General features: G+C 40.1%; 1 protein-coding gene and 2 long non-coding RNA genes across 3 annotated transcripts; 2 read left to right on the top strand and 1 right to left on the bottom strand.

Moving 5' to 3' along the window:
* The first annotated feature begins 22,332 nt into the window (after positions 1-22,332).
* On the top strand, positions 22,333-26,908 carry LOC124256460 (carbohydrate sulfotransferase 15-like). The gene is made up of 5 exons (XM_046690449.1): positions 22,333-22,444; positions 24,386-24,542; positions 25,453-25,561; positions 26,279-26,426; positions 26,727-26,908. The coding sequence occupies exons 1-5, from the start codon at positions 22,333-22,335 to the stop codon at positions 26,906-26,908; spliced, it is 708 nt and encodes a 235-aa protein (XP_046546405.1).
* Positions 26,909-32,481: 5,573 nt separating this feature from the next.
* Positions 32,482-40,248, bottom strand: LOC124256452. Its single transcript, XR_006892920.1, has 3 exons — positions 40,192-40,248; positions 33,854-33,956; positions 32,482-32,586 (listed from the first exon to the last, which is right to left on the bottom strand). It is a non-coding gene; the product is annotated as an uncharacterized LOC124256452 (long non-coding RNA).
* Positions 40,249-42,838: 2,590 nt separating this feature from the next.
* Positions 42,839-45,248, top strand: LOC124256466. The gene is made up of 3 exons (XR_006892927.1): positions 42,839-42,867; positions 44,178-44,280; positions 45,098-45,248. It is a non-coding gene; the product is annotated as an uncharacterized LOC124256466 (long non-coding RNA).
* The last annotated feature ends 26,841 nt before the right edge of the window (positions 45,249-72,089 follow it).

The following is a 72,089-nucleotide window of genomic DNA, read 5'->3' as shown; positions in this document are numbered from 1 at the left end:
CCTGCCCCGTGAAAATGTATCTGTGGTAGCAAGTGTACAGGATCATATGTTCTGGTTGCATTGATTGTAATATATTCAACCTCACTAAGTAATGTCATAATTTGTCATGTGTATATTGATGGTAAATAATAGCTGTTGACGTATGAATCAATGACAAAAGGTATCTCCAATGACGATTCGGTGTGCAAGATTCAACACATTTATTTGTAATTTGTCAGAAAAGTATTTGAATGTTACATGTATATTCACAACATCAGATTGTGCGCAGGGGCTGTCCGGACAGGAACATGCATGTCTCTTAACGATGAAGCATTCATTATTGGAAGATAACCAATATATTGATACACATTCTTACAGTTTGAATCAACAATTTGCACAAAATCATCCTTTGCTTGCAGTCTCCATTTTTCGGCTGCTTGGGTGGAATTGCTTTTCGAAATACAAAGAGGACAATCTTCATCGTTGCCGCCAGTTGTGATATTATAAATATGTTTTCTGACATTTTGCGTTAGAGGCAAGCCAACAAAATTGTACAAGTCCTCTGTCAAGGGTATAGGTTTGTGTGCTATGTCTTCGTATCTAACAAAGGTTACTTGGTTTGGATGTGTCTTCTTTAACTTGGCATAGCTTTGGATATCTTTCAACATAATTCCACAAAACGTCTTGGAATAAGCGTTTATTGCGCTCGGTGCAAATTCCCGATAACGCATCTGGGACGACAGAACAGCACGTGGGTCCCGAACAAGATAAATCAGCTTCAGATTAGGATCCTTGTCGATGAATGGCTCAGCTTGATCGATTGTGAGGTTAATCGTCTTGATAAAGTTTACCTTTGCTCTAGAACAAGCATCAGTCAATATGGGTAAACATTTTTCAATGCCTGCTACACCAATTTGTTTCAAAGTACAAAGTTGGTAGGCTCTTGTTGTTAAACTGTCGTGCCAATGTTCCTGAATTAAGGTCAAAATGTCAAGATTTTTAAATTGACATCTCAGGATTTTATCCAAAGTATCTCTCTTGACATCTGAGAGAAACGTCTCCATGTTAGTAAGAGATATTCTGCAAATAAATATTAAAAACAAGAGTCATCAGAAGATGACATATCCCCCAGGCCCCCACATCTTTGAAAGAACAAATCATCTGACAGTTACTTAAAGTCCAGCTTGATTTTAGACTAAGTGCAAATCGTTTCCATGGAAATCATGAAAAAAATAAATGACAAAAATCTGCAAATAGCAAAAGGCACCACTTTGGGATCTGCCTCACATATCTGCCAAGTTTTGCTGAAAGATATTAAGAAGTTTTCGCGTTGTGCTCCGGAAACAAAACCCATCCCTTCCTTTTTGAGACTAAGTTCGAATCATTTCCATGGAAACCGAGAAAATAATAAATCACAAATATCTGCAAATAGCAAAAGGCATCACTTTGGCATCTGCCTCACATATCTGCCAAGTTTTGTTGAAAGATATAGAGAGGTTTTTGAGTTGTGCTCCGGAAACGAAGCCCACCCCTCACTTTTGGGATTAAGTCCGAATCGTTTCCATGGAAACCGGGAAAAATAAAAATGCCAAAATTCTGCAAATAGCAAAAGGCACAACTTTAGGATCTGTTTGATATATCTATCAAGTTTTGTTGAAAAATATTATACGGTTTTTGAGTTGTGCTCCGGAAACGAAAGCAATCCTTACTTTTTGAGACTAAGTTCAAAATGTTTCCATGGAAACCGGGAAAATTAAAAATGCCAAAAATCGGCAAATAGCAAAAGGCACCACTTAAGGTTCTGTTTCATACATCTACCAAGTTTTGTTGAAAAATATTGAACGGTTCTTGAGTTATGCTCCGGAAACGAAGCCCACCCCTCACTTTTGGGACTAAGTCCGAATCGTTTCCATGGAAACCGGGAAAATTAAAAATGCCAAAAATCTGTGAAATGCAAAAGGCACCACTTTAGGATCTGTTTGATATATCTACCAAGTTTTGTTGAAAAATATTGAACGGTTCTTGAGTTATGCTCCGGAAACGAAGCCCACCCTTCTTTAAGACTAAGTCCAAAACGTTTCCATGGAAACCGAGAAAAATAAAAATGACAATTATCTGTAAATAGCAAAAGGCACCACCTTAGGTTATGTTTGACATATCTACCAATTTTGGTTAAAAAATATCGAACGGTCTTTGAGTTATGGTCCGGAAACAAAATGATTACGGACGGACGGACGGACGGACGGACGGACGGACAGACGGACGAGGCGATGACTATATCCCACCGCATTATATGCCGGTGGGATAAAAAGGAAATTAGGCGTCATTTTATCATACTTTGAAAACAGTCCAAATCTCCTCGTGATAATTATGAAATAGTTACGTGCAACTACGTACTCGAGAAGCGTTGATACTGTTTCCTAGTTGTGAAACAGAAGCAATATGGCCATTTTCGTCGCTGATCACTTTGATAATTACAAACAGTTGCAATATAAATGCATCCGTGGTATATACACGATTACATAATTCTAATAACAATGTATTGAAGATATCCATTTGTCACGGTGCACGGGTAATGACCCCTGCGTTAAGGGTCACTGGCTCAACCACATGTGGTCGTCTAGAAATGACCGCACCAGTGAACTTAGATAAAATAATATATATGAAAAAGAGCACAACCCAACTGTAATACTAATACATTAATTAAGACTATAACACATGTAAACATGAATAACCAAAATGAATATGTAAGTAATACGTGACAATGAACTGAAGACCCCAAGCACCTGAGGACTGTACCTCAATAATCTTCAAATAGAATGAAGATGATGAATATTGAATAGCTATTGTTCATGTAGATTTGAACAAATTATTATCTACCAAAATAACAATAGCCTTTGAATTCTTGTGAAGCCTTACATTCGTATAAGGCTACATGAACATGAAGAATATGAATCTTCATATTGTGATAACAATAATAATAAACATACCCCTGGTAGGACTATAGTCTATTACATTAAGTTATCAGTGAAACGCCAGACTGAAGTTAAGAATACAAGGAACTTACCAACATATTCCTGTGTCAAGCGTTCAAAGAGGTCCTAGTTGGTGTGAGTCCACCGTGGGAACTGACCCTAACTAGAATGGTTTGGAATTTATAGGAGTTTGTCGGACGTCGGAGGGGACAACCTCCGACTTGGCCAAGAAAGATTGAAACTGATACTTGAAACTTAGTAATTGTGTTTCTCAAGCATCAGGTTTTAATATATAGCAAATATTATTAATTAATCTTATGAGTTGAAATCTGAACATGTGATAGCAGACGTTACTGGCTACCTTCACGTATGGTTTTAATTGTTTTAGAGTAACTAATAATGAAGATATAGTTCCAATAAAGATTTGAAAATAGTCTTCCAATGAGATTGATAGACGAATATACTGCATTCCTCCCAAAATAGACAGGTTTACATAAATTAGATCATATAGCCTGAAAACTAAGTATTATGGGCCCATTTGCATGATAAAAGATGAAGCCAGTTTCTAGTGTCCCCCGTCGTGATATTGCTGGAATATTGCTAAAAGAGCGCAAAACCTTACTCATTCACTTCCTCATTGGGGCGGTGGGGTAGCATAGTGGCTAAAGCGTTCACTTGCTACGCCGAAACCCGGATTCGACACCCCACATGGGTAAAATGTGTGAAACCCATTACCGGTGTCTCCCGCCGTGATATTGCTGGAATATTGCTAAAAGCGGCGCCTTAAACCTCACTCACTCACTCATTCACTCACCCGCTCACCCACCCACTACGTGTCAGTTTATTGTTGGGGGTAAACCTGAAGTAGTGCAAATGTAAAATGTAGACCACCATTACACGACTTCTTACCTCTTGTACTTGTGCAGATAAGGTATAATCTTCGGCCTGTAATACCATGTTGTATGAAACGGTTCAAACATAAAAAACACATCCGGGTGAGTCTGGAAGAGTTCAGAGGTGAAGGTCGACCCACTGCGCATATATGTCAAGAGAATCAACCGGGTTTCAGTGTGTATTGATGCCTCCTTTTTCTGTGGAGCAGCTGTTGTCTTGTCGCCTGTCGTATAGAAATTAAGATGTGTGTTGTCTGGTAATTTCAAAAGATTGGTATTGTTTGTTGTAAATGTCTTTTATTAAGTGACAGAACATATAGACATTGAAATCTAAAGGTTATCGCCCTCTTCTTTGACACTACAGGTTATAATATGTTGCTAAAAATGTGGTAGATACTATTTACCTATCTCCTAAAGTTAGGTATATATTGTTTGGTTTTGGGGCGGTGGGGTAGCCTTATGGTTAAATCGTTTGCTCGCCGTTCGATTCCCCACATGGGTACAAAGTGTGAAGCCCATTACTGGTGTCCCCCCGCCGTGGTATTCCTGGACTATTGCTAAAAAAGCGGCGTAAAACCATACTAACTCACTTGTTCACTTATAAGATACAAACCAGTGCTGGTTTCGTTGTTTGTCTGTTGTTTAACGCCGCACTCAGCAATGTTCAGGCTAAATGTTCAAGCCAGTATGTGTGGAAATGTGTGTGTGGGTGCGTATGTGCGTGCATGTATTAACGACCACAAATGTGAAACATTTAGAATCCATTGTACGATTCAGACATGGAAATCCAATCTGACACAGCCTTCGAGCAAATAAAACCATACACCCTCGTTGGGTTTGTATTTGTTTTGTTTGTTTATTGTTTAACACAGGAATATTCCAGCCACATGACGACAGGCTGGAAATAATCTCGTCTGGACCAGGAAAATCCCGTGATTGACATTATGAGCATCGATTTACACAACTGAGATACGATGACATGCATTAACCAAGCAAGTCAGCGAGCCTGACCACACGATCCACACCAGTTCTAACAATGATCTTCACATGTTTCCGCAGTTTGAGCGTGGCTAAGAGTGAAACATACACAAAAATGAGTATTCGATGGGCATGCATTTGATACGTCTTTCGTAAACGTGTTTTGAATAGTGTTTTGGTATTTCTGCAGCTTCTTTCAGCCTTGCTTGTGAGTTAAGACTACCTTCATGATGTTTGCGGCCAATCCATTTTTCACAGGTATACTTTTACGAACCCATTTAATAACCAGAAGCTGATTATCCCCACCGTTTGCCAATCAGAAAAAGACAACTAATGTACATATTAATGTGTCTATCCTTGTATGAAATCACCCCGTCCCTTGTTGGTATTTATAGAATAGAGCAAGCTCCCTGATCAGAAGAAAAACAAACTGTTTTTATTGATAAACCGGTAGTGATCAGATGCAATTCTACAGTCGCGTGACATTTTACAAGAAACAATCATGTTCACTGCAATGATAGCAAAGAGGGGGACAAGGTTCCAGGTGATCCACAGGCATACACAGAAAAAACAACCACGTACCACTAAGCAACAGGCACCAGTGTCGTTTTAGAAAATGCATACGAGATCAATCATACACGTAGCAGTTTTGCCAACAACCACTGTTAGTAATAACCGAATATGCTCTCCAAAGGCACAAATCCATTAATTTTACATATATACTTATCAAAACACAAAGCAACACATGTTATATTTTGGAGTGGCATTGTGTGTTCAGACGGTAGCGTGTTAAAATAATCTCAGTACAGAGGGAACGGCATCGTTGCCTTAACGTTTCAGTTACGAGACAATAAGTTCCTGTTTATTGGCAGATTATTGCAGACTCCGTTAACACATTCAAGGTGCATTTCCCAATAAAGAAGCACGGCATCGTTGTCTGCTGATTGTGATCTGGTACACAGTCAAAATCAACAATTGTACGTGTTTTTAATTGTTGTTACCATCACCATGCACACATGCATATAGTAATCAAATACAACGTTGTAATTTTAACTTGATAACTTTTAACGTTGATGTACTCGTAGATAGGGAAACTAGATAAAGCACATCGGATTAAAAGGAAAAACATTGGTCCAGAAGCCAGACCACAAAAATGGTGAAAATGTTGTGAAGTTCTGGCAACCGAATGGGATGTGATTTTTCACAATCAAGAATGATTTAGCTTTGATTTAAAGATGGTTGTTATCAGCTACACTGCGTGACTACCGTGCAGGGGCCCTTTAAGGTGCAGAATGTTATTTCAGTTATTATCATATTTAACCGATAACTAGATGGTTTAATTTAATAACTAAGGTTTGGATTGATCGATTGTCATCAAAATAGTAGTTTTGGAATGCTCAGATCAGGATTTAAAATTATATATATTCATGGCAAAATTATTATAGCAAGGTGAAAGATCACTAAGGAATTTTAGAAAACACCATAGTGATTTATACAGGAGACTCTACTGTAAGGAAAGAAATAGAAGATATAAATCAGTCAGACTTGCGTAAACGAAATGTAGATAGACTATGCAGTGCAAGTGGTTCACCAATCATAGGCAATAGAATTACTAAAATGTCATGGCTTGTAAATTTGTAAAGCGTTGATGCACAAAAAACGGAACATCAGCTGGTTTGGATCAAGTCATTGTAGAAATGTTGAAGTGTTCACAATCTATCATTGTGCCATTTTTTAATAAGTGGTTTAATTAGTTGTTTGGTATATTTCCACGCAGTTGGGCAATGTCAGCTATCAACCCTATACATACGAAGGGGGATTGTACAAACCCAGATAATTACAGATGTATTCCTCTCATGAGGACTTTAGGCAAAATAATCGACTATAAAAGTGGGCAAATATGAAAGCTGTTATTCCTGAATTGCAAGCAGGTTTTAGGGACAAATGCTCAACATGAGATCATATATTCACACTACTTGCCCAAGTAGAAAAATGTTTATCTCGCTGTAAGCGGAAGGTATATATTCTGTTGTTCGTTCAAAACTTTGGTACTGTTTACGTAATTCTGGACTTAGAGGGAAAGTATTCTTATTTCTGAAAGCAAATTATAATAATGTGAAACCATGCGTATGTTGCGGTGATGATTTAACTGGGTTAATTAACTGCCCGATCGGCCTGAGGCAAGGTTGTTTTCTCCGCCCCATCCTCTTTACCATTTTTATCAATGAATTATATTACGAAATTATGGCAAAGAGAAAATATGGTGTCCAAATGCTTCCAAGATCTAATAGAAATCTTTATACTATTATTTGCCGATAATGTTATTCTTCTATCAGAATCAGTTGTTATCAATTTTAATGGAAAGTGTATTCGATGAGAATATATGAGTTAAACTCTGCACATTAAAGGTAATTTTCCCAAAATTATGTTTTTTAATTCAGCTATATCATTTGAAGATCACTTTGGTTGGCATTGTATGCATGAAACAAATTACAAGGAAACAAAGCTTGGTACTTTGTTTTTAGATCAGCAAAATTTTACATGATGTCTGTTCAACAGTAACAGCTCCATGTTTTACATGGAAACAACGATAACAAAGATACTGTGGGACTGTCATTATACTGACCAACATAACAGAAAGCTCTCAAATGTATAATTCTATTAGTTCAGATGTCCTTCTTTGCTCATCAAAGAATTATGTGTCAGTCCTGTCATCATAATGCAAGCAGCATTTCCTTTATATCAATTCGTTTATATTGTTCACATCCAATTCGGTACGTATTTTCACCATTTTGGGGTTCGGCTTCCAGATCACATGTCCATACACATTAAGGACGTGATAAACAGTTGAAAGCGCGGATCTCAAGCGTTCATAGAAACTGTAACAAAACTCTCAGTTGTACTTACTTATTTGAGAAACCGTCCATGCAAATATTAAAATGATCAAAATCAATAAGACAACTTTCCTTGACGGTGCCCTAATGCATGTGGCTACTCTTACGGCGTTCGTCCAGACAATTCCTATTCTGGTATCAACAGACATGTTCACTAGAACATGTGTAATCCGCACCACGAAAGTGATAAAACTGACTTCTCCAAGAGGAAACGTATTGAGGGAAATCGAACCTGCCTTGCAAACACTGCTGACACATCATGGCCAGAGCGAACCAATAGAGCAAGTTGCTTTCAATGATCTACTCAGAATGCTGAAGCACGTACATGCATAATGTATACTGGAGACTTATGCGATCGATATACTTATAAGTGTTGGAGCTCGACCGCTTCGTGTTCCGTGACGTTTTCTCCATCTTAAGGGGATTTGGGGCATAGTTTCTGTATAATGTGTGGTGATTTTGTATCTTAAGCATGAGCACGTTCTTCACAAACATGCTATGTTAATAACGAATGTATGTCGGAGGTGAATATATCAGAATATAATTAATGATATGTAAGGAATATGAAGCCCACATCGTAGTTAAAATGATGTTTTTCTGGGCAAAGAAACCCGTGAAGATCCGGGTTAGAATATTGATCTTCAGTACCCCATGCTTGTCGTTAGCGACTAACGGGATCGGGTGGTCAGGCTCGCTGACTTGGTTGACACATGTCATCGGTTCCCAATAGCGTAGATCGATGCTCATGCTGTTAATCACTGGATTGTCTGACCCAGACTCGATAATTTACAGACTGCCGCCATATAGCTGGAATATTGCTGATTGCGACGTAAAACTAAACTCACTCACTCATTAGCTCTTTAGTATCTAAGGTTACCATTCATCACATCATTGATTAACTTCCAACTTCATAAGGCCTACAGCGTATGTATAGTTCTTCAAACAACATTAACTTCAACAAACTTAACTTAAAACAATGAACAATATAATCTAACTGAAACCTAAGCTGCATGAGAATAAAATTATGTTTATATCACACATGAACTTGAACATTTCGCAAAGTGTTACTTATCTTTAAAATAAATAAAAACAATGCTAAATAAATCAATATATACTTGGAACCTAACTTATTTTATGCTATGTTAAATATTTAACATGAAAACTTTGTATAAACTAATTAAAGATACGGCTTAATATTAAGTCACATTTGAAATAATATTACTTCAACAAAATACTTTGAAATACACGTTACTAAACATCAGTTTCCAAAAACTATATTCACATACATAACACATATTTCTACTTTTCATATTCAATAAAGAAACATTAACATGATAAAATGATCAAATAACTAAAATATAGGCAAGAGAACAATATTCTACGACTGCTTCAATTTGCTATCATGGCCAGAGTGACCTTAATCAAATTACTGAGAATGACAAACTTCACAACTGTACACTAAAACTATAACTGATATTTCCTAGCTGCTATTCAAATATAAAAATAATAACCCTTATAACAGAATAAAACAAAACTTAATGAATTACTCTTTAAAAAAACCTATTACATTACAACTAGTGACGATCGACATCTACAAGAATGTGTACATGATCCAAGGGACATGACTCTTTCAACCATGTGCAAAATGACCAGTAGATACTGAAAATCACTGATTAAAAATACTTACTGCACTTTCTAGGTTACTAGAATATTTTAAATATATACTAGAGTATATTTATATACAAACTCAATCCTTAACAAATACTTATTTTTCAAAAACCCAGCAAAATATGGAAATCGACGACATGACCTGTCTCGGATTACACAATGTCATTTAGAAAGTGGTCAAATGTAACATATCTTATATTTGGGATTACACTTTCTTAGTAAAGTACAGATTGTTGTACTTTTTTTGGATTGAGTCCCATCCAGGATTCGAACCCACACCCTCAGAGTCAGCAATAATCGCCAGCACACAAAGTCAGCCGCCTAACCCGCTCAGCCACCCAGAAAGTGTAATCCCAAATGTAACATATGTTACATGACCTGTCTCGATTTGGTGTCGGTGTCACTTAACTTCGTTACCCTAAAATTGATAAATTAACAACCAACTTTAAAACAAATGTCTAAACACAATAACCTAGCAAACATATACATAATATTGTAATGGGGCAAGTGAATGAGTTTAGGTGTCATGTACATACATCTGTACATCTGTACATACATCTGTACCTGAATGCACATTCAATAAAAACAAAAGTTTTAGTGCTCAGCCAAATTCAAGTGCGCATGCGTACCTATCAACACGTCCTGCATAAGTAAGGGACATAACTGGTGACAACTAGATACCACTAATAAAATACATTTTCAATAAAATATTTAAAGGATTTTTAAAAAGGTTAAACACTATGCATTTGTATTACATAATGTCATTCAAACATGAATATATACCACATCTGCACCATCCATTTACGAAAAATAGTCGTAAAAATTATAAATATGCACCAAAACTAAAACAACTTTAGCCCCGCCCACTGGTATACATATTTTTATTTTTAGCGGTCTGCCGTCTGTGGGTGTGACGTCATACCCGAGAGTCCGCTCAGTGTGTTGATATTTCAGTAGTGTATACGCCATCGAGTTGAAAGTGACACGAAGCGCAATATTTTGAATGAAGCGTTGTTGTGATTATGTATTGGAAACAGACAACTGCACTTCGAGTTTTGATGATTATCCAACTGCGTAAACAACACGGATGTATCGATACATTTCCTGAGAAATTCTATTTGACAGGAGGAAGGGCAGAGATTGTTTACCGTCGTCGTGCGGATTTTGTGAACCCCTCCACGCACGGTCATCTGTGTTCGTTACACTTTTCGAAGAAGTGCTATGAAAGAGACCTAACCTCTGGCGAAATATGGATACGAATAGGCAAAACTTAAACTTTATAAGGATGCTATATATCGGGTATTCCTTTCGACATTCCATACAAACACAGAGGCCGAAATGTCAACTTGGGACTGAGACCCAGAGAGTTGCATTCCGGACGTGACGTTGGTTGCAGGTGAGTTTTAAGATGTAGTTGTTTTGGAGCAACATAAACACTCCAGTAGCTAGATATATAAAGCAATAACTGATGAACAAGTACGTCATAATTTCCCTCCTGTTTTCGATCAGAGATATATTTTCACAGCCACTGTCACTGTTACTCAGTAGGGCCCAGTCATCTATTTCCCGAGACGGGTGTGTTGCGGTGTGAGTGTGTGTGGAGGGATTAGGATGGGTGTGTGCATGGACAAATGAGAACTTGCAACATATGGGTGCGGTGGTGAGAGAGAGCACATAATTATTAAAACATAATTAAAAATTAGTCATATCAGATAATTATCCACCAGGGACTGGTCCCCTACTATGTTAAAATGGTATGTGAATTGTGTGCGTGCGTGCGTGCGTGCGTGCGTGCGTGCGTGCGTGCGTGCGTGCGCATGTGCTTGTGTGTGTTAGGGCATGATTAAAATGTTGACTCTCACTCTTTCTCTCTTTAAGGCAATGTACAATAAATAAAATGAAAATGACTGCTCTGCACTGGCATAAAACTTAGGTATTTATGGACCCCTTGTAAAACCATCATGGCAGCTGTATATATAGGTAACTTTTAATCCACTTTCAAAAATGAGAAAACAGGGAAATATGTTCTTTCAGATAATGTATTTCTTTGTGAGTTTTGATTTTGGCAAATGTAAAAATGCTATTGTAATACTATTTTTGAGAATGTACAAGGCAGCATTTCTCATCAATGAAAACAGCCTAAATACCCTAGAAGTGACGAAGACTGGAGAACCCAAGTGGGCAATCAGCTACCCCATAGGCCTAAACCAAGAGGCCAAGCCAGTGAACAAGAAACCAACATGTGGTAAATATAATTCAGACAATCAATAATCTTTTGTTGAACTGGTGCACTGTTCCTATTATTGCATATTTTCCCCTAACTAATGAGTCAACACTAAGTCTAGTTTGCAAAGACACTGGTTTTTAATCCTCATATCTATTTTCCCTCTCAGCATTTGTTAAGACAAAAGTACTTACTTTTTAAGTGCAGATTTCAAAGAAAATTATCATTATGGTTGCCAAAACAAAATATACTGACATCGTGTTATATAATGTCTCTAATTCAATGTAAAATATATTCACAGGGTATGTGGAATTCCTACTCAGGGCCATTCTCTAGAGAAGAAACATGTTTCCTTCCTACAGATTTGCAGGACACAACAGCCTATTTTTCCAGGATATTCTGCCAGACACTTTCATTTATAACTAAACTGACGGGCAAAAGTTAGTATATGACGTTTTGAACGTCCTGTAACAAAGACATACACCGAAATTCCCCAAAAATATTTAATGCATCATAATAAAAAAACACTTGAGCTGTAAATCACAAAAAATCAACAATTTCATGCAAGGAGTTTGTGAGCCGCTGTCAAGTAAACACGCAAGGGGTGGAATTTTGCATAAATCGATTACCACAATCTGAGTTTATGAGTCAGTAGCAGGGGCATTCCTTGAATACAGGATCTTGTGCACATCAGTATCGTGTGTGACCCCCTGCTGCGTCAATGCATGCCCTCACACGTCTCCTCAGTGACGTCGTCAAACGTCGAATGACGTCATTGGGAATGCGGTTCCATTCCTCTCTGAGTGCTTGCTCTAGCTGTTGCCTGTTCTGTGGAACTTGTTGCCGACCTCTGATCTTCCTGTCCAGATGATCCCAGAGGTGCTCGATCGGGTTCATATCCGGTGAGCACGCTGGCCAGGGCAGGACGTCAACATTGTTCTGTTGCAGAAAGTAGCGAGTCTCTCTGGCAGTGTGAGGTCTCGCGTTGTCATGTTGTAGGAGTACACCCCGGGGTTGATTCTGTAGGAAGGGTACCACAACTGGCTGTAGGATCTGTCCGATGTACCCCCGTGCATTGAGATTGCCCTGCACTACAACCAGACGGGTTTTCTGGTCTCCACAGATACCGCCCCAAACCATGACTCCACCCCGCCGAATGGATGAACTTCTCTGATGCATGGCCTTGCTAAACGTTCCCCTCGTCGACGATATACCCGTTCTTTGCCATCACACTTGTAAAGGGTGAAACGGCTTTCATCGGAAAAGAGAACACGTCGCCAATCTCGGACTTGCCACCTGTATACTTGCCTTGCCCACCGCTGTCTGTTTTGGCGATGTCTGAGGGTCAGGACCATTCCGCGGAAAGGCCGGTAAGCCCTTATACCAGCTAATCTCAATCTTCGGGTCACTGTGCGACGACTGATACGATGCCCGAGTGCCGTAGCCGCCGTCGACGTTGCCGTCACGAACCTGTTCCGGAGATGGATAGTCCGGATGTAGCGGTCTTCTATGGGTGTAGTGACCCGTGGCCGTCCACTTCTCGGCCTGTCTTGAGTGCTACCAGTATTCCGGTAACGTGTGAACAGCCTGGAGATTGTTGCTGGGGTACAGCCGAACGTTCTGGCAAGATGAGCTTGGGTAGCTCCCATATCGCGCATTCCAATGGCTTGCTCTCGCTGAATTTGTGTCAGCTTCGGCATTTTTGCATGTGCTTTCAGTTACTGTGATATGCCAGCGTGTATCCATCCCATTTCTACCCGACTGGTGCACGTGCATGTTCGTGATTTTCAAAGATTACATGTTATACCTTTTTCTCGTGCTAGGGGTCACGTGACTACATCTACTGACATCACTACCATTCTGCAATATTCTCGTGACTTTGACAATGTTTGCTTTGGATGTTTCATTGGAATTTAGACATGCTCAATTTCCCCAAACCAAATTGAAAACGTTATACTAACTTTTGCCCGTCAGTTTAGTAAACAGGAACTGGTGAATTCACTGACATCAAGATATAAAATGAAATCATGTATATGTGTCTAGGGTGTGAACTGAAACCAGATGTGCCTGATGTCTAAAGGTGTATTGTATTCGTCTGTTTGAATTCTGGGACTTGTTCAGATGGTAAATGTTTCCAAATTGCAGTCACCACTGTGTCACATGGTCTTATTGGAGAGCAGTCTTGTTTTCTTAGGCCTTTACCATTCCATCCAGTTAATTTACACGCAAGCCTTTGCCTTCGTGATGTTGGTGTACACACTGTTTTCCATATTTTGTCATAAACAGTTTGTATGCAAATAAATTATTTGCTTTAATTTCTGTGTGCTGGTTTCTGGATATGATCGATGGTGTTTCTTTGGGACTGATCACACTTTACACATTACTTATAGAACGCAATGAAGAATTTTCTTTTTCACTAGCTGACAGTTAAAGAGAAAGATAAGGATTTGCCAGTTCTATTTTTTGCATGTATATTTATTTAGTATATCTATTATCAGCTGTTAAGGAGGTTACAGGTATTTATCATTTTACATTGTATGTATATTTTGCAGATTTATATGACTAAGTATCACGACATATAACCTATGCTTTACACGTGTATGGAAATTGAAAACTGATGTTTGATGCACCATATCAGAGACGATACCAGGGGCGGCTACAGCTTTTTTAGAAGGGGGTGGACACTTCATTTCCACCCGAGTTTCAAAGGTCATTTAACAAACCTTCAGCACAAAGGAGGCGGGTGCGCACCCCAACCCCCCTCTGGATCCGCCTATGGATACACCGACTTCTCCGAAAACATAAACTAACGAATTTAGGGTACTTCTCTACAATACATTAGTGAGATCGAACTTATCGACTTCCGTAACGGTACGTATATCATAGGAAAGATTATCGCCATACTAAAACGTTACGGATAAATTTAGCAGAAGACGCATTTTATGAAATAAAGCTGAAAGTTCCTTAATAACCTTCATAAAATCATGAACCTCGAAAGTAACTATTTCAGTGTTTACATTCCCATACCGATACCGGAAGACAGGCTCAACACATTTATCGAACATTGCCGTTATCATGATTGCAAATTTTACCGTGAAAAATGAATTCAGTATCTAATCATTTTTCCATGAACATGTGATAGGCAAGTGACTTGCATACCAGTCTGTATTTTGCGGATATTATATATACCCAGGGGTTCATTAAGAGCGAAACTAAACCAAGTGAATTGACCTTTTTAAAAATCCTTTCAGCTAAGTTTTAAAGGACCTTGTACATTATTAATAGAGGCAAATTGAAGAAAGAACCGTTGTTCTGTTTTTTTACACGAGTTACAAATTACTGATTGCCAGCTTGATGAAACTGAGAGGTAAAGACTAGATCTACATACACAGCAGGGGTGTTCTGGAATATGCTCGTTGGCCCCAATGCCTTTACTTTTACTGTCTTAAGTCGACTTTATTACTATTCTCAACAGCAAAGAAAACGTCAGTACGAATGCAAAATTAGATAGGCATTATAATCAAATCATTACAGAAATGGACATAATAAGCGGATCAAAAACATTTTTTGTGCACAATATCTTGACACATCAATGAATAACTCAGCTCAATTTCAAGACATTACGTGAACGTGTGCAGTCCATTCAGACTCTTGACTTCAGTATCTAGTGTGACCACCACAAGCGGCAATAACTGCAGCACAGCGTCTATGCATGGAGTGCACCAATTGATTGATGAAGGCCATTGGCACCTGGAACCACACTCTGAGAAAGGTCTGGCGCAATAAATCGGCTGTGATCGGCCTTGGTATGACATTATTCAGTCTCCTCTGAATTTCATCCCAAAGATGTTCAATTGGGTTTAAATCAGGACTAAGGGCTGGCCACTGCATAATGTTGACACCGTTCTGCTGTAGGAAGTCCCGTGTAGCTCTGGCAGTATGGGCCTGGGCGTTAACATGCTGGAATATGTTGTTCCGGTCACGTGCGGAATGTGGTATGACGTGGGGTCTGAGAGCTTGGTCGATGAAGCGCACCGCTGTGATGCCGCCTCCTCTCCCTGGACCAAGGTTCTGGAACACCACAGGACCCACTCTCTGGTTCAGGCCTATTCAACCCCATACCATGATGCTTGCACCTCCCTATGAGTCTCTTTCCATAACACATTGGCCTGAGTAACGCTGGCCACGTCGTCGCCATATTCTTGTACTGCCATCTGCAGTTGATACGCAGTACCGACTCTCATCCGTGAACATAACAGTTCTCCATTGCCTGTATCGCCAGTTTCTCGCTGTTAAGACGTCGGCGTAGTGTATCAGTACTGATTGGTCTTCCGTGTGTTCCCACAGTCTGGCGTGCTGTTTTGGATGCCTGCATGAAGAGATTCTGTACATGCTGTCGCACAACATGGCGGTCTTGTCGTCTTGTGGTCACCCTTGGTCTGCCAGTGGCACTGGAAGTGATTGGCAACGGCTTGTGCAGTGTGGCCAGCTTCAAGTCTTCCTAGAACCCGGTTCCTCTGAGCTGTCGTGAGTCGCGGCATCTTACTGACGTAGTAATGTGACGTTTCAACCAGGTTTGGGGATGCATTTTATAGGGCTGGTCCTTGTGAACAGCACGTGCAGCATGAGTTGCATGAAAAACATGAGAACACCGTACCATCTCCGAGATCAGGTTGCGTTTTTGAGACCATTTCCAGGGTTCCTTTCTCAGTTTGGGAAGGAATGTCTTTGCTCAGGTAAAGTTGGACATGTTGTCAAAAATATACAATCACAACATTAAATGAGTTTACAGTTATCCGTTTCTGCGACGGAAAATTCCAAACTGACGTTTCTTTTGCTGCTTATTATACTAGTATTCCATTGTTATGTCTTGTACATAATACTAGTATAGTATATGAAAACGATAGTCAGGAGGGTGTGGAAACAAGGTTCTTTCTTGTTGCATGTTAAGGAACCTGTTCAGATATTATGAGAAGCATATTTTTCATGTATCTGTGCCCAATCCATCCACCCAAAACGATGTTTCATGTCTACAAAAATATAAACAAAGTAGGACGTCACCAATGGAAAGTATGTTTCAAACATAATTATTCCCATGCTAAATTTGAAGCTGGTTGGCAAAGAAGCAGCAGACATATTTTCACGCCTCCCCAAAGAGCAAACTAGAATTAGGAATAATGACATGTTGGTTTTGGTACGTATAACACAAATATGTCTCTTATAGACACTTCGGCCTCTCATTGAAATGAACATATTATATGTCAAAAGTCTAATCAATTTCACTCATCATTGTCAGTCAAATAATTATACATTTAATCTAAATATATCGGTTTCAACAACACAGTTATGTTCTGATTGGACAATTCGAAGACTTCAACAATTTCCAACAATACAGTACATATTATATATACCCAGATGACGTACATCTAAGCTTTGTTCGATACGAAAAAATATGAAAACGAAAAAGAAAAATACAAACTACAAAGCTTAGATGGTAATTTTGAACTAAAGTGAAATCATAAGATAATTATTTACCATGTGACACACAGACTGCAAGTGACAACTGTCGAATACCCTGGTGACATCGCGGAGTCTAAATAGCCCGAATTCTATCGGCTAATTATTTATCATGGTATATTGGAGAGGTATTTGACAGTTGCCATTTTGCAATCTGTGTATCACGTGGCTGCAGCTGATGATCGATGTTTACCTTCAGTATCCCTAGCGGTATGCCCTTGTGATGTGTAACATTATACGACAGTATAAATGAAACTAAGACTTAAACGTCAATGTTTTGGTTTCTTAATTAATATTCACACATCCCATGCTATGTTCGATAACATCTGTGCAATCGTCAGTTTGAGGAAGATACCTACCTTCACTCTGGGCAGCAGTGGAGTGGTCATGGTGGTGTGTTGCAGAGGTCTCAAATATATAATGGCACGGGGTCATTAATATTCTTCCAGTAGCGACTTCACCCGGAAACACAAGGAACATAGGTGAGGTAGGTATATCCATTGTCACATTTGAACAAACACAAATGATTAAACAATACCAGCTAACACGTTACGAACGATTGTCGACTAATAATACATTAACTCGTCGGCTCAAATAAATATATCATATTTGATGGTGTCTTACAATGATGCAAAGATTGTTATATTATTCGATGATGAAATATTTAATACCGTTTTCATACTTGTGGTTTGAACCTTAATTTTGGGTTTCTGACTTGTCAAATCTTTACAAGGTTTCATGTCAAAGCCAGTTGTCAAACAATCAGTTTCTCTTCCCCGACCGTTTCCCTTCATTTACGCGACGATATGAATTATATACAAGCGAGTCCGGTAATTCTGCGCAGCTGCAATAGCGTACTTATCGAAGTAAAAATCGTCTGCTACCACATTTACGCTTGAAATTGGGACATTTCTACAAGGGACTGGCTTTTAATCACTAAAGGTAAGTAATTGACAGATAAATTGACAGTTTGATGAAAATTCGTTTTCTTCAGACTTTTAAACCTTTTTCTTCATTATTCATAATTTGATTTAATATGAAACAGTCTTCCTTACATTGATGAAGTGATTTTTGAACATAATCTGGCCCTAATACGCTTCCATACTTCGGATCTCCAGCCGGGTGTTATGCGGATTTACCGGACAGCAAGCGATGTCGTCAGAACGCCGGTTAGGTCAACCGTATGGCATAATGCAACGTTAGAATGTTATAGTCAATAAAACTTATATTTCTAGGTAAATATGATGCATACCAGCATGTTTAGTCACGTAAACCACAAAATATAAGAGACGTTAGTTGCCGTGTTGCGATCGATGTGCTTAGGTGCGCGGAATCACCGGACGGCATTGTATATATTAGAGGTTGTGGTAAATGGGCAATGTGGTAAATGGACAATGGTAACTCACTGCAGGTCTTGAGATCCGCTATTCCCCTATAGTGACACATGGAACGAAAACCATAACACAAATTGTATCCAGTAACTGTTGTCAGACTATTAATGTGAGAGAATCTGTGTGAGTGAGTTAAACCTCACATCGGCAGTATTTCAGTCATATCGTGACGAGAGAAAATTTTAAGTTAGACTATTATAGTCACTCCAGTTGGGAACAGCGGTATCGGGTGCACAATATGTAACAATATTGCTTTGTCCTAAAAATGTTCAAAAATACGCTTTGGCCTGTTGAAAAAAAAGAATTACATTGATTCAAGGTGTTTCTTCCAAAGTTATATAGGATCAAGGTCTAAATCAATAATATGTCTGGTTTGGCATCTGTTGCAGACAACATATCAAGTCTCCACACACAGAATATACAGCTGTAGGTCAATATAATGCAAAATATGATAAAGGAGGTGTTTTAGGTGCACTTGATTTGAGCAAATGTATGTACCTTCAAATTTGAACTAAATGTCCGTCAATCAGCCCATATGATATGTTTCATATCCACAAATAACCCTCACACGTGTTCATCTTAAAGTATGATGACATTATTTTCAGTGGATCAATATGGGGACAAAACACATCCTACTGATCGTTATTCTCACAGGGTGTCTCCTCTGTCTTTATCAGTGGCAGAGCAGAAGTAATGTATACCAAAAGGTCAGCACAGCATGGAAAGAAACAATTTTACACGCTGGACGTCGTTCTCCAAACAGGCAGTGCATTGGCGGAACATCACAGCCAGAAGACATTCTATGCATGGTTTGTGGCTAGCAACAGAATAGTTTATGTTCTTTAACAATGATAATACAAGAACAAATGATTTATTTCTTCATTTTCGTGGTTAATGTCATTGGGATGACATAAGGTATATCAGTCACTTTAAACAGTCGTATACTATAATAGTAGCTTCAAAACTGTAAATGTTTCTTTTGTTGCTGGGGCGGTGGGGTAGCCTAGTGCCTAAAGCGTTAGCTCGTCACGCCGAAGGCCCGGGTTCGATTCCCCACATGGGTACAATGTGTGAAGCCCACTTATGGTGTCCCCCGCCGTCCTATTAAAAAAATTGCTAAAAGCGGTGTAAAACAATACTCACTCATTCGCTCTCTCATACAGGAGAGGCCTAAGTTCCTCCCAAACTACAAGAACCCTTGCTGGTACTCTAACGAATCTGGAAAACGCGAACTACGCTGTCTTCCCTACTACCATATTCTGGGCGTGAGCAAGTCAGGAACGCACGACCTCTCCAGTCGAATTAGGGCTCACGAGGACGTACTAGGCTGTGGGTACAGCAGTGGCAAGAGCATGTATTACTGGAGCAATGGTAGATATGGTACGTTCAACCTGTAGCTCAGGTAACTCTGATACTGTAACAGTCGCTTCAGAACATCTTTGCTGGGGCCTCTCCACAATAAGCCTTGGGCGTTGCTATCCCGAAAATATTATCAACTCTTGTAATGAACCAAATGCTAATGTCATCCTTTGGAAAACACTTGGCTGCTATATGCTATATGGGCGTACTTTTATAAACACTTTCGCCATACAGGAAAATACACTTCCAGTGTGTTTCGTTCCTCTACTGGGTAACTCATTCGACATCCAGTAGATATATTTTAAGCTGTGAGAGTGAGTGAGTGAGTTTAACGTCACAATGGCAATATTTCAGCCATATCGTGACGATTTAAGCTAAGACGTAGCATAGACAGTTTCAACTGGCTTATTCACTTGTTTATTGTAGGCTCAATTCATAAACTGGTTGTGGTGCATGTGAGACAGTTCATTTCGCTGTGTAGAGTTTAAAGCCATACCAGAAGCCTGTCCTTGAGAGTCCCTATTCCCCTGACGTATGGATCAGGGTTTGTCAACCACATACCTGTGCTCGTTGGCATAAACAAAGTGGTAATCACCTGAGACGTATCACATAGTTATATCATCCCATACTATGCTAACACGCCGTGATAAAACTGGCAAATCAATGTTCAAATCTCATTCTTTGGGGTGACTTCGTTTGTAGCGTACGTTTTTCTGTAAAAACATAGAAAGAAAAATATGAATGATTTATGAAGGTTTATGACGCCCGTCAGATAGGTTCACACACATTTGCAGCCGCCCAAAATAATGATGTTTATCGATATTCAGGTTTGACCCATCAACTTGGATCCATGCAGCCATGTAACTTCACCAGCTATACTCGAGGATTTCCTGCGCAACTGATTGAAGAGAATGTCACCTCTGCCAACTTTCATAATAAGATAACAGGTTAGAAAATAACATGAATTTGTTCTGTTACTTCAGTGGAACAGTTTGATGCATAGTGAACATTTAAGGATAACCAAAACCTAAAGGGTTGTTTCTGGTAATTAAGATGTGATTCTCCTCAGTTTATTTACAGAAGGTTATGAACGCTTTGTTGTATCATTACCTGTTCATATGTCAGTTCCATGGCAAACAGATGTCCCTTCATGGGCGTATTTATTGGTACCACTGACTGACTATGGTTTTGCGCCACTTATATTGCACTGTCTACGTACACTAGACATGCGTTGATTCAAATATAATTTAATGTGTAGATATATTAGTACCAAGTTAATCAATTTACGGATCGGTGTATCTGAAGTATAAGTGAACATGAAACCATCGCCAGAGGTATAGGGATAATTATTCATCCACCTTGACTTTGTTTAGATTCATATACTTCTACCACGAAATGCGCCCATGCATATGATTGCCCGTACCATAGTTCCAGGCAAAGCAGAAAGTAGAATAATATTCATAAAAGAAAGGCAAATTACATTTTTAGAAAAATATTTTATATGAACAAAAATACGCTTGACATTTGACGTGAACAAGATTGCTGTGATGGGTCAGATGGGTTTGAACTTCTCATATTAAAGGGGACCGGTGAAGATCCGGGTTAGAATTGATCTTCAGTAACCCATGCTTGTCGTAAAAGGCAACTAACGGGATCGGGTGGTCAGACTTGGTTCACACATGTCATCGGTTCCCAATGGCGTAGATCGATGTCCATGCTGGTCCAGACTCGATTATTTACAGACCGCCGCCATATAGCTGGAATATTGCTGAGTGCGGCGTAAAACTGTACTCACCCACTCACTCATATAAAAGGAACGCTACCATGCTATGGACTGCCATGCGATTAGATTGACAGGTGACGATAGGGTAAAATGTCATGTTTAGTAATCCCCAAAGCATTCTGTAGATAGTAATCTTCCAGTCTGGAGGATGAGTAAACATTCATATTAATCAGATGGTATTTGCTGAATGGAACTGTACAGACAACTGATAACTGCCCCTTGGAAGTCCACATAAATAAGTTATGCCGAATGATTATTGGCAAACTCACTTTAGTTACAAATTGTGACGAAACTTGCTGAGTGAGTGTCATTATACCCCAATGGTCTAGATTGTTGATAATGTAATGATCCAATTGTTTTCCTGGTCCAGAGGCACGTCTTTCATGACAGATCTTGATCTTACTGTTAACGACAAAAAGAAAACTCAAGAATTTCAAGAAGCGATCAACCTCCTACATTGTGCTCGATCTTGCTGCATCAATTGTGTACGATGCAAGGATATACGCAGGGAATTTATATTTTCTGAGACTCACATAGAAATACTTTACCAGACGACATTAAAATGATTACAATTTCAACACAATCCCCTTTCACATTCACAAACGTTTGCCAATGATGTTGGAGGTATTTTGTCCTTCTCATGTCTGTATCAAAGGAATTTAACAGTCGCAATGACGCCGTTGGTCGAGACGAAACTGGTTCAGGCTCTTTTTTCATTTCCGAACAGATGGAAGGACACAGAAGCCACAACGTTAGGTGGTGATGGAGTTATGTTCTTTGGAGGTGGGGAAACCAAATGGTGGACCTTACTTTCATCCGTTTTTACAAATGTTTGCAAGACACTTTCTTGATCAGCTTCCAACAGAGCTGTGTCACCATGAAAACATTATGATCTGACGTCAGAAGCCTTCGAACCTAACCACTAATTCGTCATTGCCATGGTATTTATTTGTGATGATGCCATCCCCTAGGAAATGCTAAGCAAGCAAGATGACGCTGGGTTATATCATTGGTCGGTCATCGTCACCTGCAGGATTCACTTAAGTATTTCTGGTGTTGCTGACATGACATGACATGACAGGCCTTCGACGATGTATACAAGGCTGTTCTTGCCACGCTTCTATTGTTCGAAAGTCACAGATCCTTGCATCTCCTACTCACATCTCCCAGCAAAAATGCTGGCTCAGCTGACTTTAATTCGTGTGGGAAAACCTCCGTGACATCATATGAGTTAGTGGGTGAGTGAATGAGAAGGGCTTTACGCCGCTTTTAGCAATATGCCACCAACATCAAGGCGGGGGACACCAGAAATGGGCTGCACACATGTGGGGAATCGAACCGGGTCTTCAGCATGGCGAGCAAACGCTTTAACCACTAGGCCACCCCACCGCCCCAATATATGTATTAGTATATATCTGTAATATATGAGTGAGTGAGTGAGTTAAAATTTAAAGTCACATCGGCAATATTTCAGCCATATCGTGACTAGTTTACATTCATAATACAATACATATAATATGTAAAACGCTGTCAACGAAGGACAGTAAAATTACTACATTATCACAAAATGAGTTAAAACTAGCTAGTATATATCTTTAAAAGTAGAAAACTATTTTCGGACGAGACAAAAATAAAAATGGGCTAGTAATCACCAACAACTAAAGGTAGATCACCATACTAGGGACCATGGGGACTTACAGTGCCTTTGCTACCTGCATGGACCCTAGCTGGATTTACACCGTCCCTTCAGCCATTGGCGTTTATGCTGAGATTTAGCCATACCTTAAAATGACAAAAATACTACGATTACAAACCTGGTAGATTAAATTTACTTGAAATGTTTTGGAACTTACGTACCCTCTCAGGAGGACAATATTTTTACTCTACGTCAACCCCCCCGAAGGTACAGCCATTCACAAATTCAGTTTCTCATATTAATCACCAATACAAAATGCATGTATGTACAAAACAGATGAATCAAAATTCATGTATCAGTTCTATTTATTCTAAAAAAATCGATAATAAAGTGATAATTGACATTATTAAAAAGATCCTTAACAGTTTTGACTTTGAAATATTTAAGCCTTATGATGGCAAAATCAACACAGTCAAGCAGGACATGCTTGACGGTGGTTCTCACCTTTTAACAGGTATTTGTGAGTATAACGCGTATGGCCAATGCGACATCGTCGCATAATGACCTCCTCAAAACTGGATTGACAACCGAAATAGGTGTAACCAATATAAGGTTTTATTGCATGTAATTTATTGATGCCTACTTGGGTGTCCCATTTCTTTTGTATCTAATGCTAGCTTTGTAATCAGAGTAAGGAATAAGAAGTGGTGTCACAGATTTATTGAGTGCTGCCTTGGCAGCAAGATCGGCCATTGTGTTCCCAGATATGCCAACGTGGCTGGGTAACCAACAAAAGACGATGTCGTTTTGGCCAGTTGCAAGATCATTATACAATCCCATTATTTCAATTAAAAGTGGATGTTTACAAGAGAGATTGTTTATAGCCTGAAGGCAAGAAAGAGAATCTGAAAATATGATATATTGCTTATATTTGGGATGTCTATTAATATATTTAAGAGCTATTAGTATTGTGTTGGCTTCTGCTGTGAAAATAGAGCTGTTATCAGGCAATCGAGAAGATATTGTTCTGGCTCCACTGTGATATATGATATACACAGTGCATGACTAACCCTTTTGACGTGCTGCAGGTGACGGGACACCGGTGGATTTCTATAATTTCATGAGATGGAAGAGGATCCCCCAAAATGCAGGCCTGAAAGAACCCGTGGTACTTAAACCACACCTGATGAAGCACGTGTATAAAGATCCCAAGTTCATTATAATTTTGAGGAATCCCACAGAAAGGTAAGCATCCAACCGATGCTCCTAAACGTACTGATGCATATATTGATTTCACAGTGAGTGTTTCAGTTTGTATTGTTTCTTTATGTTTCTATAAACCTTGATGCAATTGGGTCACACAGACAACATTTTTGTGGTTAGTTAATACTTGAGCTCATTATAATTAATATCATTGTCTTCATATCTTAAGTTAATGATTATGTGGACCCGTGAAGATTCGGGTTAGAATTGACCTTTAGTAACCCATGATTGTCGTAAGAGGCGACTATCGGGATCGGGCGGTAAGGCTCTCTGACTTGGTTGACATATGTCACCGTATCCCAATTGCGTAGATTGATGCTCATGCTCTTGATCACTGGAATGTCTGGACCAGACTCAATTATTTACAGACCGCCGCCACATAGCTGGAATAGTGCTGAATGCGGCGTAAAACTAACCTCACTCACTCTCTTATGATTATATGAGACGTCTGTTAAGGTATGTATGTTGGTTTAAATATTTTGAAGAATTACCTTCAAATGGAGGTTTAAATGCCCAATTAAAAACAGTAAATTCATATGTACCAACAAGGGCACGAAACGAACGATGCCACAACTCTTCAACGTGATGTTAGATCTGAACACATCACACTCCTGTCCATATGCTATTTGTCTGACGGGTGACATTTTTCATGAGTGTGGATTTAGGTGTTTGTAGATTTATTGTTTACATGTATTCCTTGGCTGCATATATTAAAGTTATATGAAGGAATGCACAGATTTTCATGTTAACTTGCAAGATGAAGATACAAGTTTTCAGACGATCGATGTAATTGTTTTCGCAATGAATTATGTTCTATATTACATCAAGTATGACAGTTTAATCGGTTTATTTATACACTTCTATGACACAAACAATGTTGTAATAATTACAGACTATACTCGGATTACATATTCCTGAAACATGGGGATTCACCTCAGTCATTTCATAAGGATGTGCTACGAGCTATTGAGATCGAGGAAGATTGTATGAGGAACAACTCAGTACGTCGGTGTCTGTACAGCTTGGATGTTTGTACACAACTTCCGGTAAGCCGCCTCCTTTTAGCACCACTGTCAAGTACCATTTCCAGTATTCTCACAAAAACATACTGATAATTGTTATACATGTATTCCTCTATTTGGTACCTTACATAAATGAGATTCAGTGCGCACACGTGATCTTCTAGGCATGTAAGGATTGACTTGCGTGCAAAAGGAAATTATTCTACTAAAAACACGTGATTTTGTGACGCATTCAACCCCTACACATTTCAATTGAAACCTCCAGAAAACAAATTCGAATCGTATAATGTGATAAACCAGATCAGTGGCCTAGTGTTTCGTTATACGTTGACCTCAACCGTTTTACTTTGTGCGGTCACGGAAGGTGTGTCGAAATTTAAACAAAGCATGGCGCAATGTTGTGTTGAACTGACCAATGATTTAAACGGTATATTAAAGGGGTACATTTAATAGATTACACAGATAACCGCAGAATGATTTTACTGACAGAGAAGGCCGACTAGCAGTCGATATTTTCCTTTGGTTTGGTTATAGCAATGGGTTGGATCGACGAAATGTCATTGTTCAATTTATTTCACATGGATCTTTAGCACAACGTCATTTTGTCGTCTTAATCATAACATTTCTCAACGGTGCATTGCTATTTGCTTGTTTCAGTGTCCTTGTAGCTTTATTACACACGCTTATCTTCTTCAGACACGCATTTTCATCGGATATTACTCAGTGTTCATGAAGGAATGGCTAAACGTTTTTAGTAGGAAACATTTCCTTGTCCTAAGGACTGAAGACTACAACAGCGACATGGAGGGTGCACTGCGAGAAGTATATGATTATTTAAATCTGAGTAAGTTATTTATAAATATATGTTGAACAGACTGTATTCATTATGGTAACCAACAAAATCGACAAAGAGCTCGTAAACAAAGCTGATTACTACACCGGAATTATCCGGATATATTAGGGCGTGGGGGCAGCTAAGTGATTGAAGAGTTCGAACGTCACGCCGAAGGCCGGGGTTCGATTTCCCACTTGGGTAAACATATTTGAAGCCTATATCTGGTGTCCCCGCTGTGAGATTGCTGGAGTACTGCTAAAAGCGGCGTCACTCGTAACTCTCTTACTTGAAGGATGAATTTTATTGCAGATTACACTGAAGATTTCCTGAATAAGATCGCCCGCATACCGCACATGCACGTCACTGAGAAGAAGAAGAAAGCTGGACCAATGCTTGAAAAAACACGTATATTGTTGGACAATTTGTACCGACCGTACCTCAGTGAGTTAGCTGACATACTCCAAGACAGGAAGTTCCTGTGGTTGACATGATTCACGGGTACAATATGTACAATGTAACAGAAGACGAGGCTGCTCAGATAAACAGATTTCATTTCATTTGTTCATTGATTCTGGCATGATGAGAACTTATTTGTCGCTTGTAGATTGGGATGAACGAACGGTGTCATTTAGAAAGGTGGTCAACAGAAAATAAAAGCAAGGAAACCCTCACCGCAAAAAACAAGAAACCTATGTCGATTGTATGACAACGAAAATAACAAACAGTGATAATACCAGGTGTTCATATTTTGCATTCTCCTGTCCATCACGTACAGATTCTCCTTATTGGGATGAGTTACCTCATCCTGGATTCGAACCCACACCCTTCAGAGTGAATGAGTGAGTGGTTTTAGTTTTACGCCGCTTTTAGCAATATTCAAGCAATATCACGGCGGGGGACACCAGAAATGGACTTCACACATCGTACACACCCTTAAGAAAGGCAGCTGTTCGCCAAAGCGATAAACCCCTCTGAGCCGTCGAGATTTCCACAAGCAATGAAAAAGAACAACGGTAGTCTGGATGATGTGACTTTTCTACCCCAGCACCTCCCTTCAAAGAGTTGTTATTTTACTGAGAAAGTAATATTAAGTTATTTTGAACATTGAACACTTTATACAATTAATGCATTGTGTATTTTTTAGTTTCGGCCATAGGAGCTGTGCCAGTTAACACTAAAGGGTCCACAAAGTACATGTCTTGACTACCAGTTGTCATACGATATTTTGGGGGAAGACATGGCGGCTAGGTCTGTTAGATCTGATGTTTTTTTACGACTGCATGTTTAAATCTTTCGATATATATAAGCCAGGACCGTTTTTCAAAAAACACATTTGACACTAAAATGTGCCGAATATTACTATAGGGTTTGGAAATTTGGGACGTTAAATAAAAACCGTGAAGACATTTAAACTATTCTTATGTTTTCATTTTCATGTTTTTTGTATGTAAAGCATTCATCCTCTGATCGTGCAGTTAGAGATGAGTGTGGAAGGTACATAGCGTGGATGTTCACTTTTGAAAGATACCTTGTAATTTATTGTTCTTAGACTGAAAAAAATGGAAAGACTAATTGAGTTTCAAAATACAGATATGGTATACATTGTATTTCGCTACATCTGAGAGCAGCGTTAATAATAGTGTGCAAAATAATGTTTCGAAGTTTTATCGGAATTTCATGAATGAGTGAGTGAGTTAAGCTATATAGCGGCATCCTGAAAATGATGATCAAGAGCATGAGTATCGATCTACACAACTGGGATACGATGACATGTGTCAACCCAGTCAGCGAGCCTGACCACCCGATCCCATTAGTCGCCTCTTACGACAAACATGGGTTACTGAATATCAGTTCTAACCCGGATCTTCACCGGTCCCCTTTAATATGAGAAGTTCACGGGTCCGCCACAGAGGGGGCAAATGTTTATGTCTGTCTCTCTCTCTTTATCTTCGTCTCTCTCTCTCTCTCTCTCTCTCTCTATATATATCAGTATATATTTTATATTTATGCCATTACTGTATATATATATATATATATATACATTATATATAAGAAAAGTGCGACTTTACACACACGTAGTCCACCGTTTCCACCGTTTCTCTCGATACACTGCTGAATACGGCGTCCCATGCTGTCGATCAAATTGTCTATGTAGTTCTGGGGTAGGCCCACCCATATTTGACTGATGAGATAAGACCACTCAACGACACTCTTCGGTTCCAACTTTTCTAATTTGTCCTTCATAATCTGCCACACATTTTCAATTGGGTTCAGGTCTGGTGATGCCGCTGGAGATTTCTGTAAGGTCACCTGACTCGTTTCAAACCGGTTACATGTGTGTATTGAATTGTGTACAGGTGCATTGTCCTGTAAAAGTTTGAAAGGTATTCCACTCTGTCCTATATGGGATTCCACTATGTCTTCTTGTATAAGTTGACAGTACTTGCGTGAATCCATCCTTCCTGTGATAGTTAGCAGCAGCGTTACCCCGAGTTTGCCTATACCACCTATGTCACCTATGACACTGCGTGAGAACTTCGGAACCATTTTGCAGCTACGTCCACCTCTTGACCACCTCTTTCTTGTCATCCTATAAAACTGAAACTTTGATTCGTCCGTAAATATCACATTTGAAAAGTCTGTACCACATATCTGGGTCCTAAACCCCAAAAGGCACATGCATACTTCCCTTGCAGGTATAGTTTGGAAGATCTGCTCCGGACAAGATGCACCACTCTCGAGCCTTTTCTCCATATGTGCTGTTGTCATCAATGGAACTTTCTTCGGCACTCGCTTGATATATCCAGATTGCTTTAAAGATCTTCTGATTGTCCATTCTGATACCTTAGGGGTTCCTTGACTTGACGCCTTCACGGCAAGCTGTTTTGCAGACCAGTTTGCGGACGCCACCGCGAGACGCGCGATACGTCGTCTGTCATTTGCCCCAAGAGTAGCACGACGTCCCGATCCAGCCTGTCGCTCTGTCCCTAACCCTGCGTCAAATTTCTTCAAACTTCGGTAAACAGAGGCCCGATGCAGTCCCGTCAGTTTCACAAGTCTAGTTACGGATGTAATACCTGCTTCATAATATGCCTAGAGTCGATTTCTGTTGTTTTGTAACGTCATGGCAAAGCTTCGGTATCGTCTGCTAGCAACGAGGTCACGTGATCAAGTCATCCCTGAACCCAAGGGAGATAATTCCATACCAACGAGGCAAGCTACTGGCGGCTAGAAACAATGTATTTCGGCTTTTTTGATAGTAGGATCGAGTCTACAGAATAAAGTTTGTTGTCGCATTTTTTTCTGCTCGTTATATATATATACAAAAAAAAGCTGCAACAGAAACGTCAGTTTGGAATTTTCCGTCGCAGAAAAGGATAACTGTAAACTCATTTAATATTTTATTTGTATATTGTTGACAACCTCTCCAACTTTACATGAGCAAAAACATTCCTTCCCAAAAGAATGGTCTCAAAAACGCAAGATCATCTCGGAGATGGTACGGTGTTCTCCATGATTTTCATGCAACTCATGCTGCACGTGCTGTTCACAAGGACCAGCCCTATAAAAGGCACCCCGAAACCTGGTTGAAACATTCACATTACGTTAGCAGGATGCCGCGACTCACGACAGCTCAGAGGAACCAGGCGCAAGGAAGACTCTTGAAGCTGGCCACACTACACAAGCCGTTGCTGATCACTTTCAGGTCATCGTTCGAACCATCTACAGGCTGCAGCAACGTTTCCGGGCCATCAACACCACAAATGATCGCCCCCGAACTGGCAGACCACAAGATGACAAGACCGCCATGTTGTTCGACAGCATGTACAGAATCCCTTCATCTAGGCATCCGAAACAGCACGCCAGACAGTGGGAACACACGGAAGACCAATCAGTACTGTTATAGTACGCCGACGTCTTAACAGCGGGAACCTCCATTGCAGTAGGCCTAATCATGGACCTATCCCCACCCCTTGTCATCGGCGTGAACGTCTACAGTTTTCCCTACAACACCAACACTGGCGATACAGGCAATAGAGAACAGTTCAGTTCACAGATGAGAGTCAGTACTGCGTACAAACTGCAGATTGCAGACCAAGAATATGTCCACGACATGGCAAGTGTTACTCAGGCCAATGTGTTATGGAAAGAGATTCATGGGGAGGTGCAAGCATCATGGTATGGGGGTGGAATAGGCCTGAACCAGAGAGTGGGTCCTGTGGTGCTCCAGAAGCTTGGTGCAGGGAGAGGAGGCGGCATCACAGCGGTGCGCTACATCGACCAAGCTCTCAGATCCCACGTCATACCACATTTCGCACGTCACCGGAACAACATTTTCCAGCATGATAACGCCCGGGCCCATACTGCCAGAGGTATATGAGACTTCATACAGCTGAACGATGTCAACATTATGCAGTGGCCAGCCCTTAGTCCTGATTTAAACCCAATTGAACATCTTTGGGATGAAATTCAGAAGAGACTGAATAATGTCATACCAAGGCCGAACACAGCCGATTTATTGCGCCAGTTTTTCTAAGAGTGTGTTTCCAGGTGCCAATGCCCTTCATCAATCGATTGGTGCAAGAGCGTAAAACCTTGTAAATATATACAAATAGAGAATATATTTTTGATGTCGCCCATACTGTGTCGCCCAAAGGTAAAGTGTACGGCGTACATGTATATATGCGACCTTTAGGCGACTGTCGCCCAAATGTCGTATATATATATGTCGCCCAATGGTCGCTTATGTAATATACATATATATATGTCGCCAAATGGTTGTTGTTTAATACTATATACGTGTATACATTTCTATGGCTGCTTATTTGATATATGTCGCCCTTTGGTTGTTTATGTGTTTCAGTGTCTTGCGCGTGGAGAAAATTGTATTTCATATGTGTGCATGAAACTGACTTTCTTGTTTCCGATGTTTAACATCGCACATACAATCAATTGATAGTTTGGAGAGTGAAGTTCTATGGTGCTTTCAGAAGCATTCCAATATCATGAGAGGGGAGACTGATGAATGGAGACTTAACATTATTTAAGCTACAGCATCTCAAGGATATTTAAATTGTGTCAGCCGAAGTAGTTGAAAACAGAGCGATCTTGTCACACAGTTTTTTTAAAAGACTTGTAAGCACAGAGTGAGTGAGTAAGTAGTTTTTTTAAATATTCCAGACTTTTGTCTTTATGTTCACTGAATATAAGCAGTAAGTAATAGAGTATTTGCTATTGTAAATATGTAATCTGAGGAGCATTTATTAATGTTTATGCAGCCTTACACACGGAAGCGAGGATATGGTGAGGTCTGTTATGTGGACCCTCTCTACTGCTGACATGATCACAAACGCACGTGAGCAATATATTCTTACAGAGACCAAGGTGTCCACCTCACTCTGAGATCAATAATCAGACAATTTTAGCTATCGTGCCAAATAGTGAGACACTTCGCGATACACACTTGTATAAGACATGGCGAGTAAAAATGTTAAAAGACTAGAAATGACCAGGTATATGTTTCACCATTCCATTTCACAACCAATATGTGCTTCAGCGATTGTGGATGCTGTTAAAAGTCATTCAGAGAAATGTGATACACTCACACTTTATCACTTAATTTTAACCCAATGTGTGATATATTCGGCCATTACCCAACAAACAGATTATATGTTTGCATATATTATTCGGCAACACATTCCCTTGTGTTTCAAATGGTTTCACATAAATGTGCTTTGTGAGTGACTGGAGTTCGGTTTTACGCAGCGCTCAGCAATATTTAGGCTATATGGCCTACGGTCAGTGAATAATCGAGTCTGGACCAGACAATCTAGTGATCAACAGCATGAGCATTGATCTACGCATTTGGGATACGATGACATGTGTCAACCAAGTCAGCGACCATGACCACCCGATCCCGTCAGCATGGGTTACTGAAGATCAATTCTTACCCGGATCTTCACGGGTATGTATTCAACATGTCAACAGTCCTGGGGATAAATAATATCAGACCAGCTGGACTGCTTCTACAATTTATTGTCCAACTAGTATACGCTGTGTTGGCCTGCAATGCTGCATGTGGTCAAACATGAAGGTCATCTACTTCTTGGCAGCAACACAGGAGTTACCATTGACGGTGTAGGCGGACGCTGCGGCCTGAACGGCACCCCTGCAATGTGAAGGTCCATCGTCAGGCAGGAATGAGGAATTATTACTTATGCCTTTACTCAAATTGGGAGTTACATTAATCAAGATTAATCAGTCCCTACCCTTCGTCCAAATGTTCATACCATCATATACTACCCATCAAAAGTTTAGACTCACTAGTGTAAATGTAGTCACTTACTTCAGTCAACTTTTCTAAACTAGATTTTGGAAAAGATTCCATACTGTTTAAAGGCACTGTTTACACATGAACTGATGTATTGCAAAACAAATTTGTAACGTTGAAAAGATTATTGTTATGATTTCAATAAATGATGAAACTCCGTGAAAATTGGCGAATTCCTAACGCAACTTTACATCAAACGCAGCAGTTCACATGTCCGATGTTAGCACATAATTTTCAACAATTTGATGCATGATTCTAGTGCAATTCATCTGCACACGGTTTGCAGTTAGTTCTCCCAAGTTAGTTTTGAAATTCATCTTTGATGTAACCATATATGCATACATAACATTATTGTGAGAGCTTTAAGTGAGTCTAAACTTTTGATGGGTAGTATATATTATCACAAACACTATTAGCAATGTCACCACACTGTACATCAACCTCATTAACTGTATAAACTCTAATATCCTTAATGTAAATATTCTTCTTGTTCATAATGTTGAATATCACTTGTTTGATAACGGAGTTAGCATCTACACCGAAACGTCGCATCCACTGCAATATTTTTGCTGTCAAATTAAACAGACATATGTTGATGACATATTGCTTACGTTCGTTATTTCTGACAAGGGGCGGCTTTTCAGTGACAGTCGAGATCATGGACATTATATTGAACGTTTTTTACTGTAATCACACAGAAGATAAAGACCTAAGAGTGATGTTATCACTTTTCATATAAACGTTGACAAGATGCAACACGAACGTTTTTAACCGTTGTATCAATCTCCAGAGGAATTAGCAGCTGTTTCTATGCCGGCGATAAATCACTATTTTCTAATCTGTTGTATCAGGGGTGAACTATACTTTGATTTGAGTGAATGAGTGAGTAGTTATGGTTTAACGCCACTTTTAGCAATATTCCATCATCATCATGGCGGGGGACACCAGAAATGGGCTTCACACATTGTACCCATGTGAAGAATCGAACCCGGGCCTTCGGCTAGACGAGCTAACGCTTAAACCACTAAGTTACCCCACCGCCCCTACTTTGATTTGAGACCCTTTGAGTCGGATGTCTGTGAGAATGTTGTATGGATATACTTACTCAACGCAGTTCAAACTGCAGGCATTTCCGTAGTAGTTGCCGGCGGTGTCACAGACTGGGTCGAAGATGAGGGGACAAACGCACTCACAGTTGACAGTGCTGGCTGTGGACCGAGATGGGAACAGAAAAATAAAGCTATAATGATACATGTCCCTCAATAAACACTATTTGTTTGCAATCATGAATACTTTTTTACATGGTACCCCTTGGCCGACACTTTGATATTTTGTCAAGATGACTTTTGACTACTAAATTTACAACGAAAGCTTGGTAGCTTCATTAGGGTGTTGTCGACACTTTCTGAAACCAACATCCACGGGTGTGATGGTGACAAGATAAGGCTCGCTATCAAGCCGAATCTGGTATTTACAAAAGTATCAGAGGAAAATGCACCACTGCTTCTGAATATATACATGTGAGTGTAACTGATGAAATGGGTATAAAACTCACCACATAGCACCACAGCAAGAACAGCAAGAATAACAGCAGCCTTCATCTTGATGCTTCTTTTCCAAACAGGATCAAAGTATTGAATGGATTAGAAATTCTCGTATTTATACACTACACAAACCTCATGAAATACAAATTCAAGTAATATATAGCTCCTCAGTCGATTTAAAACTCCATTTTATATCCCACAAATCATAAGTGTTTGCTTCAAGGAGGTTGCTGTGAGCAGTTAACGTTTCTTTGCTATGTAGAATCAACTTCACATCCACATAACATACATGTAAACTCTTGATCAGCATATTTTAACATTTCTTGTCTCAGTAACAAGGAGCTTTGTTTGAGTTGCAGGTGTTTTTTAACATAATGCCCAATTTTACATATTAACATTTCAGGGCTTGGAACATTCAATAACACCAGTCACACTGAAATGCGATGACGTTACCCTGGACTACTTTGACGCCTGTTACATCTGAACATGGTTTGTTGATTGTTGGAAAAAAATTGAAATCATTCTGGAAAATATTTGATTTACATGATAATTAATGAATGTGGTATCCTTTTCGCTGAATGGCATGATTAGTTTGTTTACCATATAAGTCAGGCAGTCAGATGGTTGGCTTTGCGAACAGGTGCGTGTCATGTCAAAATTAACCATATTCACACTTACCATACGAAACCCGCTGGCGGTCGTAAGGATGCCCTCATATTGCCACTCAAACATATTTCACAGAAAATAAGCCTTGTGATATTCACTACACGTAACTAAAACATCAACAAGCGAGTACAGTTTTATGCCACTTTTATCAATGTTGCAGGTTTATCAGGACGTTGGACAACAGATATGGCCTTCATATATTGTTCCCATGCGTGGAAGTAAACACTTTAGCCACTAGGCTAATGTACCGCCCGAATACATAATGGGAATTAATTAGAAAATGAGGGAGAAAAATATATTTAAACCACTAGGGAAAGTTATGTCCATTGTTCTTGGAAATGTTTTATTAGCATAACTGAATAAGTGCCCTAGGGCAATTATTTCTTTTCAAAAACAATGAAAGTGTACTTATTTTGATAATCTTCATCATGCCTAATACATTACACGCGTATTAAATAAGCACTTACCATACGAAACGCGCTGGCGGTCGTAAGGATGCCCTCATATTGCCACTCAAACATATTTCACAGAAAATAAGCCTTGTGATAAAACTACACGTAACTATAACATCAACAAGCGAGTACAGTGTTATGCCACTTTTATCAATGTTGCAGGTTTATCAGGACGTAGGACAACAGATATGGCCTTCATATATTGTTCCCATGCGTGGAAGTAAACACTTTAGCCACTAGGCTAATGTACCGCCCGAATACATAATGGGAATTATTTAGAAAATGAGGGAGAAAAATATATTTAAACCACTAGGGAAAGTTATGTCCATTGTTCTTGGAAATGTTTTATTAGCATAACTGAATAAGTGCCCTAGGGCAATTATTTCTTTTAAAACAATGAAAGTGTACTTATTTTGATAATCTTCATCATGCCTAATACATTACACGCGTATTAAATAAGCATGCCCTCCTGGTGTAAAGACCCGTGAAGATCTGGAGCAGAATAGGTCTTCAGCAACTCATGCTTGCCACAAAAGGGGACTATGCTTGTTGTAGGAGGCGACTAGCGGGATCGTGTGGTCAGGCTCGCTGACTTGGTTGACACATGACATCGGTTCCCAATTGATCCATGCTCATGCTATTGATCACTGGATTGTCTGGTTCAGACTCGATTATTTACAGACCGCCGCCATATAGCTGGAATATTGCCGACTGCAGCGTAAAACTAAACTCACTCACTCATTCACATGTGGTGTAAGCCGTTTAGTCACCCTCACTACGGTAGTTATTTAAATAACCACCTTGTAAGGCTGATAAACCTATACATACCAAGGTTGTTTTTCATATAAGAGAAAAACTGCAAGATTTATTGTTAAATTTAATTACTTAAAAAAACATAACCAAAACATTTTGTAAGAAATAATATGGCACTGTATAAAGTTGATAAAAAATATACTGGTCCAAAGACGATTGGCGTAATACAATATATTTGCAACCCACGAGCATTACATTTTCCCGAAAGAGATGTTATTATTTCCAAGAGATAAGATGTCAAGTAATCAATCACCTGATGTATATTTATTTGACGTCCATATCGTGGGCCAATATTGACGCCGTTTCATCAACGTCAACGTCTGCTGTGGGCCCAACGTCACCTCCGATGGACCCAGAGAGACTGGAATCGAGTCGTCTTTAGCGATGAATCCAGGTTTACCCTCAGATTCGCGGACGGCAGGCGTAGAGTCTGAAAGCGACGTCGTGAACGGTATGCCCAATGTTGTGTACAGGAAGTCGACAGATTCGGGGGCGGAAGTTTCATGGTGTGGGGTGCTTTTTGTGGGAACAACCGTTCCCGACTTCTGGTCATCCATGGAAACCTCACAACTGCTGCTTACCGCGACCAGGTGCTCACCCCTGAACTCGTTCCTTTCATGGCGGCTCATGGCCCAGGTCTACAGTTCCAGCATGATAATGCTCGGCCGCATACCGCGATGTTGACACGAAATTTCCTTCAAAACGCTGGAATCAACGTCATGGACTGGCCATCGAGGTCCCCTGACCTTAATCCAATAGAGCACGTTTGGGATGCACTTGGGAGAAGGCTTCGTGGTCTTAGGAACCAACTTCAGAATTTGCATGAACTTGGTGCTGCCTTGCAAGAGCAATGGAGCAGAATCCCCAACCACGTGTTCACAAGCATCAGGCAGTCGATGAGGAGACGGTGTTTGGCAGTGGTGAATGCGCGGGGCGGCCATACACGATATTGAACTGAGAAATTTCGCATTTTTATTCTTGTGACTTGACATTCTGTATACCCATGTTTTGGAACGGCGGTGTAGCCTAATGGAACTGATTATGGCCAATCAGTGTATCGAGTACATCACACAGATCTCAGGAATGAAGTAATAACAATTTAACCATCTTACCATCTCTTGTTCTTTTATAGTGCCCTGAAGAAAGAATGTGAAGTTTCTTTTTTGACTCAGTATCTATGTCGCCCAATGGTCGCTTATGTAATATACATATGTATATGTCGCCAAATGGTTGTTGTTTAATACTATATACGTGTAGACATTTCTTTGGCTGCTTATTTGATATATGTCGCCCTTTGGTTGTTTATGTGTTTCAGTGTCTTGCGCGCGGAGAAAATTGTATTTCATATGTGTGCATGAAACTGACTTTCTTGTTTCCGATGTTTAACATCGCACATACAATCAATTGATAGTTTGGAGAGTGAAGTTCTATGGTGCTTTCAGAAGCATTCCAATACCATGGCAGGGGAGACTGATGGATGGAGACTGAACATTATTTAAGCTACAGCATTGCAAGGATATTTAAATTGTCTCAGCCGAAGTAGTTGAAAACAGAGCGATCTTGAAACACAGACTTTTTTCTTCACTGAATATAAGCAGTAAGTAATAGAGTGAGTGAGTAAGTATGGTTTTACGCCGTTTTAGCAATATTCCAGCAATATCACGGTGGGGGACACCAGGAATTGGGCTTCACACATTGTGCCCATGTGGGGAATCGAACCCGGGTCTTCGGCGTGACGAGCGAACGCTTAAGCCACTAGTCTACCCCACCGTCCCAGTAAGTAATAGAGTATTTGCTATTGTAAATATGTAATCTGAGGAGCATTTATTAATGTTTATGCAGCCTTACACACGGAAGCGAGGATATGGTGAGGTGTGTTATGTGGACCCTCTCTACTTCTGACATGATCACAAACGCACGTGAGCAATATATTCCTACAGAGACCAAGGTGTCCACCTCACTCTGAGATCAATAATCAGACACTTTTAGCTGTCGTGCGAAATAGTGAGACACTTCGCGATACACACTGGCGAGTTAAAATGTTAAAAGACTAGAAATGACCAGGTATATGTTTCACCATTCCATTTCACAACCAATATGTGCTTCAGCGATTGTGGATGCTGTTAAAAGTCATTCAGAGAAATGTGATACACTCACACTGTATCACTAAGTCTTAATTTTAACCCAATGTGTGATATATTCGGCCCTTACCCAACAGATAGATCATATGTTTGCATATATTATTCGGCAACACATTCCCTTGTGTTTCAAATGGTTTCACATAAAAGTGCTTTGTGAGTGACTGGAGTTCGGTTTTACGCCGCACTCAGCAATTTTTAGGCCATATGGCCTACGGTCAGTGAATAATCGAGTCTGGACCAGACAATCTAGTGATCAACAGCATGAGCATTGATCTACGCAATTGGGATACGATGACATGAGTCAACCAAGTCAGCGAGCCTGACCACCCGATCCCATCAGCATGGGTTACTGAAGATCAATTATTACCCGGATCTTCACGGGTATGTATTCAACGTGTCAACAGTCATGGGGATAAAAAGTATCAGACCAGCTGGACTGCTTCTATAATTTATTGTCCAACTAGTAAACGCTGTTTTGGCCTGCAATGCTGCATGTGGTCAAACATGAAGGTCATCTACTTCTTGGCAGCAACACAGGAGTTACCACTGACGGTGTAGGCGGACGGTGCGGCCCGAACGGCACCCCTGCAATGTGAAGGTCCATCGTCAGGCAGGAATGAGGAATTATTACTTCAATAATAATTATTTCCTTCAATTGGGAGTTACATTAATCAAGATTAATCAGTCCCTACCCTTTGTCCAAATGTTCCCACCATCATATACTACCCATCAAAAGTTTAGACTCACTAGTGTAAATGTAGTCACTTACTTCAGTCAACTTTTCTACACTAGTGATTCTAGTGCAATTCATCTGCATAAGGTTTGCAGTTAGTTCTCCCAAGTTAGTTTTGAAATTCATTTTCAATGTAACCATATATGCATACATAAAATATAGTGAGAGCTTTAAATGAGTCTAAACTTTTGATGGGTAGTATATATTATCACAAAAACTATTAGCAATGTCACCACACTGTACATCAACCTCATTAACTGTATAAACTCTAATATCCTTCATGTAAATATTCTTCTTGTTCATAATGTTGAATATCACTTGTTTGATAACGGAGTTAGCATCTATCTTCAGAGGAATTAGCAGTTCTATGCGGGCGATAAATCACTATTTTCTAATCTGTTGTATCAGGGGTGAACTATACTTTGATTTGAGAGAGTGAGTGAGTGAGTATGGTTTAACGCCACTTTTAGCAATATTCCATCAACATCACGGCGGGGGACACCAGAAATGGGCTTCACACATTGTACCCATGTGAAGAAACGAACCCGGCCCTTCGGCGTGACGAGCGAACGCTTTAACCACTATGTTGCCCAACCGCCCCTACTTTGATTTGAGACCCTTTGAGACGGATCTCTGTGAGAATGTTGTATGGATATACTTACTCAACGCAGTTCAAACTGCAGGGATTTCTGTAGTATTTGCCGGCGGTGTCACAGACTGGGTCGAAGATGAGGGGACAAACGCACTCACAGTTGATAGTGCTGGCTGTGGAAAATAATGCTATAATGATGCATGTCCCTCAATAAATAGTATTTGTTTGCAATCATGAATACTTTTTACATGTTACCCCTTGGCCGACACTTTGATATTTTGTCAAGATGACATTTGACTACTAAATTTACAACGAAAGCTTGATAGCTTCATTAGGGTGTTGTGGACACTTTCTGAAACCAACATCCACGGGTGTGATGGTGACAAGATAAGGATCACTATCAAGCCGAATCTGGTATTTACAAAAGTATCAGAGGAAAATGCCCCACTGCTTCTGAATATATACATGTGAGTGTAACTGATGAAACGGGTATAAAACTCACCGCATAGCACCACAGCAAGAACAGCAAGAATAACAGCAGCCTTCATCTTGATGCTTCTTTTCCAAACAGGATTAAAGTATTGAATGGATTAGAAATACTCGTATTTATACACTACACTGAATTGCGATTACGTTACCCTGGACTACTTTGACGCCTGTTACATCTGAACATGGTTGTTGATTGTTGGAAAAAATTGAAATCATTCTGGAAAATATTTGATGTACGTGATAATTAATGAATGTGGTATCCCTTTCGCTGAATGGCATGATTAGTTTGTTAACCATATAAGTCAGCCAGTCAGATGGCTGGCCTTGCGAACAGGTGCGTGTCATGTCAAAATTGACCATATTCACACTTACCATACGAAACGCGCTGGCGGTCGTAAGGATGCCCTCATATTGCCACTCAAACACATTTCACAGAAAATAAGCCTTGTGATATAACTACACGTAACTATAACATCGACAAGCGAGTACAGTTTTATGCCACTTTTATCAATGTTGCAGGTTTATCAAGACGTAGGGCAACAGATATGGCCTTCATATATTGTTCCCATGCGTGGAAGTAAACACTTTAGCCACTAGGCTAATGTACCGCCCGAATACATAATGGGAATTATTTAGAAAATGAGGGAGAAAAATATATTTAAACCACTAGGGAAAGTTATGTCCATTGTTCTTGGAAATGTTTTATTAGCATAACTGAATAAGTGCCCTAGGGCAATTATTTCTTTTCAAAAACAATGAAAGTGTACTTATTTTGATAATCTTCATCATGCCTAATACAATACACGCGTATTAAATAAGCATGCCCTCGTGGGGTAAAGACCCGTGAAGATCTGGAGCAGAATAGGTCTTCAGCAACTCATGCTTGCCACAAAAGGGGACTATGCTTGTTGTAGGAGGCGACTAGCGGGATCGTGTGGTCAGGCTCGCTGGCTTGGTTGACACATGACATCGGTTCCCAATTGATCCATGCTCATGCTGTTGATCACTGGATTGTCTGGTTCAGACTCGATTATTTACAGACCGCCGCCATATAGCTGGAATATTGCCGACTGCAGCGTAAAACTAAACTCACTCACTCATTCACATGTGGTGTAAGCCGTTTAGTCACCCTCACTACGGTAGTTATTTAAATAACCACCTTGTAAGGCTGATAAACCTATACATACCAAGGTTGGTTTTCATATAAGGGAAAAACTGCAAGATTTATTGTTAAATTTAATTATTTAAAATCATAACCAAAACATTTTGTAAGAAATTACGGAAGCGTCCTAGTGCCACAGTCTGAATTTTTTTATCACCTTATTAGGACTTAGTATCTCCTAATTAGGACTTACTATCTCCTAATTAGGACTTAGCTATCTCCTAATTAGGAGATACTATCTCCCAATTAGGAGTTACTATCTCCCACTAGGTGATACCATCTCCCCACTAGGAGTTACTATCTCCCACCAGGGACTTAGCTATCTCCTAATTAGGACTTAGCTATCTCCCAATTAGGAGATACTATCTCCCAATTAGGGAGTTATTATCTCCCAATTTGGAGATACTATCTCCCAATTAGGAGTTACTATCTCCCAATTAGTGATACTATCTCCCAATTAGGAGTTACTATCTCCTAATTAGGACTTAGCTATTTCTAATAAGGAGATACTATCTCCTAATTAGAGTTACTATCTCCTAATTAGGTGATACTATCTCCCACTTAGGAGTTACTATCTCCTACTAGGACTTAGCTATGTCCCACTAGGACTTAGCTATCTCCTAATTAGAGATACTATCTCCCAATTAGGGACTTAGCTATCTCCTACTAGGAGATACTATCTCCCAATTAGGAGTTACTATCTCCTAATTAGACTTAGTTATCTCCTAATTAGGAGATAGTATCACCTAATTAGGAGATAGTATCTCCTAATTAGGAGATAGTAAGTCCTAATTAGGAGATAAAAAAATTCAGACTGTGGCACTAGGACGCTTCCGTAAGAAATAATATGGCACTGTATAAAGTTGTTAAAAAATATACTGGTCCAAAGACGATTGGCGTAATACAATATATTTGCAACCCACGAGCATTACATTTTCCCGAAAGAGATGTTATTATTTCCAAGAGATAAAATTTCAAATAATCAATCAGCTGATGTATATTTTGTGCAACATATGACATTATTTATAAAAGTTCTAAATCAAGGTATATGTCCTTTTATTCATGTAGACACATTCTTTGGACAGTTACTGATAGCAGTACAGCTCATTCCAGCTCATTTGTGTGATGTAACATCACCAACATAAGATATTTTCAACTGAAAACAAAGACTATTTTGTAAAAATGCAAGGATGTATCGTTGTCTTCCTTGCCTGGGTATACAGGCGTTTAGTGACGGGTAATGACAGACACTACATAAAATACTCACAACAATCTGGTGCCTAGCACATATCGTTTTAACACGGCATAAAATTATAATTTACACAAATTACAACTAACTGAAAAACAAATTTAAACTACTGAGGAGACACATATGCTACTTCCAATATTAATATGGGCATGTATAGTGTATAATACCGTCATTTCAATCCAGTCGATACTTTGATCCTGTTCGGAAGAGAAGCTCTACTTCAAGAATCAAGATGAAGGCTGCTGTTGTTTTGGCTGTTCTTGCTGCGGTGCTGTGTGGTGAGTACAATCATTGTTTTATGTACAAGTCGATGCGAATTTTCAAAGGGGTCATATTTGCCTAGTGGAACCAGTTATGTTCGATCATAGGCCAGTACAATGCTGCCAAAGTGTGTCTTTATCAAAATCTGTACTGTTCTGGAACGTTTAATGCACAGGGGTTTCCAAAAACCAAATGAGTTTCAATCTCAGACATAAATGAGGTGAGCAGAGCTTCATCCCAACCCCAGGGCGTTGTTTTGACAGTTATATTTTATCAAATTATATGTACAAGTCGCTGTGAATTTTCCAAAGGGGTGATATTTGGTTGGTACAACCAGACATGTTCGATCATAGGCCGTTTGATTCCCCACAAGGGTACAATTTGTGAAGTCTATTTCTGGTGTCCCCAGCTGTGATATTGCTGGAACATTGCTAAAAGAGGCGTAAAACCATACTCACTCACTCGATCATTGGCCAGTACAGTTCTGCCAAGAGTGCCTTGAGCAAAGGTAGTAATGTCTTGTAACGTTTAATGCACAGCAATTACCAACACGAAATGATGTGAGCGGAACGGAGCTGCATCTCAACCTCAGGAGGTTTCCTACCAGCGGCACATCCTGCTCGCTCGTGGTCGTCGTTACACAAGCAGTCAGTATACCAGGCTGACTGTACAAATGTAAACAAGGAGATTATCAACTCTGGCTATAAGTGTCATTATATGAATTTTAAACAATGACACAATTGATGGCTGTGAAATGTGGATAACAGCATGTGAAACAGACTCGATGACCTTAGTGATATTTGACTTCATGTTGCAGAAAAGTCGGTCAGTCATGAAACTATAATGCACAAATATTTATACGTTTTCGGGACAGAGTGATCTGTGATCTTTGTCACGCTTTCAGGAAAGACATATCCTCTTGTTCCTAATGACAGAATGATCTGTGATATTTGTTACCCTCTCGAGAAAGACATTATGATATATACTTATGTTGCTATGAGAATTCCACGGCGAGTCAGGTTAAGATAAGCATGTCCAGGTGATGTAGGTCTGAGGCGTCTATCTTTGGTAAAACCAACGAGCACGCGTACGATGCTGACACATTTGGAACCAGGATTCGAACCTACAGGGTTCTGACGTGCCCAGTCGACGCAACTTTGCGGACGAGTGGAAATCTCTCGAACTCCAGCAATCTTGAAACCGTTGTCCCTCCAAAATGGTCATTTAAAGGATCAGTCAAGGATCAGTCAAGGTGTGGAAAATGTTTATTGTTGAGTTCATGGAGTTACCTGTATAATGTTTTGTTCACCTTCATCTTTCTTCACAGCCAGCACTGTCAACTGTGAGTGCCTGTGTCCCCGCATCCTTGACCCCGTCTGTGACACCGCCGGCAACTACTACGACAATTCGTGCATGTTGAACTGTGTTGAGTAAGTATGTCCATGAAATAATCTGACAGAAATCAGCCTGAAACCCTAGCGCAAAGAGAAGTGTGTAAAATAACGTTGATTATACATCTAGATGTAACAGGTTAGAATATAGGCCCTTTAATGAAGCCGCAGCAATGTATACCTAAATAGAGTAATGATGAAAATGTAAAGTGATAACACGACACATAGTTCTTATGTATTTTTATTGTGAATAACATACACAGCATAATACTTGTGAACTGAAGAGCACTGACATGTACGTCTATGTACCCTGTGAAGCTGGGTAGTCCAGTGGTTAAAGCGGTGTAAAACCCAACTCACTCACTCACCTACTCTGGAGATCTAATATTATCGATAGATAACGTGAAACGACTGAACCTATATCAGATCGTATCTCACTCACACACACACACACACATACACACACACACGCACGCACGCACGCACACGCACACAGAGAGAGAGAGAGAGAGTACTGAAATGTACGTTTATGTCTCCTGTCAAGAAACATGCGTTTGTCATTTCAATGAGAAGACTGAGAATTGAAGAAGCAAGTATCGTGGCTGGAGATCTAATCATTATGTACTTTACATTTTTTTTAGATCTAATGATATGGATAGATTATGTGAAACGATGGATCCTTATCAGTCCTTATTAAACACACACACATGCGCGCACGCACTCACTCACTCACTCACACACACACACACACACACACACACACACACACACACACTGTGTCATGAAACTAAATCGACGGAAATGCACCACTGATAATTCCTCATCCTTGTCTCACAATTGCACCTTCACATTGCAGGGGTGCCGTCCAGGCCGCAGAGGGCGCCTACACTGTCAATGGAAACTCCTGTGTTGCTGCTAGCAAGTAGATGACCTTAACCTTTGACGACATGGAACGTCTACGACCACAGAAGCACATATTGCCTGTGCAATAAAATATAGAATCAATCTATGTTGTCATGCCTATTTTGTCCGATATCATTAACTGATAACTTTCGACAAGGTTTAATACAAAACATGATTTTTTCAACTTTTGATCTTCAGTAACACATGCTTACTAAGAGGCGGGTGGTCAGGCTCGCTGACTTGGTTGACACATGTAATCGAATCCCAATTATGTAGATCGATGCTCATGCCGTCGATCACTGGATTGTTTGGTCCAGACTCGATTATTGACAGACCGCTACCATATAGCTGGAGTGAGTGAGTGAGTTAAGATTTTAAGTCACATGGGCAATATTTCAGCCATATCGTGACTGAAAAACAAGTCATAATTCCATGCTAGATAAAGGTAAACTATAAAACCCTGTCAACGAAGGACAGTAAAATAACTTAGTCTAGTTTATCACAGATTTCCACATAGCTGGAATTGTGCTGGTGCGGCGTAAAACTAAACTCACTCACTCACCCATTGCTGTAGTAGTTTCCGGCGGGGACCCGTGTCTGGGGACATACACACTCTTTGTTGATGGAGGTGGCTGAGACAAAAGGCTCACCGATTTCAATTTCAAGATAATGCGTAATCTTCTTAGTAATTACCGAGGACATGCGCGACACGTACATTGTAGGTATTGAGATGTAAGTCATTGTTTAGTAGACTGCAGGCAGGTTTTAGTCTGCTGACAGTGTTACCCTACGAATCCTCCTATGAATATACTATTTCCAATTGTGTGATACCATCTCCCCACTAGGAGCCATCTCCCACTAGGATCAGCTATCTCCCACTTAGGACTTAGGCTATCTCTCCCAATAAGTAGATACTATCTCCCACTAGGGAGTTACTATCTCCAAATTAGTGATACTATCCTCATAATTAGGACTTAGCTATTTCCCCTAATTAGGAGTTACTATCTCCTAATTAGGTGTTGGCCTATCTCCCACCAGAGTTACTATCTCCCCTAATTAGGACTTAGCCATCTCCCACCAGGAGATGGTATCACCTAATTAGAGATAGTACTCCCACCTAGGGAGATAAAAGTCCCAATTAGGAGATATTGCAACCCACGAGCATTACATTTTCCCGAAAGAGATGCTATTATTTCCAAGAGATGTACCAAATAATCAATCAGTTGATGTATATTTTGTGCAACATATGACATTATTTATAAAAGTTCTAAATCAAGGCATATGTCCTTTATTCATGTAGACACATTCTTTGACAGTTACTGATAGCAGCACAGCTCATTCCAGATTTCATTTGTGTGATGTAACATCACCAACATAAGATATTTTCAACTGAAAACAAAGACTATTTTGTAAAATGCAAGGATGTATCGTTAGTCTTCCTTGCCTGGGTATACAGGCGTTTAGTGACGGGTAAATGGACAGACACTAAAATACCACAACAATCTGGTGCCTAGCACATATCGTTTTAACACGGCATAAAATTATAATTTCATAATAAATTACAACTAACTGAAAGTTCGTACCAAACTACTGAGGAGACATATGCTACTTCCAACATTAATATGGGCATGTATATGTATAATACCGTCATTTCAATCCAGTCGATACTTTGATCCTGTTCGAAGAGAAGCTCACTCAAGAATCAAGATGAAGGCTGCTGTTGTTTTGGCTGTTCTTGCCAGTGGTGCTGTGTGGTGAGTACAATCATTGTTTTATGTACAAGTCGATGCGAATTTTCAGCGGGTCATCATATTTTGCCTAGTGGAACCAGCGTTATGTTCGATCATAGGCCAGTACAATGCTGCCAAAGTGTGTCTTTATCAAAATCTGTACTGTTCTGGAACGTTTAATGCACAGGGGTTTCCAAAACCAAATGAGTTTCAATCTCAGACACATAAATGAGGTGAGAGCTTCATCCCAACCCTGCGGCGCGTTGCTTTGACAGTTATATTTTATCAAATTATATGTACAAGTCGCCGTGAATTTTCCAAAGGGTGATATTTGGTTGGTACAACCAGACATGTTCGATCTATAGCCGTTTGATTCTTCACAAGGGTACAATTCTAGAAGTCTATTTCTGGTGTCCCCAGCCGTGGATATTGATGGAACATTGCTAAAAAGAGGGCGTAAAACCATACTCACTCACCTGATCGCCATACAGTAATAGCCCGCCAAGAGGCCTGAGCAAAGGTAGTAATGTCTTGTAACGTTTAATGCAATAAAAGTAAATTACTTCAAATAATGAAATGATGTGAGCGGAACGGGAGCTTCGCATCTCAACCTCAGGAGGTTTCCTACCAGCGGCACAATATCCTGCTCGCTCGTGGTCGTCCTTACACAAGCAGTCAGTATACCAGGCTGACTGTACAAAATGTGTGCCAAGGAGATTATCAATCCTGGCTATAAGTGTCATTATATGAATTTTTAAACAATGACACAATTGATGGCTGTGAAAATGTGGATAACAAAGTACGTGAAACAGACTCCTCGATGTAGGACCTTTAGTGTGATATTTGACTTTGCCGTTGCAGAAAAGTCGGTCAGTCATGAAACCATATAATGCACAAATATTTATACGTTTTCGGGACAGAGTGATCTGTGATATTTGTCACGCTTTCAGGAGAAAGTCATTACATCCTCCTGTTGCTAATGACAGAATTATCTGTGATATTTTGTTACCCTCTCGAGAAAGACTTTCATGATATATACCTTATGTTGCTATAGGGAATTCAAACGGCGAGTCAAGTTAAGATAAGCATGGTCTAGGGTGAGTGGCAGGTCTGAGGCATCTATCTTTGGTGAAACCAACGAGCACGCGTACGATGCTGACACATTTGGAACCAGGATTCGAACCTACAGGGTTCTGACGTGCCCAGTCGACGCAACTTTGCGGACGAGTGGAAACTCTCTCGAACTCCAGTAATCTTGAAACCGTTGTCCCTCCAAAATGGTCATTTAAAGGATCAGTCAAGGTTTAACGTGGAAAATGTTTGGTTGTTGAGCTCATTGGTTACCAGTATAATGTTTTTTTCTACCTTCATCTTTCTTCACAGCCAGCACTGTCAACTGTGAGCGAGTGCGTGTTCCCGCATCCTTGACCCCAGTCTGTGACACCGCCGGCAACTACTACGACAATTCGTGCCTGTTGAACTGTGTTGAGTAAGTATGTCCAATGAAATAGTCTGACAGAAATCAGCCTGAAACCCTAGCGCAGAAGAGAGAATTATGTAAAATAACGTTGATTTACACATGAAACCGTAAATAGGTTAGAATATACGCCCCTTAATGCAACCGCAGTAATGTATGAAAATGTAAAGTGATATAACACGACACGTAGTTCGTATGTATTTTATTGTGAATAACATATACAGCATAATAATTTTGTGAACTGAAGAGCACTGAACATGTACGTCTATGGTACCCCTGTGAAGCTGGGTAGTTCAGTGGTTCGAAGCGGTGTAAAGACCAACCTACCTTTACTCACCTTCTCTAGAGGTCTAATATTTTACCGATAGATAACATGAAATCCATTGAACTTTTATCAGGATCTGTATCTCACTCACTTACTCCCTCACACACACTCACACACACACACACACCAAGCACGCACGCACGAGAGAGAGAGAGAGAGAGGTACTGGAAGTAGCACGTTTATGTCTCTGTCGAAACGGCTACGTTTGTGTTTCAATGAGAAGACGAAGAATTGAAGAAGCAAGTATCGTGGCTGGAGATCTAATCGATATGTAGATTATGTGAGCAGTGGATCCCTTATCAGTCCCTAGCAATGAAGCACACACACACACACACACACATGCGCGCTCACTCCACTCACTCCTCCCGCTCCCTTTTTACACACACACACACACACACACACACTGTCATGAAACTAAATCGACGGAAATGCACCACTGATGAATTCCTCATCCTTGTCTCTGAATTGCACCTTCATTGCAGAGTTGCCGTCAGACCTGAGGGCGCCTACACTGTCAGTGGAAACTTCTGTATTTGCTGCCAGGAGGGTAAGATGACCTTAACCTTTGACGACATGGAACGTCGGTACAGAAGCACATATTGCCTGTGCAATAAAATATAGAAGCAATCCCCATGGCTGTCGGCGCACAGAAACATGCGGTGTAAAACCCAACTCACTCACTCACCTACTCTGGAGATCTAATATTATCGATAGATAACGTGAAACGACTGAACCTATATCAGATCGTATCTCACTCCACACACACACACACATACACACACACACACACGCACGCACGCACGCACGCACGCACACAGAGAGAGAGAGAGAGAGTACTGAAATGTACGTTTATGTCTCCTGTCAAGAAACATGCGTTTGTCATTTCAATGAGAAGACTGAGAATTGAAGAAGCAAGTATCGTGGCTGGAGATCTAATCATTATGTATTTTTTAGATCTAATGATATGGATAGATTATGTGAAACGATGGATCCTTATCAGTCCTTATTAAACACACACACACACACACACGCGCGCGCGCACTCACTCACTCACTCACACACACACACACACACACACACACACTGTGTCATGAAACTAAATCGACGGAAATGCACCACTGATAATTCCTCATCCTTGTCTCATTCAGTAACCCGTGCTTACTAAGAGGCGAATAACGGGATCGGGTGGTCAGGCTCGCTGACTTGGTTGACACATGTCATCGTATCCTAATTATGTGGATCGATGCTCATGCCGTCGATCACTGGATTGTTTGGTCCAGACTCGATTATTTACAGACCGCCACCATAGACCTGGAGTGAGTTAGTGAGTTAAGATTTTATACATCGGCAATATTTCAGCCATATCGTGACTGTAAAACAAGTTATTATTTCATGCTAGATAAAGGTAAACTATAAAACCCTGTCAACGAATGACAGTAAAATAACTTAGTCTAGTTTATCACAGATTTCTATATAGCTGGAATATTGCTGGTGCGGCGTAAAACTAAACTCACTCACTCACCCATTGCTGTAGTAGTTTCCGGCGGGGTCCCGTGTCTGTGGACATACACACTCATTGTTGATGGAGGTGGCTGAGACAAAAGGCTAACCGATTCAATTTCAAGATAATGCGTAATCTTCTTAGTAATTACCGAGGACATGCGCGACACGTACATTGTAGGTATTGAGATGTAAGTCATTGTTTAGTAGACTGCAGGCAGGTTTAAGTCTGCCGACAGTGTTACCCTACGAATCCTCTCATGCATATACCGTACTGAATCAGGTTACCAGTTCACATGCTGCAGTTTAGATAAAGATCTGAACTGCATTGAGAATGCATGTTAAGTAATAACCACTTCACTCGTTTCACTGTCTCAGTATCGCAGTTCTGGATTTCGAACATTTTACAGCATAACAAGGAGCCATTACCTCGATGGCAAGTTGATACCATAGCTCGCCAGTCACTATATAACTGTTAACAGTTAATATTGTCGTAACTGGTGTTTGGGTTTCAGTAAACCCTACCACAGTTACCTACTGACGAGTCGTTGTTTTTCCTTAACTTGAGCGGGGTGGGGGTGGGGGTAGGGGTGGGGAAATGGGTGATGACGGATTAAATGTGTCTTCATGTCAGCTGTATTTTCCGTATACGAAATATTGGCTTTGCATATCAAACGTACTTGTCGCATCCCAGCTTCATAGTAAACAGGAAACTTATAACTCGCCTTCAGCCAAATCAACGACACTTCATTGGCATCAGAAAATGTGCAGTGAAGCAACTGTTTTTCTCCCTCCCTTTATACATTGAAACATCGCGTTGAATAGATAGAAACAGAGTTTAAAGGCTTTCCAAGTAACCCTTATTGTCCCATGAACTACCCTAAAGTTGATTGTGTCAAGAACGACATGGGTTTTGCTTTACTTTATGGCTCTTATGAATGTTTCAACTTTGTGTCAATATGATCTACACATTGCTCCGTTTGCTTGTGGCGACTCTGAAGTGACTCTGTGGCGACTTTTGTACGAGGGTCATTTATGTCAGGAGATGATTTACTTCTAGTCGCGGGGCAGATCTTAATTACATACCAGCAACACTGTGTACACTCTAGTTTCATTGTCTCGCACAAACCATCAGAAAATGGACTGACTGAACAAGATATATACCATGTTCAATTATGAATCTCTATATTTGGAATATTATTACTGTGATCAGGAAATGTAGACCCTTAAATATTGGCGAAATTGCCCAATAATCACATGCTCATCATTCTCTAGTTAATACATCTGTTGTATGTTAAGCGGATAGCAAAATGAAACAAACACAACAAACAATATGGTGGTGATGTCATGAAATAATGTTAAATTACACCATATAGACGGCAGGCGCTATCCAGTCTCAGGTAAACATAACGATTAGAAAATATCTGATTCATGTTTGTTCAGTTTTCACTTCAACATGTTTATGTTCAGCTTTCTGTTGAGAAACGTTTGGTTTAGAGGAACATGTGGATTCAGAGTTGGTAAGTTGGTTGTGGTTTAACGCCGGGTTGGAATTTAATCGATGTAGAAACTAATTTAGTTAATGTTAGAATACAATTGATATTTGTTAACATTTCTTTGTTGGTTTCACACTTTATTCTTTGACGTACAAATTTCTGTTTAACTTTTACGCCGCACTCAGGAATATTCCAGCTACATGGTCTGTAAATAATCGAGTCTGGACCAGACAATCCAGTGATCAACAACATGACCATCGATCTATGCTATTGGAAATCAATGCGAGTGTCAACCAAGTCAACGAGCCTGACCACCCGATCCCGTTAGTCGCCTCTTACAACAAGCATGGGTTATTGAAGATGAATTCTAGCCTGGAGACCATTTGACCATACTTATGTACATATCTATACAGTGAAACCTGTCTAAACCTGTCCAAAATAAAATGCCGGTTTAGACCGGTGTATATATATCTCGATCTATCTATCCATCCATTCATCTATCTATCCATATATATATGTGTGTGTGTATGTATGTATGTGTGTGTGTGTATATTATATCGGTCATGTTTCAGAAAGATCGTGTATTTACATTATAAATGAAGTACTAGTATTTTGGAATAGTTGTAGACTTTGGTGGAGAAGGAAAACAGTGGTTGGTCGCTCTCTAACTACCCGATCCATATATGCCCTTTAAGAGATGACATCCATTTATACAGGTGAGTATTTCTTAAATGAAATGTACCAGTAGGCCTTGTAAAGATGGTTTATGCATCAAATCTGTTGATATCGATGAGTAAAACCTATTACCTGGTACTTAAAATAAAGCCATGCTCTACTTCAGGAACGTCATCCGTATGTAAAACGTTGAATTAATCCCTCTTATCGCTCAGTCGATGTGTTCTGAGAAGGCTCTACTTGGGAAAGTAAAAAAAGAGACGTTTCCAAATAAACTTTATTCACAAACGTATCTCACCGATCCTCGCACCTGCTACATCCGTATTGGACATGTAGAGAACACACACGTCCTCAACTTCCGTCATCCACATCCACATAGACCCAGGTGTACAATTTTCTATTCTCCTTTTTCAATAAACGATATCTGAGTGAATTTAATCCATCGGTTTTGCTGCCTTTCGCTAGCTGCTTAAAAGTTTTACTCTGAAAAGAACAGGAAAATAATATGTTGACATTCCCTCAGCATGAGCTTCCTTTGAAATAACGGGAAATAGTGAATCACATCCAGATAGGCAAGAAGCTCGAAATGTATAATAATTAAGTCATCTATTGTTAGGTTGGTTTCAAAATGACTTAACCTTTCTAATCACTTGCAAACCGTAATTATCAATGCTGTGGCATAAGAAACTCACGCGTGGAATGTGTATTCTAATGAAGAAGTGAATACACAGAGACATGCCATAAGTGCCGCCACTCATTTCGCGTGCACGAGGTGCATATGTGTACAGTGGAGGAAAATAGGGAGGGTGGGGTGGGGAGAGACACATTATGAAATCAGGCATTAGTCAGAAACGAAGACTTGTGTTTATGAAAATTAGAGTAACGAAAAATATCTCATATCGAAAATAAATGTACAATGATTTTCGCCAAATATATCTACTAAAGATAGACACACACCATAATTACATTGTCAGCAAACGTGTAGTCCATTACAATATACAAACCAAATAATTACATTTGATTACAAGTGAACTGGTCTTCAGCAACCCATGCTTGTCCTAAGAGCCGGTTAACGGGATCGGGTGGTCAGGGTCGCTGACTTGGTTGACATGTCATCGTATCCATATACATGTAGCTGGAATATTGCTGAGTGCAGTGTAAAACTAAACTCACTCACTCATTACAGGGTGACAAACCGTTGCTATCAAGCGTCTGTATTATGGTTGCATGTAATAGACATTTGAAGCAGTGAACTGTACTCATGGAAGGTGAAAATACGTTAGTCGTTTTGAATACTTTAATCTTTGACAACATCCGCTTGGGAAACGACATTTCATTTCTGCTGAAACTTACCGATGCTTGCTCTTCGGATTTAATTTAACTCGTCATGTGTAATCATCTTGTATCGTGCAATTTCTTCTGACCGTCGATAATATGTTACACCATTCAGTTTAACTCTGAACAAAATATAAAGATGTAAGTTATAGAAGAACTAGGCATGCTGTAAATGGGCACCGTTTGGATATCAATCAAAGACAGCAAGCATGGCACACGTTATCAACTCCGTCAAATCCAGTATGTATTTATAATGATTGGGATTTGAACTCATGCTTATAGTCCGTTTGCTACAAAACACCCCAAAGAATTGAAAACTTACTAAAATTATTATTATATTATCAAACACATACGCTGTAGTTCATAAATACTCTATATCTAATCACTTTTGAAATTTGACGTTATGACGGATTGTAATATAAACAAGTGATGAAAAATATGATATGTTGATATTTGTCCGTTGGCTACAAAACACCCCAAAGAATTGAAAACTTACTGAACCATCAACAAAAGCTCCATTGAGGTTATATCCTATCACTGGCTCGGATGACAAGTCTTTATCATAAGGTTGACATGATTCACAAACTCATAATGAATATATGCAAAAGTGCACAGAAAATGCCATGATGAGCTTGCACGTCAGTCAGAACACAGCTTCTCAGTACAACTGATAAATATACGCGGTATAGCGAAGAGCCAGTCATGTGGGATCGGTTGTTTCACACGGTTCTTCGAGTAGAGTGTCAACATGCACAGCAAAGGGTTGGTACAGTATTTGTGGCTTCGATCTTGTTTCGAGCATTCAGCTCTTAACACTATATTTTCTCCAGTGTCTATAGTTGGTTTCTGTCCGAAATGTGTTGGTAGCCTACAACCCCGTGTTGAGGCGCTCGGCATTAATGGGTACAAGGACTGGTCGGCTCGGAGTGTGTATAATGTGTCTGAGTGGGGTATTCATGCTTCACTGCGGGCATGGTATCTCAGTGGGCTAGCACTATAAAACCAGCTTAAGGCTGGGCTAGTACAAGCAGCCGCACATACACATACACACACATGCACGCCGTTATATGAGCAAAATATTCTCAAGCACGACGTTAAACCTAATTTTACCTCACCTCACCTACAACCCCGAGTTACAATAGGCCTGTTATGGTCTATCACTTTGATTTCGGTGGTTAGCTTGCTGTTCTCCAATACGCTCTTCTCGTCTGTTGGTGTTGGGAGATGCTGTGCCAATCCGCTGTCGATATCAGCGTCCAAGGAAAATAACATCTGTAATATTTGAGATTACATGTAATTACACGATAGGATGGATCCAAGGAGAGGCCATTAGAGGCGTCATATAAACTGCCAGAAGGATTGGGAAGGAAACACCATATTACCTAGGAAATCAAACTAGTGGTTCCTCAGATTGTTTGCACATGGATGGGTAAGGCCAGACCACACATTGACTGTCATTGTTTATTATAGGATATTTATATAGAGCACATATCCAGGCAACTAGTGCATGCTCAAGACGCTAGTATTTTTCCTTCGATCATTGGATGCCAATCTCAACGTCACATCGTATTATCAATGTCAACTCCCTGGGGAGTATACAACTCTTGCAGCCACTAGTGGTTATTGTGGCTTTCTCATCCTAACGAGGTACCCATTCACAGCTAGGTGGACTGGGACATAGTCACAGTACTTTGTTAAAGTTCACTACACGTTGCTGTACCCGCAACTAGGTGTTTGCACGTATTCATGTGGCCACCATCTGGTCATATACATTCGTGGGTTCTTTTAAGTGCACAGGGTTGTGTAGTGTACACTAGGATTGTGACAACACTGAAAGAGTCCGCACACAACGTTGACTCCAAGGTTTTTTACACCCGGCCACAGCTGGACTCGATCCTGACACCGAAGCATGGATACCCCACTCAGACACATTATACTGACTCTGAGCCGACCAGTCCTTGTTGTACCCATTAATGCCGAGCGCCAGGCAGGGACCAAAAAGTACCATATTTTAACGTCTTTTGGTATGACGCGATCGGGGATCGAACACGCGACCTTCCGCACTCCGGGCGGACGCTCTAACCACTACACCACGGAGGCGGTCTCGTGTGCTGTGAACATTTTTGTGTGGTGTGCTCATTATGTTAGGATGATATTATGTCACGTCACAAATATATTAACTATCTTAAATTTTTAAATCATTTATCTAAATTCACACCTGTTCTCTCCACTTGATCAGTAATTGTATCTTCATGTGCACTATTCTTTCGATGGAGGTATTGATCCTGCTTTTGACCAAACAGTTTTGAGTCAACAACATAATTATGCATAGCTGTCACTGAATAGTGAAATGACATGTGACAGCTCTGAGTTCGACTATCTGAGAAATACCGGCTTGTCTGTTGTTGTTAATGTTAGTCATATCATTAACCAAGCATATATTTTTTTTACAATTTACTGTACAACCTACTTGGCTGACTTTACGCACAACCTACAACTCTGTACCCCATGGGTGAGTGAGTGAGTTTAGTTAAAGCGTTACGATCGGACGCTTTAACCACTAGGCCAGATAGTTGAGATGGTTGAGATGATGCCAGAAAAAGTTTTAGGGGTGGGAACAGCAAATCAGTCCTCTCAGACCAGAAAGGTTTTGGAAGCCATCACAAACCGCCGCCCTGAACATATGGTCAACAGAGATCAGGAGCATGACATAGTGTACCGGATTAGACAGGTTCCGGTGTTGGCAGGTTTCACTGTAAATGAATTCACTCCTGAACACCAAAAGATCAAGTTCAAATATTTCAACCCATATACATGCTGCATGCATTCTATGTAGATTATATGTCGAAAGAGGGAAATTTCAACTTTTAAGTTTGAGTACTGTGCCCTCGTGGTCATATTTTTTATATCCTGCAACTCTTCCTGTCAGGCGCGTTATCAATTTCTCAATATTCTCTTTATAAAATGGTTCGTAAATTATGTCATTATTATACAATTGTCTGTCAGTATGTTCGTTGATATATCTTATTTCATTTGTTATACATGCTTCACTGCGGCATGGTATCTCAGTGGCCTAGCACTATAAAACCAGCGTAAGTCTGGGCTAGTACAAGCAGCTGCACATACACATACACACGCATGCACCTCGTCATATGAGCGAAATATTCTCCAGCACGACGTTAAACCCAATTTCACCTCACCTCACCTCACATAGAATGCATGCACCATGTATATGGGTTGAAAGATTTGAACTTGATCTTTTGGTGTTCAGGAGTGAATTCATTTACAGTGAAACCTGCCAACACCGGAACCTGTCTCTTCCGGCACACCATGTCATGCTCCTGATCTCTGGTGACCATTAGTTTGTTTGTGATGGCTTCCAAAACCTTTCTGGTCTGAGAGGACTGATTTGCTGTTCCCACCCCTAAAACTTTTTCTGGCATCATCTCAACCATCTCAACTATCTGGCCCTGTTGTTAAAGCGTCCGATCGTAACGCTTTAACTAAACTCACTCACTCCCCATGGGTACAGAGTTGTAGGTTGTGTGTAAAGTCAGCCAAGTAGGTTGTACAGTAAATTGTAAAAAAAATATATGCTTGGATAATTATATGACTAACATTAACAACAACAGACAAGTGGGTATTTCTCAGATGGTCGAACTCAGAGCTGTCACATGTCATTTCACTATTCAGTGACAGCTATGCATAATAACCTTGTTGACTCAAAACTTTTGTCAAAAGCAGGATCAATACCTCCATCAAGAGAATACTGCACATGTAGATACAATTACTGATCAAGTAGAGAGAACAGGTGTGAATTTAGATAAATGATTTAAAAAATTAAGATAGTTAATATATTTGTGACGTGACATAATATAATTAAAGCATACTGAGCACACCACACAATAATGTTCAGAGCACACGAATTCCTGACACGGAAGAAGCCCTTTCACCACTATTGCACATATCTACCACCGACATTACCACGTGAATTAATTTTTGATACAAAGTTCTTCCAAGAATGACGTTTACTTTGTTTAAAAGTACGTCGAGACTTGGCATTATTTATTTTTACATTATTTAAATTGTGAACTGTAGGATGTCGTCGAAAGTAGTTCTCTGCCTTTTTCCTACACTACCTTGCTTGTTTACAGTCATCAGAAAACCATGGTTTACGACAATGAGGTTTAGCAGAGGACTGAGGAACAGTTGCATCGGCGATATCATTCAATGTATCCGAGAACAACTGAATAGGATCCGGGACATTCACAAATAGGTCGGTTTGAATTTGTCAGTACAAAGTGTTTGAAATAAAGGCAAATTAGCCTTATTAAAATTCCACCTTGTTGCAGGTGGGTCATCAGTTGGATTTATAGCGGAGAGAATTGTGGGAAAATGGTCACTACCACTAAGGTCATCATGGACCAACCATTCAAACTCGTTATAAATATTTGGGTCTGAGAGTGACAAATCAAGTTCAGAATACGTTCCCGTACCAGGATGTAAATAAGTGGCTAATCCATCATTAAATATGCATAGATTATTATTAGAAATGAAGTCTTCGAGGATTTCCCCTTTATTGTTAATATCGGTACTTCCCCACAAAGGGTTATGACCGTTAAGATCACCCATGATAATACAGGGTTTGGGAAGTTGATCAAATAGATCCTGAAGAAGTATGTATGTATGTATGTATGTATGTATGTATGTATGTATGTATGTATGTATGTATGTATGTATGTATGTATGTATGTATGTATGTATGTATGTATGTATGTATGTATGTATGTATGTATGTATGCATGTATGTATGTATGTATGCATGTATGTATGTATGCATGTATGCATGCATGTATGTATGTATGTATGCATGCATGTATGTAAATATGTAATGTATGTATGTATATACATGGTGAAGGAGCACCTGATGAAGGAGCAAGCATACACGCCGAAACGTCGTGTTATTAACAATAAAGAAGTTGACATCCATACAATCTTGCTTTTCCTATGCTGCTGGCCAGCACACAAGCTATGGCTAAGCGAAATAGAAAAAGAGGAGTGGGGTCTTCAAGCAGCTTTCAGGATTTATGCAAGTTTTAACAATTGTTGTTTATACATTCTTGAAACTATTTGCACAGTCCGGGCTATAGCAAAACATTGCCAATAAGATGTCTATATTTACGTGTGGATTTCAAATGATTATGAAACAACTTTAAGAATGGTGACTCGGTGCATGCTGAAAATACGATGGATCTACATATCTGTCGGTAAATGTACTAAGGCATTGCCAAACTGATTCCAAGGCATAATCAAAACCAATGCAGTAGTTGCCAAGTGTTCCCCGTTAGCTTGATGGTACTCTAGGCACAATGTCGAACATAAACTGTTGAAAATTGCCGGTACACAAATGCAGCTGGAGTTTCGGATCCAAATTCGCAATAATAAGTCCCGCCTGGGTACGGAGTAGCCAAAGCCATGACGCACACACCATTTGCCAACCGAAGACATTCATCTTTACATTTCTCTGGCGCATTAACAGTTTGGCCAGAACCGTATATGGACATTCCATTCGCCATGCTTTCAGGGTACTCGCTGAAGTTGCTTCCATAGATCTGGCAGTCTGAAAGAGTGAGGAAACGGTGGTGATGCAACACAGTGATGCCAATAGTTATGCTACTGGTTGATGTCATGACCATGGTTCAACTTCATCTGATATAACATTTGCATACAACCATGTTCCTTTTAATCTTCCGGATGCCAAGTTAAATTTTCTGGCGCTGAAAGTGAATTTTGTGTAAAATTGCGCTCACTGACCACTGGATTAAACTCTAACGATACAATTACGAATAGGTGTGTACATGTCAACTTCCTCTTCGATGGTATAGAGTATTATAATATAAGCTTAATGTTAAACCGAGTCAGATTGAAACCAGACGGAACACATCGTACAATGCAACGTTCTATTTGGCTGCTTTACAGAAACCGTTGCAGTAACAAATGCTGCATAATGATTGAAAGGCGCACATGTATGTCAATTTGATGTATTTGCTCATTTCATCAAATACATTCTGAAAATAACCTCCATCATTACAACTTTTTATTTAGACGTCCAAAATGAAAAGTTTTCTGAGAAAACAATATGTGAAACGCTAGACATGTTACACATGTATATCTGTTTATGGGTCACATTGAATAGTAACAGGTGTTTGCCATAAGGTGTCACCAGTCATAAACTAGAAGTAGTTAATTGTTAACAGTAATTCTTGTCCAGTCACATACATTTGTTGAGTGCATCTTTTTCATGAACATCTGGAACAACAACGGATCCGTATCCCATTTCAGTTGTTAGTGTTTGTTCTGAAGTGCGCCATACGAGATATGATTGTATTTATGTAGTACTCAAAATCCCATCGGAGACATAGCTAGTGTAAAGAGCAAAGAGTGACATGATAAGGCCCGTAATTAGATAACGGTACTTTGACCTTGTTACTTCCAGTGATAACAACGTTTCATACCTTTTCGAATGGCCTCATGGGTGTTACAGGAATAAAAAATTCCGATCTAACCATCCCCAAATTAGCCAACTATTTGGACTGTCAACAGCTGTGACAGCCAGTCATGGTTGTACACTTGGTCCGGTCTAGCAAAGTCCTATTTGGCGGTCGCGCAATTTGGAACCAGTCTCCTAAGCAGAGCTCCATGTGGCCAACACAGGCCAGGGAGATGTGACGATTCGTCACACATCTTACACAGTTTATTCAATATATTGTACATATTTCGTAACTCTTTTATTTTTAAATGAGTCTACACATCTAGTTTAACATCTTGAAAGAGTGGTTTAGTTTCACTGAGAAAATATCCTAAAATGTCTAACAAGTCTATTTCGATGTGCCTAGCGATCCTTTGTTCACATAAGTTGTGCCTTAGCAGGTGCTGTCATCGTCGGGCGGAGACCAAACAATGCAGCCCCTTTGATATATGAATAATATTATGTATTGTCACAAATATATGAATAATATACGTACTGTCTTACTGTCGCAGTTGTAGAAGAATATTTATGTAACAATGTAAGACATTACGAAGAGCACACCGAACAACTTGCATTAGACCAGTCTCTTCTTATCAAAAAATGTGCGCGTTTGATTACAAACAAGAGAAAAGTCAGGTTACGTGGTATGCAAATTAACCTGTGGCAGGTATGTTAAGCTAGGTCATCACCGCGCCGGAGTGTGGCTTGTCACCGGAAATCTGGTACCGGAAGTAAGCTGTTGGTGCCCGCAAAGGGAGCCGGGAACCAGCTTAGTACCGGAAATAGCGCCTCGCGAGACTTACAGGCCCTATTTAAGTAAGCGAGTGATTGAGTTTGTCTCAGCATCGCTGCGGATGATATTCAAATCGTATGACGACGTGTCAAATTTGTGTGGTAGCAAAGCCAGAATAATATGGTTTCCGATAAAGATCGCTGTGACTTACATGTCTCTAACTTAATGCGATAATAAGGACATTTGCTGCCGACCTTGTCCTTCCATTTTCACAGGTAGAGGAATGTTCACACCAATACATATGATGTTATAATTTCGAAAGATAAGGTTAAATAGGGTACATTAACACCTAGATGGCTGTACGTATATGGAAACGTGTACATGTACGCACGTGTGTCTGTGATGGCATTCCCAATGCCTTAAAGAGACAATGTCACACATTATTTTGGCTTTTATTCTATATATTGGGGGCATATGCACTCACTTTATGTTCCTATTGATGTAAAAACAGACTTCAAAATTCGAGTTGAATAGCTTCCAAACAGATAGCACGTGTCATATATGGAATGTAAACGATTGCTCCGTACATCGAAAACTGTCGCATTTGGTGTTGTCGGTGTTTGCCGAACTGGCCTCAATCACAAGTTGCGTTATAGGATATTCTTAAAGAGCGTCCCAAGGGACATAACTCTATGGGGTTCGCTTGAAATAATGTTCGGAGGGTAGAGGGCGCGAAAGTCGATTTAATACAACGTTACATTAAATCTTTCAAACTTTTTAATTTAATATTGTAATCTAAATATGTGAAAAAATATGTTAGCTTCCCTGAGGGCTGATAGTTAGATAGAGAAATGTGGTGGGACATTGTGCCTTTAATCACTCCCCCCTGAAATTCTTCCGATCTTAATTAAGACTGATACATTCTACAGTGAAATTAAAACAAAATCGCTTACACGCACACACACAGCGGGTGTGAGCGGGGCACATAAATTGGTAGTACCCTATAAGAATATCTTATTTTGGAGATTACGGGCTTTGGGGGTAGCCTAGTGGTTAAAGCGTTTGCTCGTTACGTCGAAGACCCGAGTTCGATTCCCCACATGGGCACAATATGTGGGGCCCATTTCTGGTGTCTCCTGCCGTGATGTTGCTGGAATATTGCTAAAATCGGCGAAACACTATACTCACTCACTCCTTTACTAAAACCCACGGTTAAACTAAAATCAATCAATTTCATTAAGCGTAATGCCATCTGCATATTGTCTAAATATTCTAAAGATTCACTCACTCACTGTTTTGGAGTTTCCGTAACACGAAATACTATCCACGTGCATATAACTAAATTGAAATACATGTGGTATTAGCTACGGTAAACAGTAGAGGAGACGATATCAAATATAACAATGTATGACAATACATTATGCAGGAATGAATAAGAGGAACGCTTCTACGCTTATGATCCCGAAGGCAGCGATTTCACCCTGGGACGAAATCAAGCTAGACGTATTTGGTCCTGGGGAGTGACCCGATCCTCCAACACTGGCCATATAGTCCTAGTCCCCTTATACACTATGCGGCTACTTCACATTATCCTATGATACACAGTATTCAGCATGTGTGCCTACTAGCCCTGCTGTATGTCCTTGATGTCACACGCACTACACAGTAGCATTATAACTTTACCATTTTGGGCCTTACTCAAAATCTGATAATTCAACTAGTCTTTTTTGGTAACGTCAATGCTCATTTTATTCTTGGCTTCTTAAGAGAAATTGAACTGAGAGATACATTTTGAAATCGATATGTGTTTTAAGTTGGATTAATATTATGATCAACTGAGAACATAGATGGTGGTGACACTAAGAGGGTTAAAGTAGAGTAAAAACATTGACCTTCTTCCAGTGAAGCATAAGTCCATTGTTGATCAAGGTACATAATATTGTCTAGTGTTTTAGAATTTTGATTGGCTTGGATATTTTAAATATTGGCTAGCATAACCTACAGCCACTGGAAATCATGTAGAAAACAAAAGCACTGTAAGTCCCTTTGATCCCCAGTCAGGTGGTCAAACTTTGGTTGTTAGTGGTTTATAGCCTGGTTTTAATTGGTAAGAATGAATCCGTTGAATCTACTGTCTCTCATCTTAACTAGTTGGTTTCATTTTAAAAATGTGATATACCCACCTATTTTACTGACCTTTGTCCACAGATATTTTAAAACGATTACCTTGCTTTCATCGCTATATGGCTGTAATATTGTCGACGCGATGTAAAATTTCAATTCACTCACTCACTCACTCACTCACTCAAAATCTGATCTGGCGTTACCTACTTGCAACACAGGACATGTCTGATGCATCGTAAGTCAACCCATAGTTACAGGAGCACCTGTTGTAGAAGCACTGGAATCCATCCACGTCACAGTCACTGTCCTGTTGGCAGGAACTTCCGATGAGTCGCGTACCTCCAACTTTAGGAAGAACCAGATCTGGAGAAGATGAAGTAATATCTTACTGTTCATTTTTTAATACTGTCGAAGAATAGAGACGTTTCAGACAAAAATATGTATATATTCACTGTAGATTACATCCGTCATGCAGATTTGATTTGCTGAAATGTGTTGAATTCACAAAGCTGAAGGTCATAGACAATCAACTGTTGGTGAGTACATGTAGACGATGCAAAATACTTTAAAAGCTGAATCTTATCTATTATGACTCGATAGATATTTTACAGGAAACAACTGCTGGAGATACAAATAAAGTTTAACTAGATGTCACATTAATTACATAAATATGGCTTGTAGAGGATCTACAATCAATACGTATTGTAAGTTCTGAAAACCGTTTCATTTATTTAGCATTCTCTGTCGACAGCCCTTTGCCGAGTCGATTCCGAACCTGAACTGCTTTCATGTGAACGTTCAATACCTGGCCACATATTGTAGTACTCGATGGTGTACCAGTCGTGATCTGTGTCATGAGAATCTTGCAGGTCATCGTTGATGTAGGTTCTGTAGCCTCGACAGTGGCGATCAAAACGATTATATGCGAAACGCTTGCAACGGGGACTTCGGTAACACTCCCACATACAGGAAACACGGTCTGTAGTTGTGGTCGTCCACATGTATCCACTGATGATTTCATGACTGGAAATACACCCAAGGTTGTGCCAACCAACATCTTCATTCAAACATGACTTCAGAATCCCCATAAAGAGAAAGATGCGATACATCATCATTTCAGGTGATCAGGAGTATATCGCCCACTTTCTTTCAGGTTAGGTAGTGCTTCGTGCTTTCACCTTCTGAAATCTGTTCACATCTCTAATCTAACCCCCTGGCCGATTCAAATATATATATAGTCCCTATTTTGTAAACATTTTAAGTAGTTGAAACTTAACACCAAGTTTTCTGTCTCCCAAAAAAGTTACACACTTTCACAACTCCTTTCTGAGAGACAGGTTCATCTTTTCACAAATAGACGCTGGAATACTTTTCAAAACATAGGACTAATAATCACGCACAACCACTCAATAATACATTATAGCTAAACACCACTATTTGTATTCCACAACATCTGTAATCATAAGTGATATGTGTGGGTGCACTGTACATACGTATATGAAAAGATGAGCAAACTGTTGACGTTTGCCAAATGGATTTATGCTGGTTAACTCAGCTAAAAGCCTAAAACACTACCGTTGTTGCAGGGATGTATCGTCTAATGTACTTCCGTGCACTTTTGGAAGCAAACAAACAATTCATTTCACAGGATCTTGGGTAAAGAGCTTCCAATTCATATTCAGTTCAACCGAATGTAGACATGCCAAATTTAGATTGCTTCAAATTTACATTGATGATATATCATGAGCCGCAAGTGGACGTTTTGCATGAACGGTGGTTTGTGTTTCAGGATGACAACGGGGCTCGTATTGTTGCCGTGTCCGTCCAACAAAAGAACATATCCACTTTACAGTGGTCACCAATCGAACATGTCCGAGATACTGTGCGACGTCATCATCAACGACTGCCGACCGTTCACGACAGGGTGGAATACACTAAGCTGACATTGGAAGTTTCAGTAGGAGTCTGCCTCGTCGAACCCCGGATGGTCTTGAGAACAGAAACGGATACACGCGATATGAATCAGTTTGCCGTTTCAGGGTAAATGCTGTACTGGACAAACTGCCACGTTGGCCACTCATCTAACAAAATCTATGGTCATCTGACGTTCAACGACAAATGCCAACCTCAGGAGAAATTTCAACAGTTGTTACACATTTTTATAGAAAATGCCCTACTCGTATAAAAGAATATATGTGACATTTACAACTTTGACCTATGAGTGACGAAAAAGATGTCCTTTACAATTCTCTTTTTTAATTTGTAAATTATATTCCGTTTTTTTCATGCATGTTGTATAAGAGGCAGGATCCGTCTTTCCGTGCAAACCTACATACTGGAAATGATATCGTCATTTTGATTTTCATACCACCCGTGGTCACAATACATTTACAAGCTCGAGAACAAGTGTGTTTCCAACTACAGAGTCGCGTGCCGGGAGCGTCGGGGTAGCCAAGTGGTTAAAGCGTTGGCTTGCCATACTGAAGCTAATTTTTTATGTCATCCGGCTTCATATTACTCTGATATTGCTAAAATCGACGAAAACTTTAAACCACCCAGACGACTATAGAAATTACAATCTCTTGTCCGTTTAGGTTGGGTATGGATTCCGAGAAATTCGAGTTCATTCACGTTTGTGAAATTATTATACACACGCTTCAGAGAGTTATGTTAGCGTCTTGCCAATTATTAGATTTTCGGTGTTCAATTGTCTCTCTTTGTATGATGTATATAGTTTTAACTATATTTCTCCTATAGTATTGTAGCGCCATGAGCGGGTATTAGTACCTGGATGCAGCGCTATATACATGCCCACATTGTTATTATTATTAAATTAGTCTTTCAGACACAGACGTGATGTTGACACTCAAAGACGCGTTTGTGAACTGTTAAATCATCCCGATATTGTAGCATATCTGAAACGTAGTTCGCTCACAAATTACTACCGCCTCCGTGGTGTAGTGGTTAGAGCGTCCGCCCGGAGAGTGGAAGGTCGCGGGTTCGATCCCCGACCGCGTCATACCAAAAGACGTTAAAATATGGTACTTGTTTGTCCCTGCCTGTCGCTCGGCATTAATGGGTACAACAAGGACTGGTCGGCTCAGAGTCAGTATACTGTGTCTGAGTGGGGTATTCATGCTTCACTGCGGCATGGTATCTCAGTGGGCTAGCACTATAAAACCAGCTTCAGCCTGGGCTAGTACAAGCAGCCGCACATACACATACACACGCATGCACGTCATCATATGAGCGAAATATTCTCAAGCACGACGTTAAACCCAATTTCACCTCACCTCACCTCACAGGTTACAATCCTATACAGAGACGGAATATATGTGTCACGTGTGACAGATTCCAACTCAACCACCCTGAGAGAATGTTGGGAGTTCCACCTATATTTGAGTATTGAATGTCTCAACATTTGTTTACCGGTATTCCAAAAGACATGATTTACTGGAATTATGTTTGTAGCGATCACATTTGATAATTCAGCAGCGAAACATTACTCATTGTGATGACTGAACGTGTACTGGCTTTTAGGGCGTGGTGTGTTTTCATAGCTTCGGCAATGGTAGCCAATCCACGCTTGCCAGAGGGGCATACACATTAAGTAATCTAGACTGTCAGTCAGACTTCTATGTGTGTAGAAGTCGCCGTGGCTGAGTAAACCGCTCACTTTGTTGACCTTACTTTGAGAGTGTAGGGTCGAATACCGGCTGGGGCCGGGGGGCTTTAATGACTGTTGGATTCGGTAATGCATTGACAGTAATAATTAGAACTATTGTATTAAACCAAGGTAGATTGAGACCCGGGTTGTTTTTGTGTTGTGTAAATCGCATTGCGTGGTTGTAATTCAAACCCGTGGATCCGCGGGTTATACTTGATCTTCAGCTAGCCTAGTCATGTTCGCAGACTCGGTTGACACATATCATCCTATCTCAATTGCGGAGATCAATACTCATGCTGTTGATTACTGGATTGTCTGCTCCAGATTCGATTATTTACAGACCGCCGCCATATAACTGGAATATTGCTGAGTGCGGAGTTACAAAAAACCAACCAACCAACCAACCAAGTTTCAGTTCATCAATTAATGTGTCACTCGACACCTTTGAGGTGAGGTGAGGCGAAATTGGGTTTTACGTCGTGCTTGAGAATATTTCGCTCATATGATGACGTGCATGCGTGTGTATGTGTATGTGCGGCTGCTTGTACTAGCCCAGGTTGAAGCTGGTTTTATAGTGCTAGCCCACTGAGATACCATGCCGCAGTGAAGCATGAATACCCCACTCAGACACAGTATACTGACTCTGAGCCGACCAGTCCTTGTTGTACCCATTGATGCCGAGCGCCAGACAGGGACCAACAAGTACCAACTTTTAACGTCTTTTGGTATGACGCGGTCCGGGATCGAACCCGCGACCTTCCGCTCTCCGGGCGGACCTCGACACCTTTGAAATGATCCTCAAAATGTGCGAAGGGAACAAAGCCCATAATCAGGATGCTACTCTCGTAGTACATCTCTTTCGAAGCATTATGAGAATGAAAAGAGAACTCGTAACATATTGACCCAGTTGTTGATTGTCGCAGAAGGTATTTACATACACTGATCCTCAGCTTTGGTCTTTTTCTACCTTTTAGTTGTTCATTGATTTGCATACATTTAGCGTGAAGAAAGAAACATCCGAACCTATTGTTTCGACCGACCTCTCACAAACGTATATAACTCAGTCAAGAAGATGTTGTTGACATTCGGGGTAGATCTATCGATTCCAACCCTTTTACGTGCATGCACATGACGTCAAGTTAGACATAAAGCATTAATATTCTGGTAACATATATTGACAGAAGTCAAAACCATGGACAGAAACCCACAAAAGCCATTTGTTCTTGATCGTTAGTGGTTGTGTTGGGTCCCAGTATTTCCGTTATAGGATGCGACACTTTAATGTTCCCGCCATTTAGCTGGGATATTGCTGAGTGCAGCGTTAAACAACAAACAAACAAAACACTTTAATATGAGAGCAAAGGAAAAGTTTAGGAATGTGATTGATATACTGAGTCAAAAAAGAAACTTCACATTCTTTCTTCAGGGCACTATAAAAGAACAAGAGATGGTAAGATGGTTAAATTGTTATTATTTCATTGGTAAGATTTGTGTGATGTACTCGAGACACTGACAGTGCCATAATCAGTTCCATTAGGCTACACCGCCGTTCCAAAACATGGGTATACAGAATGTCAAGTCACAAGAATAAAAAAATTCTCAGTTCAATATCGTGTATGGCCGCCCCGCGCATTCACCACTGCCAAACACCGTCTCCTCATCGACTGCCTGATGCTTGTGAACACGTGGTTGGGGATTCTGCGCCATTGCTCTTGCAAGGCAGCGCCACGTTCCTGCAAATTCTGAGGTTGGTTCCTAAGACCACGAAGCCTTCTCCCAAGTGCATCCCAAACGTGCTCTATTGGATTAAGGTCAGGGGACCTCGATGGCCAGTCCATGACGTTGATTCCAGCGTTTTGAAGGAAATTTCGTGTCAACATCGCGGTATGCGGCCGAGCATGATCATGCTGGAACTGTAGACCTGGGCCATGAGCCGCCATGAAAGGAACGAGTTCAGGGGTGAGCACCTGGTCGCGGTAAGCAGCAGCTGTGAGGTTTCCACGGATGACCAGAAGTCGGGAACGGTTGTTCCCACAGAAAGCACCCCACACCATGCAACTTCCGCCCCCGAATCTGTCGACTTCCTGTACACAACATTGGGCATACCGTTCACGACGTCGTCTCCAGACTCTATGCCTGCAGTCCGTGAATCTGAGGGTAAACCTGGATTCATCGCTAAAGACGACTCGATTCCAGTCTCTCTGGGTCCATCGGAGGTGACGTTGGGCCCACAGCAGACGTTGACGTTGATGAAACAGCGTCAATATTGGCCCACGATATGGACGTCGAGAATGGAGATTGGCAGCCCGCAACCGATTTCGAATGGTCTGTGAGGACAGTCGACCTCTAAACATCTCAGCCCTGGTTCGTGTAGCCGGCAGAAATCTGTCACGTAGGTGACGTAGGACGATTTAACGGTCTTCTGCTCGTGACGTCGCACGTGGACGACCCGACCTTGGGCGATCAGAAGTGGTGCCAGTTTGTTGTAGACGACCTCGCAAGTCATACACAGTACGACGGCTGCATCCCGTTGCTCTTTCGACGTCAATAACTGATCTTCCCGCTTGCAACATGCCAACGGTACGTTCACGTTGCACATTTGACAATCGTGGCATTTCAAGTACCGTTAGAACTGTGGTTAAAAAGTGTTTTTTCAATTCTTGAGGCCAATGCAAACACGTGCATATGAAGAAAACTTCGATGCGAAGATCACGTGATCGACTGCACGTGCAAAAGCTGATTTGGCCTGATTTGGCACTAACGTCATTTGCACAACGAATGGATGGGTTTGAGTGAGTTTTGCTAACGTTTTCCTAGAGTCGAAAGATCGGGATCCCATTTCGGATACATAAATGAATCATCAGAGAAAAATTATTCATTATTTTTACAAATTACATTTTGTGAAGTTTCTTTTTTGACTCAGTATATTTACCCTGAATCTGTTACGGTTGTTACAGACCAAGATCAGGCTCCGTCCTTAAATATATCAAACAATACAAGATTTGTCAGATAAACCAATACAGTTTATTTGTTTTTTCGAAACCCGACAAAAACTGTTACATGAACACTTGATGATACATATATACCTACAATAGATAATCAATTTGAGAAGACAGATCAAAAATGCGTTTTACGTGATTTTAAGCGTGCAACGTACCCACGAGGACATTGAAAAATTTAGAGATTCTTGGCATGATCTCATAAATAGGTCGAATATCGAACTAAATTCTGTGACCCTTATATTATTATTTAAAATAATGCAATATTGCATTAAAACAGATTTGTATTAGGTGTGTTGATATGTTGCGCCAAATTGTCTCTTCATTGGATCGGAATCGAGACGCCACGACCCTGTTGTCTTCAAACCAATTACCTTTAACTGACAAAACTGTAGTCGTTAGCTGTTTGACAATTATTTAAACGTCCAACTCCCACTTCTAGTTTCTAGCAATTCTGAACTTTGAAGGTTATTGATATAAATAACATATTATGGGATATTGCTAAGACAAAACTCAAGCTCATCCATCAGATATGTGATAGAAATACGATTCCAAGTGAAGGTTAAACCAAATAACACACGCACCTAGTATATCGTTACATGTTTTCTGTCTGATCTGTGGTAACCTCCATTACATGTCACATTGACCCGCCTCAGGTTTTCAACTTCTATGAGAGTGAGTAGGGGCTATGCCGCTTGTAGTTGTCACAGTGACTGAGTGAGTATGGTTTTACTCCGCCTTTAGCCATATTCCATCAATATGATTGCGGGAGAAACCAGAAATGGGCTTCACACATTGTTCCCAAGTGGGGATTCGAACCCGGGTCTTCGACGTGACGAGCGGACGCATTTACCACTAGGCCACTACACCGCCCCTGCAGTTGTTACAAGTATCATGTACATGTATGTGAAAAATCGAACTTCCAGGAAGTTGGAGAGTCGGATGATGAAGATGATGAACTATTCATTCAAATATTCTCAAATGGCATCAATCCTTATTATTTCCAATAGACGAACAAACACATCGACTAGCAGGCTATACAGCTGTCTTCTTGCAAAGTCTCAGTACACATAAGCTTCATATTAATGTATTCTTTCAACTTAAACACCCTTTAATTCATTACCATTTGTTACCTTGGCGTCTTAACACTTTGCTTGATCGGACTGCCGGTACTAATCAATATATTATTAGGGGATAACTGTACTGTGTTTGACGAATTGGGGACGTATACTGGTGGTTATATAGCCGCATATTTAACGTTATATCGGTTACGCGGATATGGACGGAATTATCATGAAACCGTCCTCTAGTTCTCAGAAATGAGCAGGCCTCTGCAAATGATAATGGCCCGGTGATTCCTCAACTACGGGCCACTATCTGTTCTGTTGTCAAATGACGTCACAGCAGCTGACGTCACGTTCCATAATGACATCATAATCTTGTTTCATGAACAGTGTTGGGTCAACAACCCGTTGCGAGTAAGTTGTTCGAACTTACAATTAAATTTATGATACTGTTTTGTCTTTTTATTACACAAATTCCATTCATTTTAGCGCGATAGGGGAGTTAAACTGACCTAGGGGTTCTGCAAATGACAATGCCCTGAAACACAGCGTTACCCCAATAGAGAAGGGATACATTCAAAGGTTTTGGTAAATAGGTTTCAAATTGCGACCGTATATGCAGATTATACGGTCGGAAATTTATAGCATTGACCAATCAGAAATCGTGTTACATACTAAGTTGAATCAGAATGGCTCTTATAGTCATTTTTTCCGAGCACAGATCGATATATTGGATAAAATTCTTGTAGCAGTAATTAATGCAAACATATGGCAATATTGAACATGGAAACGTGTTCCTTTGAAGATGTCAATCCGAATACATCATCCTTTGAGAGATATTAACTTTCTCTTGATATAATTCTAAACTAATAATATAAATACATCAACCTTAATTTATTGTATCAGAATTGATTGTAAATGTGAAGATCCATCGGATGATAATGCGCGTCCAAAAGAAAACCATCAGTGTACACATTTACTATTACTTGTCAATGACATATTTCCACTTATATATTAACCTTTTCATTTGCCTCGTCTGTATAGTGATCGATGAGTATCTTCAAACAAGTTCTATTTTGATATTAGATGCTGTCTGTTTAATGAAAATACCTCAACATGAAACTTCATTGTGTTTCCAATGGTGTTCAAACTCTCAACATTATATCTTCAGCTTAGCTTTTGAGAGTGAAAGGAATCAGTACATTCCAATTACTGCATCAGACAAATGGGAGCAAATGTCCATTGCAATGTTTCAAAAGATCATTGATCAGATTCATAAAAGCTGAGATTG

Source organism: Haliotis rubra, unplaced genomic scaffold (genome assembly GCF_003918875.1).
Source record: "Haliotis rubra isolate DU_JTF1 unplaced genomic scaffold, ASM391887v1 Scf629, whole genome shotgun sequence".
In the NCBI taxonomy this organism is placed as follows: Eukaryota; Metazoa; Mollusca; class Gastropoda; order Lepetellida; family Haliotidae; genus Haliotis; species Haliotis rubra.
The sequence above is the reverse complement of the archived record's forward strand: the minus strand, read 5'-3'. Positions and strand labels throughout refer to the sequence as shown.

Bases quoted from the DNA above. Each gene is read 5' to 3' on its own strand.
- LOC124256460 (XM_046690449.1), top strand. From the start codon at position 22,333: ATGACGCCGTTGGTCGAGACGAAACTGGTTCAGGCTCTTTTTTCATTT. The intron at 25,562-26,278 runs GTACGTCGGTGT...TATCTTCTTCAG, and splicing joins ATTGTATGAGGAACAACTCA to ACACGCATTTTCATCGGATA. The intron at 26,427-26,726 runs GTAAGTTATTTA...ATTTTATTGCAG, and splicing joins ATATGATTATTTAAATCTGA to ATTACACTGAAGATTTCCTG.